General features: G+C 36.0%; 2 protein-coding genes across 2 annotated transcripts; one reads left to right on the forward strand and one right to left on the reverse strand.

Moving 5' to 3' along the window:
- Positions 1 to 10,524: 10,524 nt before the first annotated feature.
- Positions 10,525 to 17,999, forward strand: LOC110110973. Its single transcript, XM_020842642.2, has 3 exons — positions 10,525 to 10,754; positions 11,361 to 11,458; positions 17,328 to 17,999. Exons 1-3 carry the CDS (start codon positions 10,647 to 10,649, stop codon positions 17,794 to 17,796), a joined length of 675 nt encoding a protein of 224 aa, XP_020698301.1. The 5' UTR covers positions 10,525 to 10,646; the 3' UTR covers positions 17,797 to 17,999.
- A 1,605-nt stretch (positions 18,000 to 19,604) lies between these two features.
- On the reverse strand, positions 19,605 to 38,469 carry LOC110110765 (protein disulfide isomerase-like 2-2). Its single transcript, XM_020842392.2, has 11 exons — positions 38,209 to 38,469; positions 36,669 to 36,753; positions 36,292 to 36,389; positions 36,097 to 36,152; positions 21,483 to 21,600; positions 21,327 to 21,354; positions 21,126 to 21,217; positions 20,883 to 21,039; positions 20,678 to 20,802; positions 20,482 to 20,581; positions 19,605 to 19,906 (listed from the first exon to the last, which is right to left on the reverse strand). The coding sequence occupies exons 1-11, from the start codon at positions 38,361 to 38,363 to the stop codon at positions 19,838 to 19,840; spliced, it is 1,083 nt and encodes a 360-aa protein (XP_020698051.1). The 5' UTR covers positions 38,364 to 38,469; the 3' UTR covers positions 19,605 to 19,837.
- Between the last annotated feature and the right edge of the window lie 33,620 nt (positions 38,470 to 72,089).

Genomic DNA, 72,089 nt, shown 5'->3' on the forward strand with positions numbered 1-72,089 from the left:
GCAAGATATAAATTCTTTAAAAAAATTTAATGAGATAAGGAGCTTAATTTTTTAGATCTGAAGATTGTTTTTTGTAAAAAATGGCTCATTCATTCTTGACAAATTAGTTGCGCAATCTTTTGCTTCAAATAAAGATGTTTTTCTATTGAATGCCTTTTTAAGCAATGAAAATGATAATACTGGGATTGTTCTCCGCCATTTGACCTTTTTAATAATTTATGATATTTAAGGTGCTACAAGAATTTGACTCTTAACAGGACACAATGGAGAAAAAAGATTCATGAAGCCGACCTCATATAGTAGGATAAAGCCTTGATGTTGTTGTTAAGGTGCTAAGAAATGTGATTCTCCTTTAGAATATTAGCCCTAGATGCATTTAATGTGGTTTAAATGTGACACCTCCATGTTCATCATGTAGTTCTACCTATTCTGACCGGATTTGGAAAAAGATAAATTTTGGATTTTTGAGTTTTGAACCCATTTACATGTCTTTGTGAGTGTTTTAATGATTGAAAATGATTGTGTGTGGTCTAGAATGAGTCCTAAGTGTTTGGTGTGAATTTTAGCAAAATCAACAAAACATTACTATTTGAGCACCTCAGCCCTGGGCGTCCGAGCGCCTTAGCTCTGCTACAGTACCAGGTGCAAAATAATGACATTGTAGTGCTCCAGGCTCTAGAATTTGAGTTTTGAACTAGCATCGCAACATTCAGATTATTGCGCCACAACAATAATCCACTATTAGCACATTAAATATATTTTAAAAGCACTATTCCATTCATTTTGATCGAGTAATCAGACGAGAAGGAGAGAGAAAGAGAACTTTTGAGAGGGACAAGAGGACTTGAGCTACTTTCGGTCATTTTTAGCAATCGGGCTAGTTGAAAAAGTTGTTCGGATCAAGACATGTCACATTATGTTTATCTCAGTTTTCAAAATTACAATTTTTTTTTTTTAGTTTTCTGATTGAATTTATATTTTTATTACTAAAAAACGTGAATAGCTTTGCAACAATAAAACTTTAATTGCGTATTTTTTATATGTTATATAGTGAGATTATGAATATTCTGAATATTTTCAGAAAAATTTGTACGGGGTATTTTAGAAATTGTACATTTTTTTATCAAATTGAAATAATTTGAAAATTGAAAATAGTGTGATAGTATAATTAATATCTTAAAATAGTATTTTACACAATCCTTGGTAATTTGGTTATGTTTTGAAACTATTAAATTGTATTCAATAGGAATTTCTATTGTCTATTGTTATAAAAAAACTTTTGCAATTCTAACATGTGATAAATTACACTTTAAGTGTTACAATGTGATGGAATATATGCATATATAATTAAAAAATATTTACTGGGAGATATAATGGACTAGAATCCTTTGAGATTCTGTATATGTCACGAAATATTTTGGTGCCTATAAAGCATATTCTAGTGGCTATATAGTCATATTATGGAGGCTATGAGTCATATTTTAATGCCTACATGTATGTTCTAGTGTTGTAAGAATGAAAGGGAGTCATAAGTGCCAAGAATCCTTTAAGATTCTGTGTAGAATTGCAATATGTGATATGAACTACTATAGTATATGAATTTTAGTTTATTTCTATTTAGTATTTTTATTTAAAGAATTGGATAACTGCTATGCTCTTATTATCTTTCTCAATATAGTAATTTATTATACTACATTTAACTGTCGTTAAATATTCAGAAAAAGATTTAATAAAAGAATTTCAGAAATTTAGATCAGTTTGTGTGGCATACTGATATGTTATAGCTCACGACAGTTTTATTTCTTATTTTCAGGGTCTATGAAGGAGAAGGAGATTCTAGATTAGAATTTCAGGATCTAATATGAGTTTAGAAGTATTTCTCTGTTTTGATTTTTGTACATTTATGTTTATCTTATTATATAGTTATGTAGCTTCTATTTGTAGTCATGTCTTGTAGTGTAAATATATTTTGATGAAATAAAAGAAATATTGTCGATGATCTTATTTTCAATACTTTGATATTTTAATAGCTATGTAGTCTATTATTTATTTAAAAATAATATTTAAAGAGAATATGAAATATTCCAAAACTACATTTTTATATTAGTTTGTCATAACTCAACACGATAGGACATGTTCTGATTAGCTTAGGTTATGACATTAAATATATGACTCATATTGAGTATGGTGAGAAGGGCTTTGATCTCTTAACTTTCTCTTCCTTATATATTGTTTTATATTCTTTTATTTACTTAAGGATTGTTTGAACATCTTTTGATAATCATTAATAGGTCTATCTGAAAGTTCGTTAGGGATGTTAAGCCCAATGAACTTAGTCCCAAGCTAACCAAGGGGGGATGAATTGGTATTTTAAAATTTCTTTTCACAAAGAATGAAAAACACATAAACCAAAATCACACCACAAAAATAAATGCGGAAATAAAAGTGCGGAAGATGAGATGCGAATGCAAATGCAGACTCAGATGTTCTATTCCTAGGACTCATGGGAACTAGGTCGATGGGCTGTTTAGGCTGATATCCGTACACAGTTTCAACAGGGCTAAGGCCAGTGGTTCGGTTGATAGAGTTGTTGTAAGCAAATTCTGCTACATGAAGTTTTGAGTCCCAATCCCTAAGGTTTTCTCCTACCAAAGTCCTCAAAAGGTTTCCTAAACTCCTGTTAACAATCTCAGTTTGACCATCGGTCTGGGGGTGGAAAGCAGTGGAGAATTGAAGTTTTGTCCCCATTTTGTGCCAAAGGGTCTTCCAAAAATAGCTTGTGAACTTAACGTCCCTATCGGACACGATGGTCTTCGGTAAGCCATGGAGTCTAACTATTTCGTCGAAGTAAATCTTCGCGATTCTAGAAGCATCGAAGGTTTTGGAGCAAGGGAGGAAGTGAGCCATTTTTGGAAAATCGATCAACGACCACAAAGACAGAATCACGCTTCCTAGTAGTTTTGGGTAATTCAAGGATGAAGTCCATACTCACATCTTGCCACGGGCGACTAGGTACGGGGAGTGGGGAGTAGAGTCCCGTATTCTGTTTTCGCTGTTTGTCCAGTTGGCAGATGTGGCATCGCCTTAAGAGTTTACCGACATCGCGCTTGAGGCTGAGCCAGTAGAAACGGTTCTCTAGTGCAGCAATAGTTTTTGCCTTCCCGAAGTGGACAGCTAAACCTCCTGCATGCAACTCCCATACAAGATATTCACGAAGGGAGGTTTGGGGAATACAGAGTTTTTGAGCTTTGAATAGGTACCCGTTTTCTACTATGAAATCATCCATCGTGCGTTCACATCCAGAAGTCAAAAGGGAATATGTATCATTAAAATCTGGGCAGTCTTTATAGTATTCCTTAAGGCGTTCATACCCGATAACTTCAGTCCTCATTTCTTGGGTGATCATCAGTCTCCTGCTAAGGGCATCCGCTACTTTATTCTCCGTTCCAGCCTTATGTCTAATTGTGTAAGTGTACTCTTGTAAGAATTCAACCCAATGACCATGGCGGGCATTGAGTTTCTTATGCGAGTTAATGTACCTCAAGGCTTCATGATCAGAGAATATCACAAATTTTTGTGGCAGCAAGTAGTGTCTCCAGTATCTGAGGAATTGGATGACCGCGTAAAATTCCTTGTCATAGGTAGAATACCTCTGACACATGTCGTTTAATTTCTCGCTAAAATATGCCACTGGGTGTCCTTTTTGAGACAAAACGCCTCCAATACCAATTCTTGATGTGTCATAAGTTACCTAAAAAACTTTAGAGAAATCAGGGAGACGCATAACAGGGGCTTCAACCATCTTCTTCTTAATATCATCGAAAGCCTTAGTGGCAGCTAAAGTCCAGTGAAATTCTCCTTTCTTGAGGCTGTCGGTTATGGGTGCCACTATCGTGCTAAAGTTTCTAATAAACCTCCTATAAAACGTGGCCAATCCGTGAAAACTCCGAACATCTCTGATATTCTTAGGCTCAGGCCACTCATTGATCGCTCTAACTTTCTCGGGGTTGGCTGAGATTCCTCTAGATGAGATAATGAATCCGAGAAAGGTAACACTATCAGTAAGAAACACACACTTCTGAGGGTTTGCATACAACTATTCTTTTCTTAAAATCTCACATACTTGCTTTAAGTGTTCCAAATGTTGGTCTACTGATTTACTATAGATCAAGATATCATCGAAGTAGATGATCACGAATTTTCCGAGGAAAGGTCAAAGGACTTGGTTCATAATCCGCATGAACGTGCTAGGAGCGTTACTAAGACCAAAGGGCATAACCATCCATTCATACAACCCATCTTTTGTCTTAAAGGCCGTTTTCAATTCATCACCTGGGCGGATCCTGATCTGATGATATCCGCTTTTAAGATCAACCTTAGAGAACAGTGTTGCTCCAGTCATAATGTCTAACATGTCGTCTAGTCGTGGGATCGGAAAATGATATTTCACAGTAATTTTGTTGATAGCACGACTATCAACACACATCCTCCAATAACCGTCTTTCTTAGGAGTTAAAAGGGCAGGAACAACACACGGGCTAAGGCTCTCTTTGATAAATCCGCGTTGTAGAAGTTCATCTACTTGCCTTTTTAGTTCAGTGTGCTCCGTTGGGTTCATCCGGTAGTGAGGGAGGTTAGGCAGGGAAGCTCCAGGCACTAAATCAATGTCATGTTGGATGTCCCTAAGGGGTGGAAGTTGGTCAGGTAGCTCCTAGGGGAAGACATCAGCAAAATTCTCAAGAAGGGGCTTAACTTCTTCGGGGATTTTCCCTTCTTGATTATCATCCACTTCTCTAGCTACTAGGGCGTACATGAGTGATCCTTGGTGAAGTTCACTATCCACTTCTTTCGCAGTTAAGAAGTGCAAGCCTTTATTAGGTTTAAGTGGGATAACCTTAACTTCACTCTTATCGGATCGGGGTTGCGAGGGAATCAACTTAATCTTCTTCCCGTTGTGCTCGAACACGTAGGTGTTCGTCCTCCCATAAATGTGGACGTCATTGTCAAATAGTCAGGGACGACCAAGAATAATTTGGCCCACATCCATCGTCAACACATCACACCAAATCTTCTCCTGATATCCATTAAACTCGAGTGGGATAAGGCTCCTATCTTTGATTTCCATGGAAGTTTAGTTAATCCAGTCGACCTTATACGGATTTGGGTGAGGTGTGGCCTTAATGTTAAGCTTTTAAATCATCGCTGAAGAGACAGCGTTGATGCAACTTCCGCTATCGACAATAACCTTACAGTTCTTATCCCCAATCCTAATAAAGGTATGGAAGATGGATGTTCTTCTCCAATCATCACTCGGTTTAGGTTGGGACAGTGCACATCTAATGACTTGCAGGGTGACAGGTTCATCCTCCGTAAAAGAATCTTCCTCTTCATCAACATGATGAACTAAGTCATCAACCTCTTCTATTATGGTGACCTTAAAGGGGCTGGAACAATGTGACGCAATGTGCCCATACCAATGACACCTATAACATTTGGTTCCAGAGTTGGCTTTGGGCGCGTCGCGTTCGGGGGCTTTACCTTTAAAGTCCGGGCGAGGTGGGGCCGAACTAGCAGTGGGTCGACTACCTATCGAGTTCGTGGGTCAATTTTTGGGCTGGCTAGTGGAAGTTCGATAAGGGTTTGGTTGGGCATCAAAATGTCTAGTGTGGGAGTGGGTCTTGGACTCTTCTAGGTCAAGTATCAGGCTGCATGCGGCCTCTAAGGTGTCTACTCCTCTAGCAAAAAGTTCAATTCTAAGATCTTCTCTAAGGCCAGCTCTAAACATAGACAGGATTTGTGTTGGGGTAGCAGATTCCTCGCCGTTGCAACGAATCAGGAAATCGTCGAAGGCGTAGATGTAATCTTTAACAGGCTTGCTCCCCTGGGTTAGCCGATTCCACTTATCTAGAAGCTTAGGGTAATAGGAAGGTGGTAGGTATTTTCTCCTCAGTTCCTGTTTCATAGTCCTCCAATCGTTTATCGGATGTTCTCCTCGAGATTCACGTCTATTTTCTAAGTTGGTCCAGTAAAGGTTGGCTCGACCAGTGAGTTTAATTTCAGCGAATCTAACTTTCTTCTCTTCAGAGATGTTGTACCATTTAAATTAGCTATTCATCGATTTGAGCCAATCCAGGAAAACTTGAGGGTCAAGGGTCCCGTCGTATGTTGGGGCGTCAATCCTAATATTTTTTAGTAATTGAGCGTCGTTGTATCTCCAAGGGTTGTCGTTCCCTATGGGCTCTTGATGGGGTCTTGGGTTATGTTGGTAATGGTCTTGAAAATGTCTGGGATCGCAAGGTTGGTCATGATCGGGTCTGTTGCCCTCGCCATAAGGTGAGTGAGGTCTCGACGGTGTGTAGATTGCAGGGTTTCTCATATGCTCGATATTATCTAGTCGGTCACTCGTATGACATCTAAAGTCAGCTAAATTTGTTTGGGTGTTGCGGATCTGTTGTGTAACTGATCCCAATTGCCCCACTATGAGGTCTAAAGTCGCTTGCAAGTGCTCCGGATCCATTGGTTAAAGTTGGGGAATGCTATGGGTGGTTTACTGGAGAGGGGCAGCAAGGAAATAAGTAAGTTAAAGCACTTAAATGTTGCTAACTGAAGCTGAAACGGAGTGGATAGAAAACTACAGCAACTAGGAAAATTATTCTAAGTGTTCAGAGAGACTCCTATGGTGTTGAAAGCACCTAGGACTTAAGTTATAGACTCCCAACGACCTATAAACACTGCAGGAAATTAACAGGCAGTAGTCAAACAAGTGTCTAGACACCCTAAACAGTGAATAACAACTGCAAGAAATTGGGGACAGCAGAGTTAAATCAAGCCGTAGTTGTTCTAAACACTTAGGGATCTTCCCAAACAAAAGGCCAACACTAAGATGCTAGTTAATATGACCTAACTCAGCTAGATGAGTGCAGGAAAAGCAGAAAAATAGTAACAAAATAGTGAAAGTTGGTTATCTAAGCAATGATATGCATACAAGTTTTGAACTACCACAAGAAACTAGACCCTAGGATGCTTTCTATGCATGTCAAGCATGGTAACCATGCTCTGATACAAAAAATGATGTGATGCAAGTGATGAGTTACACAAGATTAAAAGAAGATTTAAACACTAGATCAACCAACTATATAATCATGTTTCCAATTAAATTTGGTTACAAGAATTCGTAGTGTTTAACTCGTTTAGGCAAAGAAATTACAAAGAGATAACCAAACTATTTAAGCAAATACAAGGGAAAACATAAAGTTAAAAGCTAGTGAATGGAATCCAACGATTAATACGAAGTTGTTCAACTTGAGGCCTCTTCTCTCTTTCCTACGAAACTAGATTGAGCGGCGGAAGATCGTCCAAACTAGTAGTGAGGTTACCACGAGGAGGGAGGAACCAATGATTGTAGCCACGGGGAAGGAGCTTGGAGGTGGAGGTGGCGCGGGAGGATGACCTTTAATGATCCACGTGTAGACGGAAAAGTGGTCGTCGATGGAATCCACTAGTGTTGTTAGAATCCGATCCAAATATTCTTCGACGGTGTCGTCGAAGTCAAAGCCTACGTCAAAGAAGGGATGTCAACTCTTCCTTGGTTGTCGTACTCAAACCCGAAGTTCCACTCAGGTTCTTCCATGCATTCTTGCAAGTGAAAACGGGTGGTCGCCACAAGAGGGATCTCCAAAGGGAGGGAGAGAGGGGCGGCGGCTTGGAGAGGGGAGAGGATTTGAGCCGTGGGTTTATAGAAGATGTGGGATTTCGGTTGGGAGGGAGAGAGGGGAGAAGAGGTGGCTGCTTTGTGTGAGAAACAAAAAAAAAAAGAACAAATTCTGGATTCTCAATTCAGGTCTTGATTAGGGAATAAAAGACTGGGCATTAATTTCAAATCAGAATTTGAAATTAAAATTTGGTTTAGCGAGAGAAAGGAATAACTGAAATAATAAGAAGTGATTAGGTAGCAATTAGTGAGATAATTAAGAGACAAGGGTGTCTGGCTATATGGCAAAGATATAGGCTTTGGAAATTAGAAAGTGGGGCCCACGTTAGAAAAAAATAATTCTTTCAATCAAATCTGAAATTGTAATTTCAGGTTTGAATATATTTTAAGTAACTCCCAAATTTGAGGTATTAAGAAGGAATAGAATTTTGAATTAAAAAAAATAAACGTTAATCCCCTTAAATAACTTTCTTAATTTGATGAAGATCAGTTAGGAAAGTAACTTAATTAAGGGTATTTTGAAATTCAAACCCGTTTGGGTCCAAGGGGGAAGATCCGGCGGCAAGGGGTTTGTTGGACGGTGGCTAGGGGTCACAGCGAGTGCTGGATGGGGGAAGTGGGGTCGGCAGACGGGCTAGCATGGGCGGGATTAACTTGGCCGGCGGCCAGTTCTCTGACCACGCCAACAAAGCTGGCGACAAGGAGAATTGGAGAGGGAGTTCTAGAGTTGGAAGCAGCAATTTTATTTAAAAAAAAATTTAGAATTTCTAGACTCACTCTCCTCTTCTTCAAGCTCTCAAAGGGAAGTAATAAGAATTCCGGAACTCACATAGAGATCCACGAATTTTCCATCAAGAACTCACGGAGAGAACTAGGGGAATGGAGAACTCACAAAGAGATCAATAGTAGCAAATTTTATTCAATCATTCAATAGCTCATACATGATACAAGGGGCCATATAAATAGGCTCCAAATAAAAGCAAATGAAAAAGTCTAAAATGCCCCTCGGTCTACAAGATAAAACTAATACCCACAAGGGTAAAATGGGAAAAAACTGAAAAGTAACAAGTAATGTAAGAAATGCGGATACAATAAATCATCAGTAGTAAAGTGAGTTCCTCTTTTTTTATTCTTTTATCTTAAGCTTTAAAAACTTTCTCTTCCTTATCTATTGTTTTTTATTCTTTTATTTAGATAAGGATTGTTTGAACATCTTTTGATATTCATTAATGGGTCTATCAATAATAAGTTTTGTTTCTACTCAATAAATAAGATCATCGTAGGAGTAAACTACATCTCACATCAATGATGATTACAAAGATCCAAGGCATCCATGAAAAATACATCCTGATAACTTAGGACCAGCTCATTAATTTGATGTGCCTCTATAGAGAATCTTTAAAGTATTTCTTAAGAGTTTCTACGTTATTATAGAGAATCCTAGTTTGAGGATGATGACGAGTCCTTAAAAATCCTTTGATTTGTAATAAATTACTCAATGAAAATTTAGCGAGCATGATGAAGGTGTGTATAGTTTTATTTTAGAGAGAAAAGAACCTAATGTGAGCTTGATTGTTAAGTGTGGCAAGTAGGGGTGTCAATTTAGGGTCACGGGTCGAGTTCGGGTCAAACCCGAACTGACCCGGATGCAAAACGGGTCAACCCTAACCCGACCCGGGTAGAGAAACGGGTCGAAAATCTTAACCCGGACCATGTGAGACCTACCAAAAGAAAGAATTAAAAGCTTGTTGCATATGGATGTAGTCGTATAGTGGTTAATATGATTGTATAAATTAGCAGACCCATTATAATGATTTATCTTAAAACCCACTAAAATGAGATGGCGAATAATTACAGTAGTTTAGGGTGAAATTTTGAAACTATGACATGGAGTGAGTTGAATTTTGTCCCTCAAAGAGAATTCCTAATGAGAAGTTGATGTTTATATCTCATGATATCATGAAGGTTATCAACAAGGTAAGGTTAGATCAATTTCTCCAAGGATATTACATGATCATGGGCTAGTTGGGAAGCATACAATGATTTGTTGAACTGACAGTAATGAGGAGATCTTGGTAAAGTCATGGTCAAGGAATTTCAACATGATGATGATGAGAGGGACCTACATGAGTGCCATCATTGATTAGCTTTTTAAATTTTGCTAAAAGTTCAAGCTCCTCTTCATGTGAAGAATGAGGTATGTTTATAATTTCCTTAAGTAAAATTTTATTAATTTTAACTTGAATCTCAGAAAAACTCCATTGAATGGTGTATTTTTATTCTTTTGATCATCTATTAATATTTATCATAATGACTTTAAAATTAAATAATCTTAGACTCATATGCTCATTTTAACCACAAGAAAGTGAGATTTGAAGATTATTCAACTCATCAATTAATATCATCAAGTTTCTAAATGTGCTTTTGGTGCTTGATTAAGGCTCATTTCAAGTCAAATTAGATCATTATGATATCATCTAATCAAAACGTTCATTTCATTTATAAGTTTGTTGAAATCAAAGACCGAATGGTCCTAAATTGAATGTCAAAATTTTCTATTAAAATATTAAATCAAGGTTCATGCTTAATTAAATGAATTTTTGCATGATATATCAAAAACATTTTTATCAAAATTTAGATCAAGATGAATATAAAAAAATTAAAATTATTTTCAAATAAAATAAAAATAACTAACATTATATTTATTTTAAAATATATCAAAAGCTTTGAGATATGTTATTCATAATAAATTACCGTTAGTCATAACATTGTAATTGATCTAAGGGTCTGGTTTTTTCGCATATGCTTCACGGATTAACTTGGGCGAGCCGCTTCATCTGTAAGCAAACTATGGGATCGGAGGGTTGATCCAGCACAGAGAGAGCGGGCAAGAGAGAGTGTGTGTGAGGATTGTGGAAAGGTGGGTGAGAGGGAGATGGGATGCGAGTCGACGGCGGCGTCTCCGAGCGGGAAGCGGGGGAGGGATCCGGAGGAGGAGGTCTACCTTGACAATTTGCATTCACACAAGAGATATCTTAGTGAAGTAAGTTGTATAAATATTTGAATGTCGATGATTTATCTTCCTTTTTCGATCTTTTGAAATCCACACTTTTTCCTATTTGTTTTTTCTAACATTTTCGCTTGTTCTTTCCCGTGTTTCTGCAATTCCTTGCAATAAAAATATGATGTTTTGAAGGCGAGTCTTGATTTTAATCTTTGTATCTATCTAAATTGATCATTTTCCGAATTCGCAGTCGCTTTTTATTAATTGCACCACCACCAGTGTTAGATTGATTCCTTCAGAAATTTCCTTGTCTGATGGTTATTGTTACCATTGTTTGATATATTGGTTTCTATAAGGGAAATAAACTTGTTTTTTGTTGGTCTTCGAATGCCATTTATGGCTTGTCCGAAATTCTACTTTTATTTTGACTAATTGTACAAAATGCTAGCCGTCATTTACTTGTTGCGCTTCTTCTGCTGCTTGGGCTTTGAATGTGCTAACAAGCAGTTCGATTAATTTCCTTAGTGGTTTGGTGGTTTGGTCTGTTTGCAGATTTGTGGGTATCCTTGCTTCTGATGCTTTTGCTGATGCTCTTTGTGCTAACATTTGAATTTTTGAAGAATTTGGTTTATGGTGTCGTTTCAGATAATGGCTTCTAGTCTAAATGGACTAACGGTTGGTGACTCCTTGGCTGAGAATCTTATGGATTCTCCAATGAGGTCTGAAAGCATCTGTTACCCAAGGTATTTTGTTTTCTTATGTTACTGTATTTTGTTTTGTATCTTTATTCCTTATGATACAGATGAAAGAATGATGCTGTTCTGCTGTCCTCAGTACTTCTGATCTTGTTTATCTAACTGTGTTGGATACAAAGCTGTTTGCAATAATCCTGTCCATCTACCTTTTTGACCTCATTTTTATGCTAGATCTATGATCAATCTATCAGATATATTCCTTGTTTATTTGGTGTTTATTTTCTTTAGTCACTTTATAGTTATCTAGGAGAAATGAGTTCCTCTTTTTTTGACAATGAGATTAGGGAAATAGTTTCAATGTTGAGAACATGAACTTTAAGAACTATAAGAGGCCAATTTATTGGTTGCTTCATTTGGGATCTTAGACTGCATTGATGCCATATGTTTTTGAGGAAATGGAATTTTTGGCCTCAAGATGAATATTTTTTTTTGATGGATTGAGTCTTGCTAGAGGCTCAAAACCTAACCTATAAACTTTTTTTAGAGTTTGGTTTGATCTTTTTACCCTTGTTAGCCACTCCTTTTTTTTGTTTGTCGATTCGCTCCTTTATCATTATTTTCTGTTAATCTCAATTTATTATAAAACAAGTTGAAATTGTACTTTCTTATGGCCCTTCTTATGAAAGTGTTCCTTCAAAGAGATTATTGTAATCTACGTAACCAAAATTATTAAATAGATTCTCTTTCTACACTACCCTACAGTTTCTATTCTTGCAACAACAACATCAAGGTTCTCTTCATGCAACAACAACATCAATCCTTTATCCCACTATGTGGGATCGGCTACCCTACAGCATCTCTTCTAGCAAATGCACATATTCATGTATGCTAACAATAATATGGCTGATGGATAGAGCTCCTTAAGCTTAAAAAAGATTCAACATTCAAAACTATGTGAAGTTCAATGGCCAATATCATAGAGAAAAATGTCAATTAGTTGTTATTTCTTTTTTGTTTTTGTTGCGACTCCAAAAGGCTTCATTTTGGAAAGCAGTTATAATAAGCTTGGTCTTCTAAATGCAGAAATTACCTTTCCTTTCTCTTTAATATATTTAAATTCGGTGACCATTTAGCCAATTGAGATTATTTTGGACTTGATTACAAAACTATATGGCCACTGTTCCAAAAGCTAGCTTGGATGCTCACCTTGATGCGCTTTGCACACAACGATCTACCTAAAGGGTTTTAGTAGAGGTCTCAAACCTATACGAATTATGTTTTCATCAAGGAATTTATGCTTCCAGTTTGCTCAGTGAAGAATCCCTATTGATTATCTAGAGATGCACCCAAGTTATTTATTGACACCAGAAAACGGAGAATTCTGTTTGGGAGGCATTGTTGTGCTGCCATGGAAATTTAGTAGGATATGTTGCAGGAGAATTGCTTTGTTCTCATCGTCAGGAATGTGCTTTATCAAAATCTACCAGGTCGAGCTAAAAGAGCTTGTTTTTGGTAGTATCTCTTTTGATTTTCTTACTTTCTGACATCTTTAAGGATTACTAATTATCAATAATAATTCTTTTAAGCTACTCTATGAATAAATTGTTTGTGGTTAAAATGGAAAATACCTTATGATTATTAATTATTCGAGGGTTCACTCTCTCTTTGTTTGTTGGAAATAATAATTTCCTTGCTCAACCAACTGATTGTCATGCACCTTCATGAGGTTAGCTTGAAGTAATCCAATAGATGGTAATTCTATTGTTTTCTTATAACGAGGAAACTTGTAATAAAAGAACTCTGTTTGTCGGGAAAGTAGTGAAAGTAGCAGTCTATTTCATGATAGGAGATGATGCTTAACATGTTTCATTTTGTAACATTGCCAAAGGTATGTTAATAATTTGAGATGTCAAAAATTTATGGAGACTCATATATAAGCCAAGTATAAACATTGTATTTTTCTATTTTTTCCAAAAGTTTGCAGTCGTTTTGGTTTATCTTTGATAATTTGGATATGATGGAAAAAATTTTGGCATCATCTTGACAAAACGGAAGACTTTGCTTCCATTTTAGATATGGAATGTGAAATATCTGTTTTTTTTTTTTAATATTCTTTTATAATGAAAAGAGGAAAGGGTAGAATATCCAGTTGGATCCAATGGAATTATAACAAATTTTGGTATAAACAAGAGAAGCGTGATCATCTTTGTTTGAGTGGGTTTTGGTACGAGTGATGGAATATTAGCTGAAAATTTTAACTTAGTTTAGTTTCCATTTATAGATTCAAAACATTTTGTAATTCATTTGATCGCAGCTTACTTCTTTTTGGCATGCAGCACAAATTACCATAAAAAAGGGCATGTTTCAGAGATTCTGGTAATTGAGATAAAATTTAGATTTAGTTTATTCATTTTGTTTAATTCTCTGTTTCAAATTCTTAAGGGTAAACAATTTCTTGTGTTGCAGGAAATGTTGTTAAATTGTTGAAGAAGAAATTGTTAATTGGTAGTTAACTTAATGAGCAAATTTACATTAACAATCATGAACTCAGACTGATGGACCTGTGGTCAATAAATACTGTCAATTGTCATAAAAGTGTATTTACATTAACAATCATGCACTCAGACTGATGGATGAAGAACTAACGCATGCTATTTTGATGGTGGATTGGATGTGGTCTGCTCAGGCCTTGATATCTTACATAGATCAAGTTTGAATGGCATACGATGTCAGAAGACCATTAGGTTTGGTTTTTGTTTAGTTGGAACCTGTTAGATAGGCTAATAAAGCTATGCTTCATTTGACTAGCACAAATGGCTAAGCCTAATAACCAAGTTGAGTTGGGACTTTATTGGTCGCTGAAATGATATGAAGGAAACCTCTTTAACAAGAAGGGCCTTCCGAGTTCCTTTAGGATCATCTAGTGAATAGCCAGTCCAACTTGCGATATGTTCCTATTTATGTTACCGAATATGAATTTGTTTGTTGAGCTTATAATCTAATGTGATATATGGACCTAAAGTTAACCTTACCCATGTTTCCTGCTTATTTGCTGGCATACATTCAAATAGGATATGTTGTCCCTTATGTATCTTGTGGACCGGGTGTTCCTACTTGCATTGTGAATCATAGCCAAGAACATGGCTTAGGGGGACAATCTAGATAAAGATTACAAAGATTTTATGGGCAGAAATAACAACAAATCTTCAAAACTCGAAGCAGATCCAAAGGACCTGATAGAAGGTTAAGTGAAGTTTTTACATAAGAATATTATGCCTGCCTATTTCACTAATGCAAGGATTCATATAATTATTAATATGAATAAAAAGCATAGGCTAATCAACATTTTTATGTGTGTTCACTCTAAACTCCAATACATGACAGATTGCTTAGAATATTTTATGTTTATGTTGTAAGGCCTGAAGGGCCTTTCTATAATTTGAAGTTTTGAGGGGGCGAAACTGCTTCCTTCAAAATCAATTTGTTCTTATGTGCCGGGAGAGTTTTTTCTTGGACGTCAACTTTGTCATAACCACAACTAAGGCTGTGATGCCAATTGGTATATGACTTATTTTTTACATCTATCTGAAGAGTGAGGAAAAGTCCCATAAATTGATTTAGGTATTTGATGCGCCTTGGTATCAAAAACAACAACAAACTCCAAGAAATTCAACACAAAATAGATTTTTATTGATAGAAAATCAAAAACGAACAAAGCAAGATACAATGATCATCTTTCGAGAGGAGAACATTCTCTCCCAAAACCTAGACGCCACTATGATCCCTCACAAAAAGAACCTACAACTCTCAAATCAAATTCTCCATGCAAATATAACATAAATCATACTACTTATAGCAAATAATAAATAATAAATACCAAAACAACCATCCCCTAATTCCCTCCCAAATCTATCATCTTCAATTAAGAAATAGCTCCTAATTAATCAGCTCAATATCTGTCATCTTTAATTATAAAAAATCTCCAATTTAATCCCCTCTAAATCAGCATCAAATCTATCATCTTTAATTAGGAAATATCTCATAATTAATCCCCTCAAAATTAGCCTGCTTTCCTTATTAATTTTTCTCTCCTATTTGAATTCAAATATGAGATATTCCCCTCATTAATTATCTCCTTAATTACCCTCCTAACATAATGAATTATTGCTTTGTTGGGCCCCACAAGAGGGGCCGAAATCTCCCTGTATTTTGTTTCAGGTTTTGTTCCCTCCACTGTCGGTCTAGCCTCCCTTGTCCTGCAGCCGTAACACCAAAGACTCACCTTGTCCTCAAGGTGGAAGGATGGGACATTGTTCATGACTTTCTTCAGCTGCTCAGTTAGTGGCCATGCTATCATCCACTGGAACCAAGCTAAAGCTTTGCTCTCCAGACATAACAATGCAGCTGTAAACTTCTCCTCATTCAACCCATTCTCCATGAAATACATCTCCACTCGATATAACCACCCATAGGCATCCTTTCCTTTAAATATTTGCATCCTCAACTTCCTCACCCTAGGGTCACTACCACCCCAATAGCTTCTTCCTCCTCCTGTGTAGCGGTTGTCATGATCCCTCCATGTTTCCCCCGTGTATCGAGGGCGTGATTCCCACTTTTCTTCCATCTGTTCTTGCATGACACGATCCCATGATTCAGCTCGATCCCCTCCATCTCAGGTCGCGCACTCCCCTTACCGGAAATGCCTCCCATATTGGTCGGCCACTCCACCACACAATTCCCTCTTTGCTATCTCCTATTTTGGAAACCCTGATCCACGCTTTATTAGAGCCCTGGGAGGAGGCTCTTGATGGACAAAACTCTTCTTGTTGGACCCCTTTCGTCCGATCTCCTTTCCCTTAGATTCGGCCAAGGAAATTCCGGTCAAATCTTCGTTAGGGTTAGTAATTGGAACCACTAGTGGAGTTTTGGATTGCATCTTCTTGAGTTTCCTTAACATTTTTTCTATCCTCCAAATCGTCTCTCCATCGGATTCTCCATAGTTAAAACTTCACCTTCATGCCGAATTTGATTTGCTCTGTTTTGCCTTTCAACGCATCCACTTTCTTTGCTGTCATCTCTCCAAAAATCTCACTCTGATATCAATTTGATGCGTCTTGGTATCAAAAACAGCAACAAACTCCAAGAGATTAAACACAAAAATAGATTTTTATTGATAGAAAAATCAAATATGATCAAAATAAGATACAATGATCCTCTTTCGAGAGGAGGTCCTTCTCTCCCAAACCTTAGACGTCGCTAGGATCCTTCACAAAAAGAAAACTACAACACTCTCAAATTAAATTCTCCATACAAGCATAACATAAGGAATTATTGATTGGAATGGCATTTTTCTCACTTTGTAAAGCTAATTTTTAATAAAATATCTCTTGAAATAGCCCAAACGAAGCCTAGATTTGGAACATATAATACAATTTTAGTGGATAATTCTCTATGCGGTCCTGACAAAAGCCATAAAAACATCATTTGAAATCTTGGGTTTATGTTTTGAAAGTTATATATTTGGGAACTTTTCAATCTTATCTCATTGACTAAAGCAGGAATACTAAACCTGTTTAAGAATTTATAGGTTCCTTTTTTTTATTTACTTACATCCTTTAAATTCTGATTTTTGCCATTGTTTCTCTTAAAGTCTTAGATTGTATAGTTATTCAAGATTATGCTTATTTCTTTGTGGTGAGGTGGTCTTCTATTTAAGCTGTTTCTGCTCATAGTTTTCCCAGCATTTGCATCACAACAATTCTTCAACTATTTTTACAATAGTGTTAGCCGCCTCAAACGGCCTTAACCTGTTCTCTTTATTTATGTTTCTTTCAGCATAATCAGCTTTTAATAGCTAAGTTTCATTGAATGGCAAGCTTTTCTGGCAATTTTATTAAGTTTTCTTAAACTGTTACAGAGATGAGATTGCCTCACAGTACTCTCCCATGTCCGAGGACTCAGATGACTCGCGCTTTTGTGAAAACCCAATAAGTTCCACTGTGCATTCTGAAGCCACAACCAGCAACACTAGCCCAGTTTCTCCTCACAGGCACCAAAGAACTCAAATAGGGCCGGTGACAACCATGTTTCCTCCCCTTCCAAGCTGCACTCTTGCCGCCGTCGTCTGCTCCCATTCTCGGCAGCAGCGGGGCTCCGATAATGACAGCCGGTTTCCGTCGTCACCCAATGATGTTTGCCATACTGGTGATCTGAGAAGAACTGCTCTTCTCAGGTCGGTACAGATTCGAACACAGGGGGAAGAGAAGCCATGCTTGTTCATGAAAGATGATGCTGGCTATCAGAGCCCAGAAAGGGAAGTAGAGGACTACATTGAGGATTGTTCTTCAGTAGATGGCCTAAATGAATCTAAGTTTGGCGAGGAGTGATTGCAGCCAGAAGTCTTCTTCAGCATTTTCTGACACTGATTTAGGGTTCTTTCTGTTCATCTTTGAGGTAAATTTGCCTTACCTTTTTGCTAACTTTTAAAGCAGGACTATTTTCTTGTTTTTTAACTAATTCCCTCTCTAAGGTATTGTACATCCTGATGCTAATTAATTTAGCTATCTAATTTATGATCAGCTTCTTTTTTTTTTTGTTTTGTTTTGTATCTAGAGCATTTTGTGCTATTGTTAGAGCTTTTGCTGGGTATAAATCTCCCTTCTTTTTATGCGAGATTTAGTTTTTGTTTGGGATAGCTTTCATATTATTTTTTTAAAGTAGCTTTCTAATACAAATATTTCTTGAATTAGCAATATTTATATTTATTAAATTATTTGCCAAATAATTCGGAATGAATTAATAAACTATCATCCATACAGTCCTGATAGAAATTTATGTGGACAACCAATTGCATCAAATACCTGGACTTCAAAATGGATTGACAGGTCTGATTCAAAATTGATCTGAATCGAATTTAATCAACTCGAATTTGACCCATTAAATAAACAGGTCAAAAACACCAATTCAAACTCAATCTGCTAAAAATCTGAATGATTTAAACCCGATTCATTAACTCATTTTAATTAATTTTTTTAAAATTTATTAACTACATATTTAATTAGCAATAAGAAAATTATATTTACAAGGAAAAAAATAAAAAAAATATTAAACAAGTCATTTTTGAGTAAAAAATAAGTTTGTGGATCAATCTAGATCAAAGCCGTTGAAGAAAATCCTAATCCAAGTCCGACGACTAATTTATTAAACGGGTCAATTCGAACATGAATTTTTTGAATCAAATTAATAGATCCGATCATTTTTTTTTAACACTCCTAGCCTTCTTAATTTCTCCACCACCAGACATTTGAGTCGCTAGGATCCTGAGCAGCATTTTAGTGGACTTGAGCAACCGTCAGGAGAAACAACAAACAAGAATATAATCTAAAAATTCAAAGCACTAAAATCATGAAGAGTTCTCTTCTTTCTTGCTAAAGCCAATACATCCGACTTGTATTTTATCTGTCAGGTTTGGAGAAAATATGTGGCAAGACAAAATTAAGAACCATTCAATTTAATTTAAAAATTAGCACTATACTAATATAAAATAAATCTAATAATTTTTTAAATAAATTTTAACACAACCGAAAAAAAAAATATATATATCTAATAAATTAATGAAAATAAACTTCAAAACTCTTACTTTTTATTGATATAATATATATAATACCTCAAATTATAATAATTTAAACACATTAAAAAAAATAAAATTTCCTATTATATTTTACACAAGGCTGTGAAACCTAGATCGTGTATAGAAGTAAAAAAATGATGTTCAAAATTTAATTTTTCAATCATGATTGAATAGATGATGTAATAAATATTAAAATTTTTAAAAGAATATGTAAATAAAATAGTAATAATGTAATAATTATCTAATAATATAAATTTATAATTAAAAAAATAAATAAAATTTATACACAAATATTATGATTAATAATTTTAAATCTAAATACCTTCAATTTTAAATTTAATTCATATGTAATATAAATTTAATTCACATAAGAACTTATAAATTTTACTAATTTATATAATATATTTAGAAGTGATTTACACCTTAAATTATATACTAATTTCGCATCATAAATTTATATATATATGGATATATATATATATCACTCATATAATCATATTAGATCATTTATCATTAATAAATTCTCTGCTCATAAAGTCCTATCAAAACCTTCTGAAAGCAACAAAAAAAAAAGTCTACAAAATTATTCCAAAGCAAATAAATTTGTAATGTTACGTAATTTGTGATCATACGGTCATCACAAAAGTACAGTCCCGGTCAGAATCCTAACCGTTGGAGAAAATTTAAAAAATAATAAAAATAAAAAAAGGTATTAAAGCTCAGCCAAAACTTGAAATTCTAATAAAAGTTATTAGACGTAAATAAACTCCAGGTCCAGTTCAAAATCTGCTTAATATTCAAGCAACAAAAGTTGAAAGAATGTTCTTCTTGATAATAAATTCATCCGCCTTGGCCGGACTGATCGACTGTTACAAAGAAAAATTACATGTAAGTCAGCTTTCCCAATAGTACCATCAATTTATTATAGGGGTGTCAAAAAATGACCCATTTCGTGAACCCGATCCAATAAATTCAAGTTCGGATTAACCCGTTTAATAAACGGATTGAATTTGAGTTCAAAATTTCACATGTTTATTAAATGGGTCGAGTTCGAGTTAACTCGTCAACCTAATTTTCACATGAAATGATCAGTTTAAATTAAATTTTTATTTATTTGTATGGTTGTCTTATTTTTTTATTAATTAATCAAAAATCTATTATTAAAAATATATTTTTCTTTTTTTTAAATAAAAAAGAGTTATCCGGGGTCGGGTCGGGTTCAAATCATTCGAGCTGCTAGCAAGTTGGGTTCGGGTTCGCATTTTTATCCTTTTATTAAACAGGTCGGATTCATGTTAATCAAATTCGAGTCGGGTAACAATTTTAAATCGGATTCGAACCCAACCCATTGACCCGTTTGGACACCCCTAATCAATTATCTATGCCCGAAATGAATTTTCTGGTAAAATTTCACTATCAAAGTAAAGTATGTACTGTGTACCTTCTCCAACATGCGCTGGAGCCGCTCAATTTCCTTGTTAGCATATTCCGAATCTTTGTCAATGTAACTCTTGGCGGCCTTCAGGTAGACCTTTCCGTACCTGACAAAATGATAACATAATTTTAACAGTTCAAAAACATGAGATGGGACAGTAAATATCAATAGGGGGTTCCAAAAGGGCAATTGGAGTCGTTACCTTACAGAGGATCCCTCTAATTTCTCAACTTCCTCTTCTATTTTTGAGAGCACTGCCTTCCGCTCATCGTTGGCAACACTGATGAGTTCCTTCACTAACGAATCTATAGTTGCCACAATACCAGCCTGAAGCAAGGAGACCAGGAAAAGTCAAGAAATAATCTTAAGTGTTTGCAAGCTGCGATAGAGTTACATAGGCTACTGGCCTGAGAAGTTAGTTGTCCCGTTGTATCACGGCTTGCGCCACTCTTCTCATTGATAAAACTAACAAAAGCATCCAAGTCGCGGCCACCATCGTAGTCTTCACCAGCTTTGTTCGTCTTGGGAAAGAACTTCAGGGTAGGATAGCCAGTAACTCCGAACCTATTCGAACAATTCAATGAGCATATTAGCAAGAGGGTGGAAGAAGGAATTATTTTGAAATGCAAAGAAATATGTTTTCAACTTACTTTTCAGCCAAATCTTTGTACTTGTCAGCATCTAAATTAGCTATGACAACATCTTCGTCCAATTTGTAGACATTGGCCAGTTTCTCATAAATCTAAAGACAATATATAAATATCAAGATTAGCTGGAGGTGTAGATGGACAGTTTTGAATGCAATGTATGTAAACCCTCGTAAAACTAAATAGAAGTTGTTATGCACTTACAGGAGCAAGCATTTTACAGTGACCACACCTGCATAAAAAAGTGATTTATTATCACAACAACAAAGTAAATATTCTTTATGTTGTTAAACTTTACTGATTGAAATGTATTGAATGCCAATAATGCCTGCAAAAGATGGAAAGAAAAGAAAAACTGACCAAGGTGCATAGAACTCCACAAGGACATCTTTGTTTGAATCGTGGACAACCTGATCAAAGTTCTCAGGAGTAAGTATCACGACACTTGAAGGAACACTTGCTATCTTCACATTAGTTCCTGCAGTCGCACATTCATAATTATGAGCAAAAATGTTCAATAATTGATTCCTAGATTTACCTCAAAAGGAAGTTAGATGAAAAAGGTAAATTTCTAGCACACTTGAAGATTAGAGAGCTTAGATGTTGCTTTGCAAAGGGTATGATATAGGCAACAGCATCAATCAAAAACCTGAAATGAAACGAGAACAGCAAGCAAGTCTAAACCAAATTTGCATGTTATAACTCACCAAGACAGGTGGCAGGAAGAATACATTTTAAATAGGAAAATTTTTGGGTTTGGATAACCCAACTAAATTTTGATTATGAAAGAGTCTCAATGCCATTAGATTTATTTTGAGATTAGTGCAATACATTGAAAGTCAATCAAAATTTATATTATACTTATCTCAAAGTAAATTCCCCGACATTGAGATCCATCATGACCAAAGATTTGATCATGATATACTAAGCTAGTTTTTTTTTTAATTTAAAATAAATCTAAGAAAAAACTTATAATAATTCCCAACTATTCATATGAGACCAATTTAGTCCAAGAGTATCACATTTATCCAATTTTTGCATGCAAAATTGATCCTAATTTAGTCTCTCAATTACGCATAACGGCATAAGTGATCCAATTTAATCCCTGAGTGATCATTTGGGATCATTCTTGTATACTCGAGAGACCAATTGGATATATGTGATATCCTAAGATTAAATTAGCCACTTTCAAATAATTGAGACTATTTTGGGCTTTTTTCCAAATAAATCAATTTTGGTTTAGAGTTTTTTTTTTCCTTCTTACATGCAATGACTTCATATATAACTAAATTAATCATTTATGAGCCCAAAAAGATAATCTAAATGAATCAACTTCAAAAAAAGGACAGTTTTGAATAAATTGACTTAGTTGCAATGCAACATTTAGATTGGAATTGGAATCAAAATTGGCCCTGCCATTTAAAGACTACTAACTAACCTCATAGAAAGCTTTCTTATTGAGCTAAATATGGCAAAAAAGAGGAGTTTATTGTATTCATTTATTGTACAATACCCAATCAACTTTATATAATTATCTGGGCATGACAAATTTCATGGTTGGATCAAACTGCACTAGGGGTGTAAAAAAGTTAAGTCGAACTCGAGTCAGAGCTAACTCAAGCTCAGTTCACCTACCTAACAGCAAGCTCAAGCTCATACAACAAGATCAAGCTCGCCTTACCAAAATAACAGTACATTAGAGCTCGACTCGTGAGCTCGAGCCAATCCAGGGTAATATTTGAACACGAAAGCTTGTTGGAGAGGTCATGTTGGGAAAATGCTAGAGAATGCATTGACGTCACCAGCAGAACTACAAAATCGTGATGGGATCTCCCTAGAGAAGTCGTGACAGAACTCGCCAGAGAATGCATCGTCGACACTAAGTGAGATTGTGATGGAAGCTCACTAAAGAAGGCATCGATGTGAGACGGGACCAACTAGATCACAAGAAGTCACGATGAGAGTTCATTAGAGAAGTCATTGATGGCAACAACACTATTGCTTGAAGAAGAAGAATTTGTGTAACGGAAACTCATAATAGGTGGCATCGATGGGATCATTAGCACATTAAAAATGAAAGGAATTTAAAATTTATGAGTCTACTAGCAAGCCAATGAGCATAGTCTCAATGAGCTTGAACTCAAGCTCGAATCATATAGAGCTCAAATTTGAGCTCAAGATCGAACTCGCAGTTCGATAAACTTGACTTGGCATCACATTAGCAAACTAAATTATAGCCAGCTCGGCTCACTTGTACCCTTAAACCACACCCTTGAAGGTATTGGTGGATTGCTACCTTGTATTAAGAGGTCTTTTGCTTATATATTCGAATTTTCAACTTTACCATAAAAGAAAATTCTCCCATGAAGACCTTTTAAGTCAACAAAAAAATCGATGGAATATTTTTGCATAAAAGACAAAAAATAGATATTGGGCACTCTACAAAAGTTAGATAACCTATGATGCGGCGACACTTCTCCTCAAAGAGGTATGCAGTTTCCGACATGTATCGGACACGATACACGTCCGACACACCTCTGACTCATGTTAGACACGCTGAAGATGTGTCCAATTAAAAAAATATTAAAAAAATAATTGGACACGCATGTTTGACAGGAGTATGAAATATTTTATAAATTTTGTTAAAATATATTTATTGTATTTAGTAAAAAACTAAAAACTATTTTTTTCTCCAAAGCCCCAAACCAATCGCCCACACTCAATATCTCATTTCATGAACACTCTCTTTTTCATTTCTCACTGGGAGGTCGCGGCTAGGGTTTCACAACAACGCTCAACGTTATCTCAACATTGATGTTTGATGCGCCATAGCATCAGTATTTCAAAACCATCTCAACATCAAAGTCTGATGTTGTGTGATATTGACGCTCGACGCTAACAATTTCTACATCAACAATCACACCCCTATACCATCTCGACATCTCATCTTTGTCTAATGTCATCTTAACATCAACGAATGATGTCAACTTGAGATTAATTATCGACGCCATCTTAACATCAATATATCATGCCCATTACACAACAACAATGGCCCACTGTCGAGAACATTATCGTCTCTCTTCTCGATGCCTAACATGACATCGACACTCGAATTTCCACATCCTAATATTAATAATTTTAAGAACAAATCATAGTTAAATTACTTATTATTTCTCAATTATTCTTAATATTTTTCTTATACAATTTTTATACACATAAAAAATTATAATACCGTGTCCAACCCATGTCAGTATCCTATATTTTAAATAATTGAAGTGTTATGTATTCATATTGTGTCGTTCATGTCGTCGTGTTCGTGTCTGTGCATATTAGTAGATAATTAAATGACTTCTAAAGTGAAACAATCAGCTATGGTAGTTCACATGATACCTTCTTCTCTTTTCTAGTTAAAGTAAAGCAAACAAATTAGCCAAATTTACAACATGCTATGTAACTCAAAATTTTATTTTTTGGGTTTGGCTAATAGATCCTTCTTAATTATTAAATAAAAAATCATAAAATAGCCCCTAGACTATTCTAGTGGACACATTGCTCTAATTTATTCCTTTAAGTATATTAAATTGATCCAAAATGATCCCTCATTTTAAAATTGTGATATAAAAATGATCCTAATTTTGTCCCAAAATGACTATTTTACTGTCAATGAACTAAATTAGAGCAACGTAATACTCTATTACTAATTTGACCACATGCAAATAGTTGAGAGACTATTTTGAAGTTTAATTGTATATAATTTTTATGTATCATTTCAAAACATATGCATAATGATCAAAATCATTAGCCTTATTCAAACTTTGAGATCACTTTTATGAATCTTCCTTTGCTATTTGTTCCTATTGAATGTTAAACCAATTCTTTGCAAATTATTTTGAATAATTTATATCCATATAATATTAGGTCTACTTCATTTTCCGTTCTAGTCCTTTAGCGCTAATTTTATCAAATTATCTAATAAGCTCATGATCCACCCTTGGTCGTACATATATACATACCACCTAATCTATTTTTAGTCACCTTATCTTCAACAGATGTCATTCCAATCATTCATATAATATAATCATTCTATAATTTGTCCTTCTAGCTTTGCCACACATTCTTAATATTATCATTTTTGTGACACTCAACTTGAATATTAAAGATTTTTTTATAGTCTAACATTCAAATCAATACAATATTGCAGACCTACTTGCAGCACTTACCTTAAGTCATCAAGCTATAACACTTAAAAAAAAATCAAGTTATAACACTAGAAGTTATATTATCATCTACATAGCTATTATTTTGTATAATAGATCCAAAATACATATATGTATCAATATATTTTCTAATAAGATTTAATGAGAATCATTAACATCATATCTATATATCATATACTCAATCTACTGATTAGAAGGTTTTTATCTTTTAAATATTTTCTTTATTATTCAAACTGTTCTCTTATTACGATGAATATCTCTCCACATAGAACTATCATTCACAAAAAAATCACACCAAAGCACCACGCTTTAAAACTCATTCGTAAGCATCTCTATATCAATAAAAAAAATATATTGACTTGATGTTGACACTTGATGTAAGCCTAATTTAAATGAAAACATATGGGTCACTCCACAACTTCTAATACTAGTCAATGCTCCATCATGCTTTTCTTTAATAATGTCAACATATCATTAGCAAACATCTTTTTGTCTTAAAGCATGCCACATCTATTCTCATGGTAGGCTATCTCATGCTTTCTCAAGATCAATGAAAATTATATAAAGATCATTTCCTTGTTTTATATACTTAATCCATTAATTGTCTTAACACAATTATTATTTTCATAATAGATCGTTTTAGCATAAAACCAAATTGATGTCATTGTTTCAAACATGTTTCATTAGTTTCTCTTTTAGCTTCATTATATGGAACTTTTATTTTATCCGGTGAACGTACGCTCCTCTACGTTCGGTTTTAGATCAAAACAACGCAATACCGAGTTTTTTGAAAAAACTCAGTACAACTCGGTACTCGGTACTCGGTACTCGGTATTGCGCTGTTTTGATCTAAAACCGAACGTAGAGGAGCGTACGTTCACTGGATGTAATAAAAGTTCCATTATATGACTCATAATTTCGATTCATCTATAAGTAGCACAATATTGAATATTGCCTTTATTTTTAAATATTGTTATCTAAATGTTCCACATAGCTCCACAAATCTCAATAAGTATCTCATATGGACTTGAAGTCCTACCTTTATGCATAATTTCCATATCCAACTTCACTTCATTTTTTTTTTTGGATATTTATAATATAGTTCATTGTATTTTTCACTATGCTCTACCAAAATAATTTCTTCCTTCGAACTTTCATTTAATAATTTATTGATTTCTCAAAACAATATTTACATCTCTCCTTGATGTTTTCATTTTTAACCAAAAGCTTATTATTTTCACTTTTAATGCATCTAATTTGATCAAAATTCCTATATCAAGTGTATTATATAAATCATCAAAAGATGAAAAAACTATATCCTTTATTTTTATCTATCTTTTTTACAAGACTTCCAACCTATAACCATAATAATCCTCATTAATATTCAATTTTTGCCCTCTTTTAAAAGATTATTTCTTTTCCATAATATTCCTTTGTACCTTTTTCACTCCATCACCAAGTATCATTATTATATGATCAATTTCTAGGCCTCATAAAACCTCCAACCTAAACCCTTACTGAAAGTATTCATCTTATCCGACATCAAGTTTTGCTTAACCAAAGAATTTCAATTTGACAAACTTCACAATACATCTGGAAATGTTAACAATTTTTTTACTTTCAAATTCAACCATCTTATCCTAGGGTCATAAATTCTTTTGATATTTTTCTTTAAACTTTGAAGATAAATATCCATAGCTACCACTCAACTTTTCTCTTGAAAACAGCTTACAACTTTGCAAGAAGAGTTTTCTTTTCCACCAAGTAAGAAGGAATCCATTTGTGATTTGGTGATTCCACTTTTGTAAATAACCAAGTGTTTTTCTAGTATTTTAAAAGTATGTGATGCTAGTAAGATCATAAGTTACTATAAAATCATGTATAGCATATCAAATTACATTTCTAACTCCTATTTTGTAATCAAAGCCCTTCCTGCTAAAGCCAATGTCTTTTAAATCACTTCCAATAGTTAGTTATCTTCTGCTCAGTAGATATATTTTGTGATAAATCATCCATCTATAAAAAAAAATTTAAAAAAAAAAAACTTTATTGATCCAATTTGAGTAGCATAAGCACTAACCATGTTCATAATTTTCTCATTGATAATTAATAGCAATTACACTATTATTAACTATTGTGGGGAAAACAACTTCTTTAGTATTATAAATATATATTTTTTTGAAAATTTTGAATAACAATTTTCTTACACCGACCACACTTTAGTAGATCTGATTCTCAAAAATAGTTTCTCACCACAGAAATTTCTGTAAAGCAGTAAAAAAGCAATAGCTAAACGGACATATGATAGCAATCTGGAAATTAAAGCCATGAGAAAACTGCCCCAAATAGACCCTTAATCTCAAAAATTTATCTTTCAACTCTAGCCTTTCCCAAAATCCTTAGATTTTTCTTCTTTCCATTAGCTTCCTATAAAAAAATAATATTTATTCTTTTCTTTTTATTATAGTATTAAGCAACCCTCTTATTTCCTAATCAAAGTTCTAAGATTTGATGTGATAAATCTAATATTAGACTTATACCTATACAACCCTTCCTTACTTTGGTTATTATCCTGTCACTTAAGGATGATACCCTAGCCCGCCATTAATTACTTTTTACCATAATCAGGTTAAATTGTGGTTTGTCACTTAAATGTGATGTCTTAGCCCACACTTGCCAGCTTCTAATTACAATCAAGTTAGATTGTGATGAATTACTTCTTGGTAATGCCCTAACACTAGCAAAATCTAAATTTGGATTTCTTTTAATAGTTTTGTGTAAGTTTAATGATAGGCTATCAACATAACATCAACTCTCAATTTTTCTCATCTAGAATAGGGATTGATAATGACAATAATCAAAAAATAAAATACCACAAGAAAATAATAGTAACATAACAACAACAACATCAAGCCTTTATCCCACTACGTGGGGTCGGCTACATGAATCCTTTTTCTCCATTGTGTCCTATTAAAAATCAAATTCTTGTTTAAATCTAATAAAGAAAGGTCATTCCTAATATTTTCTAACCAAGTCTTTTTAGGTCTACCCCTATCTTTCTTAACATAAGTCAAATCTAATACCTCTGCTCTCCTGACCGGGTCATCACAAGGCCGCCGTTTTATGTGACCAAACCATCTAAGGCGACTTTCTCTAATCTTATCTTCTACTGGAGCTACTCCAACCTTTTCACGTATATGCTCATTTCGTATCCTATCTCTAAGGGTAAAGCCACTCATCCACCTGAGCATCCTCATCTCTGCCACACTTAACTTAGTATTATGCTTCTCTTTTAAAGGCCAACATTCGGCACCATAAAGCATTGCAGGCCTCACTACCATCTTATAGAATTTTCCCTTAAGAAAATAATAGTAACATAAGTAAAAAAAAAATAAATTAAATTATGATAGTGAGCACAAAAAAGGTAATGGCCAATGAATGGACAGAAATAACAATGGTTGGTCACACAGAAGGACCCACGAATCAACATATGTTAAGTTCAATGCCACACAACAGCCAAAATGACCTCTAGCCTAACCACATAGTAAGCCTAGTGACACATATAGCCGAAGGTCACGTTTGCAATAATAAGCAAACCATAGGGTTCAACCAAGCATGAGGATGGCAAGCTCCCATGAGACATGAATAAAAAATTCAAATAATGCCTTTTATTAATGGCCTGAAAATATCTATAAAAAGAAGGATCAATAATAAATGGCGTGGATCCAACTTCTTCGTAATCAACTCCCCATTATGCTCAATAATGATATTTGTTCTTTATTTGTTCATATCACAATACTAGACGCTTGCGGCTAGCCCGAGATACTTTTCAAGAAGTAACACGGAAATCATGACACGAATAACTATATTAAGTGACCAAAAGCAAGATATCCACACATAGAAAAGAGGAAGAGGAATACGAAAGCTTCTAAACTTTGAATCAATTTCTATTTGGTATTTTCCTTTTAATTAGGAGTTGTTTGGTTGCCTGAAAAAGGAATGCAGTACAAAAAGAATGTTGTGTAAAAAGATTGCTGTGTATTTGAAATACTTTGGAGGTTTTTGGTTGAGTGTAAAGTAAATACAGGTTTTTACTCTTTTTTTTTTTTTTGCTTGAAGTAAAGTGAATGCGGTATAAAGTGAATATAGTGGCGTGCGGGAAGCAGTAGCAGAGGTGGCCGGCGGCGGTCAACAGTGGCAGGCGGTTCTTCCGATAGCTCTCTACAACCCCATTATCGTCGACCTCACTGTCAATTTAAGCCTTGCACCGCTTCAAGCTTGGCATTTGGCCCGTTAGACTCCGTTCAATAATCTTCCTCTGCCCTATAGTTCATCTTCAAGTGGATATTTTGATCAAGAAGAAACACCAGAGAGGGACTCCAAGCTTGAATTGGCAAGCATAAACAAGAGCGAGATGAAAAAGATTAGGTGATATGGAATAGCATTGTTTCCTAGTTAACGAGGCGCGAAATGAGTACAACTGTGAGCACAAAGAGGGCCTCGAACTCACAGACCATCGAGCTTAGAATGCGATAGATCTGCTCGTTTGCCAAGCTGCTCAATCTGCTCGTTACGCAATGCCTCGTCGGAGGCCGCACGCCATGCAAAGTCGTTGAAGTCACTGCGGCGAAATGCTTGAATCGCCGAAGAATGCAAAATTGTTGTGCTTCTCCCCGACGCAGCGAGCCTCCAAATCTGAAAATGGCCGTCAATTTGCACTTCTCCCCGATGCCAGCGACGACATCCAATGCGGAATAAACCACGCGGATGAAGAGATGAAGATGCTTTCCACAGGCTTCTCTCCTTTTCTCTCGCATGATTTCCTTTTTGCTCAAAACAGGTAAGTTTCTTTTAGGCGGAAAATAAGCTGCAACAAGGGGTTTGCAATACGTCAGGATTTTATTTTACTTTATATTGTGTCCAACCAAACACCAAAAAATAAAAAAAATAATGCATTTGATTTACTTTGCATTCACTTTTCCTCCAACCAAACAGCCCCTTAATATTTCACTAATTTTTTTGCCTTTCTATAGGTCCATGTTATATTCTCCAATGGATACATGCAAACCACATGAAAATATCTTTGATTACTGTTCAATTGAAGCTAATATTCAAACATGTTAATCCTTCTTAACTCCAATATAATTAGTCTTGAGACACACCATTCTCCTCACAATGTACACTAAATTTATTCTATTTGTACTTGATTACTTTCCTTATCAAAATAATTAAAATTATACAAAAATTCTAAAGTTTCTATAATTCTATAGTAATTTTCTAGAAATAATAGTTTTCCTGTTAATTAATCAAAAAATATTATGCTTCAAAATTGAACTGATTATCGTCAACCTTTTTTACATTACCACCTCCAATAATAACTTCATTGTATTACTTATAAACTTGGTTCTCCTCAAATTACTATCATTACGAGCATCCCAACTATTATGAAATACTGGCATTTCAGTGCTTATATTCAAATTATTCAACATTCTTTAATCTTCATGGTTTAATTAAAAAATTGCTAACTACATTACTTTCATGTCTCGTAATTGTCCAAATCTTCTACGTATGTCTTTTAAACAAAAGCAGATTCTTTTTCATATTAACCGTACTTATTTATATTATTTTCTTCTTCAAAAGTGTCTTTGTAAAGCTGCCATTTCTAATTTCTCAATACATTGAACGCCTTTGGTGGCGGCGGAATTCCTTAAAATGACCAAGTCAACCATGGTGTACATGATAAGCTCCTCAGTTGATAGCCCCAGTGTTTGCACTAAAGAAGAATAGATGCAGTCTCAAAGCATAGAATTAGAGATTAAGAGTTCATCAACGAATGAAGTTAGGCTGGTTTCCATACCAGTTTAAAGCAAAGCAGTGTCATCCTAGTCTGGGGCACAACTATGCCTATGGCCTTGACACAAGACAAGAAACTTATTCCGCTCCCATTTTTTATCTTTCCTTAGTAACTTCACTTAAAACATTAACCTATTATTTTACTCTTAATACAACTATCTTACTAGTTTTGTCTTTTTTTTTATCAAATAAAATAATAATAATAATAATAAGAGAACCCCTTCTAAGAGAAAAACAAAAGGATATGTATAGACCATATGCTAATGCATACTTACAACAAAATAATTTAAGGGCAACACCTTAACACCAGCACAAAACCCAAAAATTAAGAGAATTTCAGCTCAAGTGTAGAAAAGTAGTGAGTAAATTAGAAAAGAATCAAAAATGCACCAAGAAGAAAGCAGAGGTATGAAAACATCTTCCTCTTCATTTCACTTTGAGCAATGGAAAAAAGCTCAGTAACTTTTTTGTCTGAGTTCATCTCTCAACATGGTGCAACAGCATATCATCCAGCTAATCAGGACTTAACCAAATAATATTAGGCCAGCTACATAGAACAAACCTGAACACATTGGGTTGCATAACACAAGACGCTAAATTCAAGATGCCCAAATAAACTCTCAAATGAAACAAAGAAGGTAAAACAAGGCCACAAAAGTGAACATAAGAAGGCAACTTAGAAGGTTGCAAGCCAAAATCAATCCAAGCTACATGAGACAACTGATGAGGACATCTACATGAGTTCTAGCGCGAGGAGACATGCATGATCTACAGCCATGATCTACTTTTGATTTTTATTACATTTGATGTATTTGGTTTTATGAGTATAATGTATTTCTTTCCATGTATGCCCTTACTTAAAGGCCTCGTCATGTGTTAGCCTTAGGGGCAATTTGGTCTTTGTATTTTTTTTTTATTCCTTTGGCTATTTAAGGCCTTCTCCTCTTCATGAGAGGTGAAGGAATGGATATTTGAATGAAAATTGTGTTTTGTTTCTACTTTTTCTTGCATGAGAGCTAGAGAAGGGAGAGAGCTCAAGGGGAGCAAATTGCAAGGCCCACCAGTCGTTGGAAGAGTCCGCGGCTCGTGGTTAAGTTCTTTTTATCTTATTTGTGCTTTCTTCATCCACATCCAACACCCAATTTTCACTCCGCTTATTCGAAATCCGAGCCCCAACTTCATCCCGCAGTAAATCCAAGGGAGCCAACCCGCCGGCCTTCCTCTTGGCCACCGGCTACCTTCCGCCACCACCTCCTCCACAACCCCAACCGCCGGCCACCTTCCCCATTCCCCACTTAATCAAATTTTGAAAATTCAAAATTGATTGAGTTCCAAAATTTCCTAATTTGTCAAAGCCAAATTAGGAAAGTTTTCAAATTCAAAACAATTTGAAATTCAAATTGAAAAGGATCTCATAATCTAGCTTCCTAATGCATACGTGCTAATTTGGAAGGCTCATAAATTGCTCCCACATCTCCTCTCCCTCTCTTGAAACCGCCGGCCCCATGAGGGTTTCTCCCCTCTTTGAATGCTTCATTAATTCTCCAATTAAAGCATTCATGGCCACCCATTTGAATTCAAATTTCAAAATAAATTTTCCCCTAATTTCATACAAAACCTGAAATTAATTTCAGGTTATGAAATAAAACCCTTTTCCTCCTTCATGAAACCGCCGGCCCCTCTCATGGCTCCCCCCCATTAACTCCCCCCATTCAAGGCATTAATGCCTATGACTTGAAATTCAAAATTCAAGTCTTTTCCCTCCCAATTTAATCAAAACTGAAATTAAATGTCAGCTTTTGATTAATCTTCCCCACCCCTTTAATTCCTTCCAAATCCACTACTCCTAAGTAAAGAATTAATTCAAACACTTCCCCTCCTTGCTGGCCGAAATTCACCGCAGCTGTTGGCTGATTTTTCCTTCCCAAATCCCTTCCAAAGCTCCAGGAAAACTGCTGCCCAACATCTCAATTTGCTGTTTGGAAATTCCTGCAGCAGCCCACCGACGTCCAGCCATCCCGGGAGCGACAATTGCTGTCCAGATCTCAGGGACAGCCCTTCTTCCTGTCTAGAAGTTTCCCTGAGCTCAATAGGTTGCTATCCTGTTGACCACACCAAACTAGGGTGCTGTCCAACCGTCCAGAACCAGTCCTAGCTGCTGTCCTGAGGAAATCTACTGTCGTCCAGCTGCCCGAAGAGGCTTCCATTGTTGTTGAGTAGTTCCAGAAGTTGGAAGGCTGCTGCCCCTTCATTCCAGCCATCGTCATAGCTTCATAACTCCTTTTTTTGGGTAAACTCTTCACTCACTCTCTATCTTCTAAGTTAACTCTACTCGTGAAAGCACATGTTTTATCGCCTCCGCTAAACCTAGTATTTGAATGAGTTGTGAGAGAGGCCCTTTATAATACTAATCTTATTGTTAGCATTGGAATTTCTCGTTGAAACCACTCATGTATGCAAAGTAAGACTTAGTTGACTATTTAATGATCTCAACCTCTCGCATGTGTTTAGACCTAAGCTATTTTATCACCTTAATGTTATCTTATCGTTTACATCAATAGAGGATTTTGCTTAACATTGCTCTCTAAAATTTACAAGTGCAAACTTCCTTAAGCAAGTTACTTTCGTATGGATTTTGTCTCACATCAACAACTCTTTCCTATCTCTCCCCCTTCCCTCTCCTGGGTAAGGTTTCCACCTCTCTTTGTCCAAATTCAATGTTTTAACCAATTGCAAATATATCTTTTTATAATTTCCTTGAACCACTTATTAATGGATTATTTGTTGGGAGTTAATTCATTTCTCCAATTATAAATTGTAGGCCTAAAATGAAATACTATTCATCCCAGGACTAAATGCAAAATAGGTTGCCCAACAATTGCTCACTCTCTTCTGAATTTGTAGAACCGCTCCAATAGGGATACTAAAAAAGCACACTTTCTCATGCACAGTTCCCATATGGCTCCATAATGATTTATGATCAACTCACTCATCAATTAAATGAGTCAAATCTGAACAAGACCTTTCATCTCATTTACTAAACAAGCTGAACATGGAGTCATTTATCTCAACTCTGTAAAATTCATTAACCATCCAAAACTCATGCCCATTTGTTTAAAACTGTCATAAAACTGTCATGGATCATCACAAAATTACTTAAGGCAAGAAGTACTGCCTGGAATAGTAATCAAACTTGTATATCATCGATTGAGAAGCAAGAATTTACTCAAGGAAATCAAAATGAAAATAAGACAGCTCTTAAATAAAAAAGGATTACTTGTGAAAGGTAGAAAGTTTAAAGTTTATCTTAAGTCTGAAAAATCCATTAACTATATATCCAACACTCACGCCCATTTGTATGCAGGAGACTTATGTTTCAATTCTAGCCTTTGTTTTAAATTGTTTTTGATCATCATAAAGTCACTTAAAGCACGAAATCCCGCCCAAAATAATAATCAAAAGTAGTTGATTGAGAACCAAAAACTTACTCGAGAAAATAGAAATGAAACTGAGATATAGTTCTTAAAATAAAAGGAATAATTATAACCGATGAAGGTTTAGAAACCATGGCTTCCCATATAGTATATCATATTAAAAAGTGTTCTTCATGTAGGAAACTACGTGAAAATAATAAAACTTCTCAGTTGATATAATAACCAATCAACAAAAAAGAATTAAATAAATGGTCTATCCCCAAGATAGATTAGCAAATTATGTGTGAGATATAAACCTCTGATTTCCCAAAAAAAAAAGCTTCCATAAATACATGAAGCAATCTATCACTATAAATTATGAAGATCAAACAATAAATTTTCTTCAAGAAGATCCGACATACCATTTGCAAAATTATTAAGTAATGCAATAGAAATGTTTCAAATAAATTAAAAGCCTCTAATGCTTCAATTTCAGCTTGTTGTCAAGATTAAGCCTAAACTAGGCATAACCATTAATTGGAGTTATTGGAAACTAGCCAATGTCATAGGCTAATTTATTTCAATAACTTTCTCAATTTAAGTTTATCCTTGACGGATGTCAACCTTTATGCGGTGACAAAATTACAGCTAAATGGATGGGTAGGACCTCTTGTCTGGATATGAAAATAAAGCAATGATTTATAGGATTCATTTTAAGGTAATGAATAGTTTGTTTTCAAATATTTCAAGGTATTTAATCAAAGGGATAGACTGAATTTATTTCAATTAAGTATTCTCTAAATATTTCAGCCAACAAAACTATCAGATAGATTGAAATAACATTACAAATACGTAGATGTTCTAAATGCAGTGACACCTAGACCAATTACCAATCAAGATATTGATCAGATCTTACAAAACCAAAGTACATGGATGTTATCCTCAAATTTACTTTAACTCTTGTCCAAATTTAAACATCCATTATATCACCTTTAATTCTCTTGAATGAAACCTGTCATATACCTCTAGGATGAATTTCATCAAACCACATTCCTACTTCAAAGCTAAGCTCCATGATTAAAAGCCTTAACTATTAACCCTAAAAACTAGCTACATGCGAAACACAACAACAAAAATTTTAAAACCTTTGCTTTCCCAGTTCAAATCTCATAAAATCCTCTCTCTCTAAGAGAATCAACCTATCATTTTATGAATCATACATTAGAATAAATTAAAAGACTTAAAAAAAAAACAGAATCGACCTATCATTTTATAAATCACACATTAGAAGATACAAAAATCAATCTATCTGAAATTGGCTGTTTTACCAGAAAATTCCAGAGAATATACTATTCATTCTGTGAGATCATAATAATCAATATAATTATTTTCCTAGGTAGGAGATGGGACAATCAGATGTCTTAAAATTATTAAGATACCATCTTCTGAAAACCACTTTTGAAATAAAATGAATGATAAGTAAATATGCACCTCCTTCATTGTTAACAAATTCAATAAGAGCTTCCGCTGTCCTAGGGCCTTCATACCTTCAAATACAAAGCAAGATGTTAGTTTTGTAACTTCTAAAAAACAATGACATATTTACAATAAGTGATTCAGAGCTCCATCTAAGGTGAAATGTAAAATAATAGACCTTTCAACAAAAGATATGACATGGGCACTCACTTTTTTGGCTCCAAAGAACCTTTTGGAAACCATTGGAGGGTTGGGTAACCTTGAACCCCATATTTGCTGCACAAGCTTTTCTGGTCATCACAGTCAACCTGCATTGACCAGAACAAACGAAGTAGTAAGTATCGAATCAAACAAGATCACAATCAACAACATTCTCTCTAGGACTAAGAAAATGAAAGACTCACATGAGCGCATCCACTCTTAAAAAATGTCACTATTACAACATTTATGCTAATATCATCGTAATCAAATAAAAGTCAAATAATTGATATTCATTTAGATGCCAAATAAGAAGAATGAACAATTCAGAAATCAATATCCTTGAAGGAAGTTTTATTTTTTTAAACGATAATGAAAACAGCACCAACCTTTGCAATAAGCACAGATTTAGCTTTTTTAAAACTAGAACCAAGTGTCTCGTACTCAGGAGCAAGCTTCTTACAGTGCCCACACCTGCAAATCATTGCAATGGCTAAGTACAAAGTAAACAATCAGACTACAAAACTGAGGAAAGAAACATAATGATTTTCCTTTACAATGTCTGCATAGAAGAACGTGCTTCAGAAGGAGTTAACGACAAATACAAGTAGCAACTGGCATCTGCTTTGCAACTTTCATAACCCACAGAAATAGAAGACATACTTGTGTGTTTAGATTTAAAAAACAACTGTCCAAAGGGAAACTTGAAATACTACTACAACATATCAGAGGAAAAAGGAGCAACTATTTCTTGAAAATAACGTTGTTGATATTCCAAACACAAAAATCATGTTAACAATATCAATATGTTCTACCCATGCTAATTCAACTCACACGTCTTACTAAATTGCACTTAAAACTTTTTTGTAATGAATGGCATCCACTATTGTGAAATTTGATTTATAACCCACTCTAGCATCAGCCATATAGTAACATAAACTTTATGGATCTTCCATGGATGAGGTTAATGGAGTTTGGACAGCATTTCAATCTACTTACAGCAGATAAACTGTGATTTGCCTACTCCATCCAAAATTTGCGAAAAGTAAATCCAGTGAATTCAAGGCAATGTAGTTTTTCTTATTTACTGAAGTTCATACAAAGTGCCCTCCAGCTAGTCATCTGATTATCAGTAAAAGGGCAGTTAACTACAAGGCAAGATCAAATATTTTAAGAGAAAAATATCGTTTCCAACAACCCTTGTAATCAATTATAATAAATGTTGATGCCTTCATTTCAAACCCTTCACCTATCAAGTGCAATCCAACCTAGGGCTAAGAATTTAACTTGAAGATCAAGGATCGCTTGAAAATGGAACAGTTTTTGGATATGATAAAAAAAATAAAGATAAGGACTCACACAAATTCAGATTGGATCAAGCTAACACATATCTAAGCATCAATCATATCAAGATAGGACCAAAAAACATCAGGCCAGTCTTGAGAAGGCCAGATCAACTTAAGATAAGATTAGATTATTCACAACAGTAATCCAAACTACAATCTACTAACTATAATGATCTCAGCGAAAGGAATCAGGTTACCACCGACGAAAACAAGAAATTATTCAAAATTTTTTGATCAAGCTTCCACTATTATTCATTAAATATTAAGCCAACTTCAACGTAAGATAGATGCATGCAGAAAACTAAATGGTTAAGTTTCTCCAACAACACAGAAAAAATTATTGAGAAGATGCCATAAATACCGAGAGTGCCATGTCAAATCAGAACTCCCTCATGTCAATGATATATCGAACATCATCGATAAATAATTGAATTATACTCCTTGCAGACATCGTACTCTGTACTAAATCGAATTTCAAGGTCCGCCAATCCATTCACAGAACACAAAAGCTTGAACAAAGAAAATAAACATAAAAAAGCCAAGCAAGCTGGTCGATGCAATGGTCACAAAAAAGAGAAATAACCATGGAGCGTAGAACTCAACGAGGGCGCCGCGATCCTGGCCCACCTCCTTGTCGAAGTTGGCTTCCGTCAGAACGACAACATCGTCCTCGGCGAAGGAAGCCGCTGCAAAGAAAGCTAGGGTTAGGGTTGCCAGCCAGATCCAAGATCCGCCCATCTCTCTCCGAATTTTTGACCACGTCTCAAGTCTTCGATCAGAGTAGAATTTCTCTTGTTTTATCTACTTCCCCTTTGTGATGAGATAGGCAGCTGGGAAGTTAAAAAACCTATTAGGCTATTATAGAGAGCAGGGAAGGACAAACGACGCAGCTCAGCTGCTGACCTGAATCCAGTAACCCATCGGTGATTGTAATTGTGGCATGAAGGAGTCAATTGCTCTAGAAATTATTTTGTGCAAAGACCGGACACAAAATGTCATTTCGAGATCAGCTAGAATGTGTCACGTCAGTGGTAAAGAGGTGACGTGGCACATTCTGGTTAGTTTCCGGACGAAGTTTGGCGTCCCCATAGAATAATTAATCCAATTACTGATGTGTGGCTTAGGGTATAAATGAGTTAAGCCGAGTTTGAGTCATCATTAAAAAGCTTCAACTTGATTGATTAATTGAGGTTGAGCTTGAGCCCAAGTTTTATTTTACAAGCACAACGTGACTCACAAGTGGGCTTGCTTACTATGAAAGAGAGAAAAATAATTATAATTCTAGTAATCATTATAATAAAATGGCAAAAAGAATGAAAATTTAAAAGAAAAATAGTAAAGAATTACTTAATATAGAAATTAAGATATAATTTTGAAATATTTTTAATAAATTTATGCTTAAAATAATGAATGATAAATTTTTAAGTGCATTTTATATTAATAGTTTTAGAAGAGCAGGTTCACAAGCTAACGACTAGGGTCATGGTTGGCTTAAGATTAGCTTGTTAGCTCGTTGAGCTAAGCTCACCAGCCTTTTATCAAGTTAAGCCTGAGCTAGCCTTGACTCAGTTATGCCCCTGGTTGTGGCATTTAAATTTCTTGTATTGATAGGATGTGAATCAAATTATTTTTGAGAGTTATGTTTAATTATTTTGTTTAAAATAAAAATATTTTATTTAAAGGGTGTGTAGAGTTCTATTGTTTACCAGTGCATTCATGGCAGTAATAAGAATAATTTTTTTTTGTAGCATTGTTGTGAACACATAGAGATAAGAGAGGAGTCTATGAATTCTAAGAGACGTCATAGTTTTTATATGAAAAAATCAGGAAAGGAAACACCACTTGACTTGATGCAACAAAAATAATTCTACTAGTGTTTGTCATTGATTACAAATGATATCCTTCATGAGGGGAAGACATTAATTCAATGTAGTGAACATGTAATGCATGGAACATATATGGCATAAGAGTTGTCTTTAAAAGATTATTTGATTCTTTGTTGCGTCATACTCCTTTGAGCAGTGAAGATTAGAGATAAAAAAGTCCAACATAAATTGTAAACTTTAGTACTGATGCTGAAAGCCAATGTTCGTATCGATGACAAGCATTAATCTTATAAACGATGGCATGCTTTAATATTATTGACAATGATAGGTGATAAAATTAGTTGATGTTAGTGTAGTTAGGTGAAAATGATCATAAGATTGTAGGATAAAGAATCATAGTTGGGCAAAAGTGATCGAAGAATTGTCACCGGGCAATGATGGTAAGATAATTGTAGTCACGCGATAGTGGTTAGATGATTGTAATTGGATGACGTTGGTCGGGGGACTGACGAAAATAGTTGGAGGTTGAATGATCTTAGTCTAGCAATTGTGATTGGAGGATAGTATAGTTGGGCAAAGGAGTGGTCAAGGGTTGGAGGACCACGGCTAGGTGACAGTGGTATGACAATGGTGATCACTCAATGGTCCCACAATGATGATTAGGTGGTGGTCCAACATGGAGTTTTGGCAGAGATTTGATAACAACATTCAAAAAGTGGTTTGGTAGTGGTACTTGAGTGAAGTTTCAGGATTCCTCATACCTTCGAACTTTCTTGAATCTCTAGCCAAGAGGTCTAAGCTCTCATTCCCTCCCATGTAGAGAGTGTTCTCTTTGATGGCTTATTGCAGATTTTAGGTAGTGTCATGCTCTATAAATATAGTTAAAATTCAAAACACTCCAGTAAATGGCACATATTAATTCTCTCAATTAGAAATCATTCCTTCATCATTTCTAAGACTTATTGTTGCTGGAATTTGATGATCCCACGCTCATTGGATCCGTCTTGTTATATTGTTTGATTCGATTATAAGCATGCAAGATTTGAAGATAGTTTGATAATCAAATTAGTATTCTGATGTTTCCAATTACACATCAAGTGCTTGATATGGGCTAATTCGAACACGAATTGAGCTACTTTTGATATCATTGGGTTCTTCTCATCCCGACATTCTTTTTTTTTTCTTCAAAACTTATTTTCTTCACCGGCCTAAAAGGTTTTTTATTTTTTCTTATGCTGTGATGACCTCCGTTTTGAAAGAAAAAAAATCGAAAATACTCTTAACTCCTTAATGTAAAACAGCACGTCGATCGAGCATTAATATGTATTGATATTATAAAAATTATTCATAGTCCTTCATGTGTTAAATTTTAAATATATTTTTAAAATTTATTATAATAATTTTAATCTCAGCTTTGTATTTTTATTTATAAAAATAGGTCATTCAACTATTTTAATTAATTGAATCATTAAAGTGCTCGCCTCTCGCCATTACAATAGAAAAAATTGCATTAACAGTTTCACTTATCCTAATATTTTATTTTCAACATATTAAATTGTTAGAGTCATTATATTTTAAATATAATACAGGCATTCGGCCCAATAATATTTTTCCTCTAAATTTTTTTATTCATATTTATTAATATGTAAATGTTTGATCTATCACTCCTATATGCCTGGCGTAATTCGAAATTCATGGAGATTTTAATGTCTTTGATGAAAGTTAACCAAGATTTAAATCGATTCTTATTTTATATTTTGATATTTTGTAAATTGCATAAGTTAAATCTTTATATATTATTTATAAGTTTGGAATTCAAAATTTTTAAAATTAAACGGGTTTTCGGGTTGACCCGGCAACCCGCCAGGTCAACCCGAACCCGACCCGTTTATCAAACGGGTCGGGTTCAACTCGGATTTTTCGGGTCGGGTCCGGGTCGGGTTTTCGGGTCGGGTCAAAAGTTGACACCCCTAAGAGCGATATGCCATCTGCTCATCTGTTTTATCTATTTTACCACGCATGTATGCAAGAAAGATCGTTGTCGTCTTGGTCATGACGCCTTCAAGCAAAATAGAGCTGAACAAAATTTTTTTGGGACATTTGGGCCATTTAAGGCAAAATCACACACACAACGCATACACATAGACTCGAACCTTCGACCTCTTAGTTGGAAGCCTACGCTCTCAACCACCAATTCGCATCCCATTTTCCTTTAGGCGCCCAGAAATCGCCTCTGCAAAAAGGTTGGAGATTCCTCTCCAGCACCTTCCAGCACCTCTTCTTTATCGGGTATGCTCTTTTTCTTCCTCTATCCACCTGCTTAGCCCTGCAAAAACAACTCAAACCTATTCAAATCCACCCATTTTTATGAAACAATCATCATCCATAGGTAAGACCCCTCATATTTGAGCAAACACAACCTTATCTCGCCCCACAAGCACCGAACATGCTCTTCCATATGCCGACAAATTTCCTCCTCCGATTGCCGTTAATATTGCCCTAAGTCCTACCACCTAACCATTTTCTTTAGTTACCGTCAAATCTTTTAATAAAATTACTTCAACCTTTCTGTTAGCCAGTTGCTTCAACACTGAGGGGTGCTTAATACAAATCTTTGTTCCTTTCATGTTGCACATCTTCAGATGTTATTCATTGTGTCGTCACCACCACCAAAAGGATGTTAAGGCGAGCTTTTCTTGGTCGATTCGCAAGGTATCTACCAATTGCCATCTATGAAGTTGTTCAATAAGATCTCGGTGCTCCCAGAACTCATCCAACTCTTTAGAACCGAAATTTAGAGGTTTAGATTTTTTTGTTTTCTTTTTCGATAATTATGATTTCTTGCTATTCTCCTTTATTGGCCAACAGCTCTTTTTCTGTCGATAATGAAATGTAAAGGCCCAACACATTAGTGACAAACAATTCACGCAAATAAAAATTAGCAAACACAAACAAAATAAGTTAATTTGGTGAGCAATTTGAAAAGAATGCTATCATAATAACATAATGAGGCCTATTTTGTTTCTTCTAAACCTTCTCCAAGACCTTTCTCCTTTATCGGCCAAGAGCTCCTTCGGCTTTTCATTGCATTTAGCTTGTTGTTTTTACCTTTCTCCCCCTCCTTCGAATTTTTCTTATAGTGCTACTAAACAACAAATAAAGGAAGAACATGAATATCTCCTTCCTTGGAGTATTGTCCCACAACTGCTGCTACTGGTGCAGGAACACTGGGTTTTTTATTCTAACTTACTTTTGTATATAGAAAATAGATGGAGACATAGAGTGGCCATTGACTTTGGCTTCCTTGTGCTTAGGGGGCAAACTGGTAAGAAGGAGAGAGATTTTAGGTTAAAAAAATCAATTTTCATTCAATTTCCTTTGTCTTTTTTCAATTTTATTTGGTCTCTATTTATAAAGATTCAAATAAAGATCAAGAAACATCCAAAGTTGACAATTACTTGCAAATGGGGAACTAATTAAAAAAATAGTTAATTAATGGCGGAACAAGAAAATACTCATAAAAAATAGGTATTATACTTAAAAAAACATAACAGATTTTGCTGAAACCTACAAGTGGCCGGCATTTGATTGCTAATGTTTTGCCAAACTCCACAATGCACCTTATTCACAGCAAATTGAAAATTATATCACACTTTACTAACTTACTAATATGTAGGTCCCCTAACTAAAAAAAAAAAGGGAAAGCAGAGAGAAGAAGGGGCCCTAGCAACATGGGAGATGGAGACTACATTAATTTACGATGACATCCGTATTAAGGAGATAGATTTGGGAAACAAATCAACTATTCACATTAGTAAGGAAGGCTGAGAAAACTTAACCAAAAAATTTAACGAGCGCACAGGTAGAACCTATGATCGTACCTGTAGAAAATGGTACCACACAGTATCAAAGAAAACAGGGAGAAGACGAGAGCTTGGAATCGAAATTTTATTATTTCAAGATGTCTTTACACGGTATAGTAGATGAGTATTTATATATAAAAGCTAGAGCTAATATAGCAGGTCTAGAGACTTCTAAAGCAAGCTGACGTTGAAATACAAATAGCAGTTTATTCTAATACATCCCCACAAACTGAGGGATCTGAAAGAACTGTCAGTTTGTCTCTTAGTTGACAGAAGCGCTTGGTCGAGAGAGGCTTAGTTAAAACATCTGCAATCTGATCAATCGTGCTAATTGGTAGAATCTTGATGTTATTTTTCTAAATATGATCTCGGACTAATCGTTGATCTATTTCAATATGTTTGGTGCGAGTGTGAAAGACCGGGTTGTTGGCGATTGCGATAGCCGACATATTATCACAATGAAGTTCAGCTGATTGATCGGGTTTAATGCCAAAATCAGATAGGACTTGACGAAGCCATATGATGTCTGCGGTAAGTGCAGCCAGCGACCTATATTCCGCTTCGGTGGAAGAGCGAACGACCGTACGTTGCTTTTGAACTTTCCAAGAGATAATATTGTCGCATATAAAGGAACAATAGGCTGAAGTGGACTTTCTAGACACGGGATCACTTGCCCAGTCTGCATCTGAGAAAGAACGAATAGAGAGATTACCTTTAGTTATAGGAATGCCGAAATTCTGTGTTTCGTTGATGTACCAGAGAAGCTGCTTGAGAAGGTGAATATGAGTCGGTAGCGGATTATGCATGTGTTGAGACAAAAGATTAACACTAAACGCGATGTCCGGATGAGTAAGTGTGAGGTATTGGAGAGATCCAATGATCCGCCGAAAGAGAGCAGAGTCAGATAGGATGGGATCTGAACGAATTGTGAGAGGCAGCTTTGTGCAGGCAGGGTTTGTCGTGGGCTTACAATTGGCATGACCAATAAGCTGAAGAATTGAGTTAGCGTAGTGGGGCTGAGAAAGAAAATACCTATTGGAATCGGACTGAATTTTGATACAGAGAACATTGTGAACATGACCAAGATGCTTTAGAGCATAGGATTGGTTTAGTTGTTTGATAAGTGCGGATATTTCATTGTCATTGTTTCCGGTGATAAGAATGTTGTTGACATACACTAGAATGTAGATTTGAGTAGAGTTCTTGTGGAAGATCAGGATAGAGGGATCCGATTTGCTATGAGTGAAGCCGAGAGATGTTAAGGACAAGGTAAACATGTTGTACCATTGATGAGGAGCCTGTTTGAGTCCGTAGATAGCCTTATGTAATAAACATACATGATTTGGTTTAGCCTTGTCTTCAAAACCTTTAGGTTGGAGCATGTAGATAGTTTCGTTTATGTTGCAGTGTAAGAAAGTATTTTCAACGTCCAATTGGTGAACCGGCCAACTGTGATGGAGTGCGATGGTAAGAAGGATTCTAATGGTCGGGAGTTCGGCTACCGGGCTAAAGGTTTCGATGTAATTAATCCCGTACTCTTGATGATTTCCTTGGGCAACGAGACGGGCTTTGAGACGAGATCTGGTAGGTCCATTTACATCCATGAATTGAGGCATTGGGTGGAGGGATGACGAGGCTCCAGGTACCCTGTTTTTGAAGAGCAAAAATTTCTTGATACATTGCTTGGCGCTATTTCGGATATTTGGAAGCTTCGGTGTAAGTAGTAGGTTCAGGATTAGTGGGTGTATTTTGGTGATGAGCAAGATTGAGTTTGCAGACAGGCTTTAGAGATCCGGTCATAGTGCGAGTAGTCATGGGATGGCGAAGAGGAATACTAGGAGAGTTCGGTTGAGAGACGTGTAGGGGAAGAGATGATGGTGGGATTGCTTGAGCAGAATGACTTGATGAGTTAGAAATTCTGGGAGTGCTGTGAGGGTTGGATGTAGGCATGGTCCGAGCCGTGTGAGAGTGTGTGGACGCGGGAGTCAGAAGTGAAGGAGGGATGTCACTGTTAGCCGTCGGACTCGATATATTATTGTTCTTGAACGGGAATGATTGTTCAAGAAACGTGACATGCCTAGAAAGATGAATTTTATTTGTTTTAGGATCTAGACATTTGAATCCTTTATAGGATTCAGAGTAACCAAGAAAGATGGAAGATATGGCTTTGGGTTGAAGTTTGTGCCGGAGATGAGAGGCCGGAGATGAGAGGGAGTCAGCGGGTAGCATTCGCACCCAAAAGTGCGAAGATGAGAGTAGTCCGGAGATTTGTTGAAGAGAAGATGGTATGGAGAGAGCTTTTGCGTGTTAGTAGATGGCATGATATTTATGAGGTAGACAGCCGTAAGGGTGGCCTCAGGCCAGTGAATGTAAGGAACCAAAGATGTAGAGAGAAGAGTGCGGGTAGTGTCTCCAATGTGACGATGTTTTCGTTCAGCCAGTCCGTTTTGTTCAGGCGTGTACGAACACGAGATCTGATGTTGAATACCGTTAGCAGTAAGTAAAGAGTATGTGTTGTTTAGATACTCGGATCCTCCATCCGTCCGCAAGCATTTGATTTGTGTAGACAATTGTTTTTCGACAAATGTCTTAAAGGATATGAAGATATTGGGAACTTCAGACTTATGAAGCATTGGGAAAATCCAGGTATACCGAGAAAAATCGTCAACAAAAATTACGTAATAACGAAATCTTTGAACAGACATTATTGGAGACGGACCACAAACATCGGAGTGAATAAGGGCGAGAGGAATAGTTTGCTTATGCTCAGAATTTTCAAACACAAGTTTGGTGCCTTTAGAGGCTTTACAGTTTGTACAAGCATTATTAAGCAAAGGTATATCAAGAGTAGGATTGTTTTTGGAGATCATTGTTAGCACATTATTATGGGGATGCCCAAGACGGTTGTGCCACAATGTAGAGCAATGTTGAGTAGCAGTGAGAGCAGCGTTGGATGAGTTCTTGTCGGTTGCAGGTACCGCGTAGAGCCCATTACGGCATGGTCTAGCAAGAATTATTTGATGAGTCTTGAGATCCTTGAAGGTGTAACCATGAGGATAAAAAAAAAAAAAAACATAAAGATTGTTATCTTTTGTTAGCTACGAAATAGAAATAAGATTATATCGAATATTGGGAAGATGAAGAAGTTTAGCAAGATGTATCTTACGATTCGGCGTCAGAAGAATACCGTCGTCGGTGTGCGAGATAGCGACACTTCTGCCGTCACCAACTGTTATGGTATCCGATCCTTGGTAGGAGTGAGAGGTAGTCATGTTGTCAAGAGAGTTTGTAATGTGAGATGAAGCTCCTATATCCAGGTACCAATCTTGAGAGGGCTGATTGGAGTTAGCAGCCAGTGCTGTGTTGTTAGTAGGAGTAGTTGTCGGAGTGTACTGAAGATTGGTTCGGTGCCAGCATGAGGATGCGGAATGACCCTTCTTGGTACATATTTGACATATGACAGCAGATGTCTGGCGAGGAACATTGTTGTTCTTGTAACTGTTGCGACCACGACCCCTTCTTCCATGACCCCGATATGAGTAGAGAGCAAGATTCAGATCTTCCGGAGTTGTGATGCGTGCGGCGTCCATGGTAATATTAATCTCCTCACTGAGTATCAGAGCGTAGAGGTTATCGAGGCTAATGGGATTTAGCATAGTTCTGATTGAGGTTTTGAAGGATTGGTAGGTGGATGGTAGTCCGTTTAAGATGTGCAAGATGACATCTTCGGTATCAAGACTTGATCCAGCCGACGCCATTTGATCGACCAGGGATTTGATCTTGGTCAGGTATTGAGTCATAGTGGAGGAGTTCATGGAGATATGATGAAGCTCATTTTTAAGCTGAATTACCTTCGAGCGATTGGTGGACTGAAACCGATGTTCAAGAGAAGCCCAAATAGCATAGATAGATTCAAGATGCAGAATATATGGAAGAACAGCATGAGCGATCGTGGAGCATAGCGTAGCCGCCAGGTTCTGATCTTGAAGTATCCAAGATTGATACGCAGGGTTAGGAGTTTGAATCCCACCGTGGACAAGATTTGTTCCGGAGGAGTTGAGGAAGGGATTTCAAGAAATGAAGAGAACCCATTAGCCCGAAAGATTTTAACGATTTGCGAACGCCATAAAGGGTAGTTGTCGGTGGAGAGTTGGGTGGGAACATGATTTTTGATGTTTGATACCAGGAATTTCAGAGAGGAGGGAATGCTTGAAGCGGTGGTGACGGACGTGGAGTCTGGAGCAGTTGGAGAAGACAGATCGGAGGATGCCATGGATGGACGGTCACAGGTTCTTGAGGCCTGATACCATGTAGAAATTGGTACCACACAGTATCGGAGAAAACAGGGAGAAGACGAGAGCTTGGAATGGAAATTTTATTATTTCAAGATGTCTTTACACGATACAGTAGATGAGTATTTATAGATAAAAGCTAGAGCTAATGTAACATGTCTAGAGACTTCTAAAGCAAGCTGACGTGGAAATACAAATAGCAGTTTATTCTAATAGTACCCAACTAAAAAATAAATGGGATCAGCTCAATGAGGAGTGGAAGCATTGGAAATATTTAATGCACGGTGAAACTGGAATGAGATGGAACCCTTTAAAAAAACAATTGATTAGAAAAAAAAATTATTTGTTTGATAAAACTATTTTTCTTAAGGGGACATTGGTAATACCGTATTTTTATGCCGAAATGTGAAAGCTAGAACTAAGCAGATTTAGGCTTTTAAAATCGGACCGGTCAATGAACCGGAAGAAGGAGGGGTTAAAGGTTTGATGGTTCGACCGGGGTCGAACCGGATGACGTAATAAATATTTATTATATTTAAATATTATAATAATGACACAACTATTTATAAATATATAGCAAAAATTGAAGAAAATTATAATACTTTTACTTATCTAATAGAGAAATGTTAGTCAAATAAACTCAAATATTTAAATGTAAATGATATAAATTATATTACCATAGATAATACTAAACCTAATAGTTTCTAAACCATCCTTATTACTTAATGACATCAACTTAAGCAGCTTAGTTTTTATATAGCATAAGATCAACACAATACACAAAAAACATGTCGTAAGTTCTCCCTATATTATGACTTTCTTCCTACATGCCTAAACCAAGTTGATTATAAATAACTAGCAAAATTTCAACTGTCAACTACAGAATAAAAAAATAAAAAAATTCAACACAGGAATTATCTTACATGAATATTTCCTTCACTGAATGCCCTCGTTATCCCATATGCATCCAGAACTACTACTTTTTGCAGTTGTCCTGTGATAGAACTATCGTTCTCTACGGTAGAATCTCCTTCTATAAGCACTACAGGCAACTTGAAATTTGGCGGCTCAGGAAACAAAAATGAGAAGAAAATACATTTTAGTCGATGGCTTGAGGAGTTTTTTGGATGAGGTGAACTTGGAAAGCAAATCTGCGAGTAGATTTTTCTGGCGGGGTGTAGTCTAGATTTCGAACTTCATTCTTTGTGTGATCCTTCGCAAGAAGATCCTTCGTCAAAGGTGTTACCGTGTTAGCTTCGCGAACGAGGAGAGACGTCGAGAGGGAAGAAGATACCCGAACAGAACATACGAGAAACATCCGAATAGGGTTTTTTTTTCTCCGTCGTATGTATAAGCTTCGCCTTCGACCCTTAATCTCAACCGTTGATCTTCGCTAAATCGCGTTGTACCTGAACCGGCCGGTTATCAAAAACCGGTACCGATTCGGCGGTCGAACCGCCGGTTGGACCGGTTCAATACCGGTTTTATGCGAAACCGGTTTTGAAGAGGCCCGTAACCGGCTGGCCGGCCAGTTTGCGGTTCAACCGGTTGAACCGGCCGTTCCGGTCCATTTTTCAGAGCGATATGCCATCTGCTCATATGTTTTGTCTATTTTACCCCGCATGTTTGCAAGAAAGCACGTTGTCTTCTTGGTCATAACGCCTTCAAGCAAAATAGAGCTGAACAAAATTTCACATCCCATTTTCCTTTAGGCGCCCATAAATCACCTCAGCAAAAAAGTTGGAGATTCCTCGACAGCACCTTCCAGCGCCTCTTCTTGATTGGGTATGCTCTTTTTCTTCCTCTATCCACATGCTTAGCCCTGCAAATACAACTCAAACCTATTCGAATCCACCCATTTTTATGAAACAATCATCATCCATAAGTAAGACCCCTCATATTTGAGCAAATACAACCTTATCTCGCCCCACAAGCACCGAACATGCTCTTCCATATGCCGACAAATTTCCTCCTATTGCCGATAATATTGCCCTAAGTCCTACCATATAACCATTTTCTTTAGTTACCGTCAAATCTTTTAATAAAACAACTTCAACCTTTCTGTTAGCGCTTAATACAAATCTTTGTTCCTTTCATGTTGGACATCTCCAAAAGTTATTCATTGTGTCGTCACCTCCACCAAAAGGATGTTAAGAAGGAACTTTTATTACGTCCTCTGACCAGACATAGCTCTATGTTCGGTTAGAGGATTGTTACTCGGTTTTTGCTCGGTATTTGGTCGTTATTGCTAGGTATTGTTTGGTAATAACGAGGGATACCGCTCTGTGAATATCAATACCGAGTAATACCGAGCAATATCGAGCAATACCGAGAAAAACTCGGTATTTTTTAGGATTGCTCTGTATTGCTCGGTATTTTGTCTTCACATAATGGTATTTCTCGTTATTGTTGGTATTGCTTAGTATTTGCTCGGTATTTCTCATTTTGTGCCTGCGATCTTAGTGCCGGCCGAACGTAGCTCTACGTACGTTCACCTAAACAAATAAAAGTTCGTTAAGAAGAGCTTTTCCTGGTCGATTTGCAACGTATTGACCAATTGCCATCTATGAAGTTGTTCAATAAGGCCTTGGTGCTCCTAGAGCTCATCCAACTCTTAAGAACCGAAATTAAGAGGTTTAGATTTTTTTGTTCTTTTTTGATAATTACGATTCCCTGCTATTCTCCTTTACTGGCCAACAGCTCCTTTTCCAATATGCTCTTTTTCTTTCGATAATGAAAATGGAAAGGCCCAAACATTAGTGACTAAAATCCACGCAAACAAAAATTAGCAAACACGTACAAAATAAGTTACTTTGGTGAGCAATTTGAAAAGAATGCTATCAATATAACATAATGAGGCCAATTTTGTTTCTTCGAAACCTTCTCCAAGACCTTTCTCCTTTATCATCCAAGAGCTCCTTTGGCTTTTCATTGCATTTAGCTTGTTATTTTTACCTTTCTCCCCTCCTTTGAATTTTGCTTATAGTGCTACTAAATAGCAAATAAAGGAAGAATATGAATAGCTCCTTCCTTGGAGCATTGTTCCACAACTGCTGCTACTGTTGCAAGAACGCTGGTTTTTTTTTCTCAAAATTACTTATGTATATAGAAAATAGATGGAGACATAGAGTGACCACTGATTTTGGCTTCCTTGTGCTTAGGGGGCAAACTGGTAAGAAGGAGAGTGATTTTGGGTTTAAAAAAATCAAATTTCATTCAATTCCTTTTGTCTATTTCCAATTTTATTTGGTCTCTATTTATAAAGATTCAAATAAAGATCATGATACATCCAAAGTTCACAATTACTTGCAAATGGGAAACTAATTAAAAAAAGTTAATTAATGGCAAAATAAGAAAATACACATAAAAATAGGTATTATCCTTAAAAAAAAAAAACACAACAGCTTTTGCTGAAACCTACAAGTGGCCAGCATTTGATTGCTAATGTTTTGCCGAACTCCACAATGCACCTTTTTCACGGCAAATTGAAAATTATATCACACTTTACTAACTTACTAATATGTAGGTCCCCTAACAAAAAAAATGAAAAAATAGAGAGGAGGAGGTACCTGCATTAAGGAGATAGAATTGGAACAAATCAATTACCCACTTTAATAAGGAAAGCTGACAAAACTTAACCAAAAATTTAACGAGCGCATAGGTAGAACCTATGATCATACCCAACAAAAAAAATAAATGGGATCAGCTCAATGAGGAGTGGAAGCTTTGGAAATATTTAATGCACGGTGAAAATTAGAATGAGATGGAACCTTTTGAAAAAACAATTGATGATTCAAATAAGTGATAGGCCGAAACAGGTATAATACCATAAAACATAATGAGCTTACCAATCAACTTTTTTTCCTATATTATAGGTTTTTTCTTCAGCAAAGAAGTTTCAGTATAATGGAATCATGCTTGAGCCTGAGGAAAAAAACTAGATATTATGTTTGGTTGTGTTGTTGCTACTAGTGCTGATGTTTGGGTCCAAACTCTAATGTATTGCCTCCTAAACACAAAGATGTAAAAGAAGTTGCATCTTCTGAAGATTATCACGAAGATGATGAGGCAAATGCATTACATACAGACGTCCTTGATGATCCTATTCTAAGTGATTCACAAAGATCACATAATACTTGATCAATTACACATTAAAAAAAAGAATTAGAACAACAAAGGATGGATGACAGCTTTTATTTATATAAAAGGCCATTCAATTAATTTCAATATATTTCCTTAGAAATTATATGATGCTTTGTTATTACAGCAAAAGTTTTCAGTTTTGTTAGGTGGAATTTTATTGACCAATGCAAGCATTTGTTGGACAGATCATTACCAAATTTATTTATCAAAGACCGCTTCAATTCAAAGAGCTCTCACTTATATGCTTTATTATAAATTTAGTAAAAATTTAAACAAATTTCATATTAAAACATGTACTATAATAACTTCTCATATACACATGTCACGTATATTCTTAAGCAATGTTTTCAATTTTTGTTGTAAATGAATGATATATGTAGTTACTTGGCGCAATAATCTATATTTAATAAAATATACTTATAATGTTAATCTTATTTTGTAGATATAAAATGTCAGATGATAATGAGAGTTGCTCCAGTGACAATTGTAATGATGGAAATTTGTAAAATATTGATAAAATTACAATTACTCAATTTAGTAATATAATGGTAGCCTCAAGTTTTTTTGCAAAATGATTACTTCTCACTTTACTTTAACAAAAGGCCTTACATGCGTGATATTAGGTCAAAGTGGAGATAGATGAGTAAGGGAGTTACTTCGTGGACATTCTGTTAGGTTTCATAATATATTAAGGATGTCCCAACTCCCAAGTAATATTTATTGACTTACTTTGCAAGCTAGAATCAATTTATGGTTTAAGTGGTTTACATAGAACAAGTACTAGATAAGTTTTTGGAGTAACTTTGTTCATCTTGAGTCACAATGAATCCGTTAGAGCTACCTAAGAATGATTTTAGCATTATAAAGAAACAATAAGTAGATATTTTTCTTTAGGGGTTCAAGCATTGGTTAATTTAGAAATGTATAATATTGTACCAGAAGATAAAGAATTTCGTGAGATCCCTACATATATTAGAAATGATATGAGGTACATGTTATATTTTAATGATTGCATTGGGGTTATTGACGGAATTCATGTAGACGTAAGTATTCATGTTGAAGATCAAATTTTGTATATATGGCAATATCATTCACTTACACAAAATGTGATGGCAGTCTGTGATTTTAATATGTGCTTTATATTTGTGGCAGAAGGATGGGAGGATTCAGCTCATGATGCTTATATCTTTCAACATGTTTTAAGGAGTTCGATATACAATTTTCCTGTACTTCCATCAGGTAACTTTTAATTAATAATTAAGAATGATTTTAATAAGGATATTTTATAATATAATTGATGAGGATATTAACATATATGTTAAAAGGTAAATTTTATTTAGTTGATGATGGATACCCACTTTAACGTGGTTTTCTTAAGCCATATCTAGAGACACGATATCATATACCAGATTTTCGAAGAGGAAGTCAACATACTACAGGGCACCGAGAAGTATTTAATAAGAGGCATTCCTTGTTAAGAAGTGTAATTGAACGAGCATTTGGTGAATGCATGAAAAAAGAAATGGAGAATCCTACAGGATATGTCGAACTATTCTTTCAAAAAACATCGGCTTATTGTAATGGCTACAATGACACTACATAACTATATAATAAGACATTAATCAATGATAGATCTAGAATTCGAGGAATGTGACGCTGATGAAAATTTTGTTCACCCGGAGGCACAGGAGTTTCGATTTGGAGAGGAAGTTGAGCCCTTATGAAGTACAAATTATTCTATCAATTTGCTTGATGGTGAAAGTGCGAACGATATGGTTGAAGTTAGAGAGACTGTTGCAATGCATTTATACACTTATAGTAAGTACTACATTTAACATAAAATTTATTTATATTTAAAAATAATATAAATAATTAGTATTAAAACTACTTGAAATATAATAGTAAATAATTGATGATATACTTATAATATATTATTCTTTTATTTCAGGATCCCTGATGAAAATTGAGATTCGTCAAATATGAATTCCTCCAAATTAAACCATGAAACGACAATAGTTTAATTTTGTTGTTAGGTGGATTTTATTTTCATCCACTTTTAGTTTTTTTGTTGATATTTTATTCGTCCTTCTTTGTGCATTTCTTTGATTCCCAATTATAAGATTCCCATTTATAGAGTTTTTTGTGTATGATGACCAAGTCTATTCATTTTCCTTTGTGTTAATGATATTTTAATGAATTGCTATTATTTTGGTAGTTTATTTGCACAGATGTTTCGGGGTTCTTGGAAACATAAAATTACAAAAAAAATTCTATATATGTATATTTTTATTTAGGGGGTTTTATATACATATCACTTTATACAACTTTATTTATATACTTAACATCTAAAATTTTAATATTACATATATACCACCTTATATTATTTTAATATCAGATAAGCCACCCATATTTCATTCACATCACTCATATATTTCATTCATACCACCCATATTTGACATAAAAGTGAACTTTGGGTGGTATGTATGTAATATTAAAGTTTCAGATATTATATATATAAATAGAGTAGTATATAATGATATGTATGTAAATGCCAATTATGTATATTTAAGTTTGATATATAGATAATTTTGCCATTTATGTTGAAAGAACTGAAATTATAAATTGTATCAAACACTCATTATCTCTTTTAAAATTTGAATAAGCGTGTAAAAAATAATTTAACCAAACAATATTATATAATAACTCGATTATATAGAACACTATTTCTAAAACTCCATTTTCTCGTGATAGTGGAGGAGTATTCCTCTCTTTTACTGATTAAAAGACTAATTAAAGATTGATTTGGCGCGCTAAAAATTTCTCTAGCCGAGCTAATAGTTTCTCTTGCACACGTCCTGATTTTTCTTCGATCTCGATTGAAGGCTGTGTCACGTATCAGCCTCCTGGTTTCTTCCTCCATTTCGATCGACGACACCCTCAGGGGGTGTTTGGTATCGAATTTAGTTGTAGTTTTAAGTAGGATTTAACGTAAATCTAGCCAAACTCATTCATCGAGTCTGTAAATCCTGCGAATCTGTAAATTCGAGATTTATAGATTAATTCAGGTAAATCTATGTAAATTCTAATCCCATCCTTTCCCGGATTTAGCGAGATTTACAGGATTTGGTCGGAGAAGAGCACGAAAGGGAGAAAGTTACCTTCAAAGCCAGCGAGCTCCCGTTGTTGCATCCGATAAAAAATGTCCTTCCAATCCAACAGGAAGGGAAAGTCGTCGAAGGAGCGAAGTCGAACAACGACGAAGGAGCCGTAGAATCGATGCGTGCAATCTATACACCTCCAACGAAGCAACGAAGCCGAACAACAACGACGAAAAGGGAAGATGAAAGGCAAGCCCTACGGGACTATTAAGTTATCACTGCTAACTTAATTAATATAACTTAAAATAATAATATTTGAGTAAATTAATAGTATAATTAGTGCATAACATAATTTTCTAATTTATCTTAATTGAATAATTGATGATATACTATTAAAATAATATAATTAGCTTAATTAATATAACTTTAAATATATATCACTAAATATATAATTAATAGTATAAATAATAATTAATGAGTAATTTAAACTTAATAATTTCGATAATCATACAATTTGAATATCTAACTATCATAAATCCTGAAATATATTGCCAAACAACTTCTCAGGATTTAACATTGATATATCAACGAAAAATTATTTTAATCGAGCGCAAACCTCGAGGCAAAAATCATGTTTTAGACTTCAAAAATTAAATTGGAAACTATTTGAACTCTGATTTCATCGAACTTATAGTCAAACTGAACGTCTCGAAAATACGAACCCAACGACACCAAATTTGACCCAATCCGAGTTCAAATTGGTCCAAATCAAAGACCCGAAACACATTTGGAAGGTTCAATTCATAATTTGAATTACCAAATAGTTTCCAAATGTGACTTGCTTATAGTCGAATCGAGCGGCTCGACGAGACAAATCCAACGAGCCCAAGATCGTTAAATTCCGATATCATTAGAGCCTTCAAATGTATGATAAACGGCCCACAATCAAGAGATTCAATATTGGCTGTCCATTCAAACCACTCCCAATTCGTCCCTGATCTTCCTCCTATTTACTAGCTATGCCACTCTTAGAAAACTAAAAATAGCGCCTCATTTCTCTTAAGAGGGGACCCCAAGCAAGAAGAGAATGAAGAAGGGAAGGAAGAGAAGGAAGAAGCTTCTCCTCGACCATCGTCAAACTTTGATCCGACAGCAGACCAACATCGGAATTAAACAAGGAAGCAAGAAGAGAAGAAGGAAGAGGGGAAAGAAGAGAAGGAGAAGCTCCTCCTTGACCATCACCAGAGTTTCTCCCGAGTTCCAAATGATGTCGGAGTTCCGCTCGAACTCCAAGTGGCGCCGGAGTTCCTCCTGAACTCCAAGTAATGCTTGAGTTCCGCCCAAGTGACGCAGGGGTTCTGCCTGATCACCCAACGTCGCCAAAATTTAACCATTTATTTGTAACTGGATTTCAATTTGAGAGTTGTAATTTGATCGTCTTCAATTTTAGGGATGAGTCACATTTGTAACTTAAGCAAACACTAGTTGAATCTTATCAACTGGGCGTGGCCCAGTGATTATTCCCTTTACAGGGTTTTTCACATAAAAATACTGATATTTCTTTTTCATTCTGCTTGTGTGCTGGATATCCGTGTAATGCTGAGATAAAAATTTCTAACTCTATCACCGTGTATTTTCTAGCCCTCAATAAATATGATTTAATATTTATCATACCAAATACTCTTCGAACTTTATCAGCTTAGAATTTACTAAATCCTACTATACTTAAATTGAATCAGATAAAACGAATTGTATTGATCAAACAATGAACGACTGACTTTTGGGCTCCGCTAGGATTTTCTCGTTTTTGCACCGCTTGCCTTCTTTATGTTTATCTTAGCGCCGAAGGAGGGATCCATGGATCCCTCCCTCTCCACCGCCATTTTTCCGCCGCTCCCTCTAATTCACCCTCCCCCTGATCTCATGCAATCATCCCCACCTGCAGTTCCCTTGCATAACCCTCTTCCCTGAACCCGAGTCACTACTGAAAACCCTAGCCCTAACCCTAGCAAGTTCGCTGTCTCCGCTCTCCCGACTCCGGAGGAGATTATCCCTTTCCCCCATGAAGATGTTGCAGATGCTTTGATCGAATGGAACCAAGCACTAGTGGGGTACTCGCTTGGTAAGCGTCCATAATATGGTTCTCTGCTTTTGGCGGTTAATAAGGTATGGAATCTTAAAGGTAGTCTAAAGATGATATCTCTTAGTGATGGGTTTTTTCTCTTTAAGTTCTCTTATGCTGAAAATTTCGAATATATATGGAATAAAGGAGTTTGGTTTATTCTGGGAAAATCGTTCATCTTGCAAAAATGGTCGCCTCTTTTTAGCCCTAAGAGGGAGGAGTTCACTTCAGTCCCCATTTGGATTAAAATCCATGATCTTCCTCTCTGTTGTTGGACCCCGACTGGAATTTCAAAAATTGCGACCAAAGTAGGAATCCCGTTAGCAGTTGAAGATCTTACGGCCTCAAAATCCCGACTCACTTTTGCTAGGGTTTGCGTGCAAGTTGATTCAACTGCAACCTATCCAGAGTTCATCCCCATCCTGGTTGAAGGGAAGGTTTTCAACCTTAAAATCCAATATGAATGTAAACCGTCGCCATGTCATTGTTGTTCTTCGCTAATTCACTCTACTGCTGAATGCCCAAAAAATCCTAATCCCCTTCCCTAACCCCAAACTTCACTCATCACAACTCGTGGGCGTAGTTCTAGCCGTAGGCCTGGGATAAACACCATGCACCAGAAAGGGATCTTACCTAACCCAGAGAATGAACAAAATCAACAGCAAAACCCTAGGGAAGTTTCTCAAAAAATTTCTCAAAGTACTCCAAAATCCCAAATCTCAACTCTCCTAATGAAGAATTCTCATCCACGGAATCCACCAATCTTCATTCCTCTCCCCTAAAAATAAATTCTCCTAATGTCCAAGCTACCAATAAATTTTTTGCTTTGCAAGATATTAACGATCAGGAATTAGAGATCTCTTCTAAAGAAAAAGCCTCTATTCCCCCTACGGAGACAGCTTATGTCAATAATTCTATCCAAGACCCTTCCTCCTCTGGTGAGAATATTACCAGAAACTCAAACCAAAACAAATCCCAACCCCCTACTGATAAGGGAATACAAAATCATGTTAGTACGAGAGGAAAAGGCTCCAAACAGAACAACCATAATAAGTCTTGATGTTTATTCCACCTTTTGCTGTGTGGAACATCAGAGGCTTTAACAGCTATGATAAAGTCAACAGTGTTAGAAAACTGGTTAAGGACCATATGCTGGATATGGTTTGTCTTTTGGAGAATCCCCCTTTTGGAGAATCGGATTCTCCTTCCTAACTTAAATGATATTTGGTTTCGTTCTAGGCATGAGATCTTTGCCAATGAGCATAGCTGTAACAACTTCCATCTTGCTAGTTCTGGTAGGATTTGGATTAAGTGGAATCCAGATAAAATCAATTTCGAACCTTTTTCTTCTCTAACCAGATGATATATGGCAAGCTCATTATAGGCTCATACGATCCTGTCATGATCACTATCATATATGCATCCAACTCTCATGATGAGAGAACTAAATTGTGGGATGACATCAGATCTCTCAATCCTCACAATGATATCCCGTGGATAGTTACGAGTGATTTTAACTATTGTCATTTTAGCTATGAGAAAGTAGGTGGTAATCTAATTCCCGAAGCTAGGCTGGGACATTTTAATTCTCTTATTTTTGATACTGCTCTAACTGATCTTATCGCTACGGGTATCTTTTATACCTGGCATAATCAGAGAAGTGATAATCCCATTAGAATCAAACTCGGCAGAGCTTTAGTAAACTAGAACTGGATCAATACTTTCCCTAATTCATCTTACAAAGCTCTTAGTGCTTTAATCTCAGATCACTCACCCCTTATCATTTCTAACGGTGAACATAGAAAGAAATTTCATCGATTTTTGTTTAAAAACCACTGGACCCATTACCAAGAGTTCTGGGATTTGCTTCTAGATGTTTTTGCCTCTCCTACTATGGGAAATCCTATCATTTGTTTCTATAACAAGTTAAAAAGACTTAAGGGCTGATTAAGAGATGCAACTGGCAGTATTCTAACACTATTATGCCTATGATTGACTCCCTCACCAATCAACAGATGGAATGCCAGCTTCTTTTGGATGCAGATCATCTGAATCCCAATCTTTGCACAAAACTCAATAGTATCAATAACAAGTTAGCTCACTACAATTCTACCTGGTCCTCTTGGACGACTCAAAGAGCTAAAGTCAATTGGCTTGTTCATGGGGAAGAAGACTTGAAATTCTTTTACTCCAGAATTCATAGGAGGAAAGCCGGTAATAACAGTGCTATTGTGGGTGCTCTTCTTGGTAGTCCCAAAGAACAGGACTCTAAAATTCTTGACATTATTCAACACTTCATGACCTTACTCAATCAACCTAACCCTGTAACCATTGATATAAGTCAATTCCCTAAAGGGTCTTATATTCCGAATCACCTAGCAGACTGCCTTATCAAGCCTATTACTTTTGAAGAAGTAAAAGCTACTGTTTTCTCTGGCCATTCAAACTCAACTCCAGGGCTAGACAGGTTCAACATTGATTTCTATAAAACATGTTGGCACGTTATAGGTAAAAAGGTGTTTAAGGCTGTGCAATCTTTCTTCTCCAAAAACTATCTTCCTAAAGGGGCTAAAGCCACGACGCTTGTTCTTATTCCCAAAACTGCACATGCTAATAACATAGGGGATTTCAGACCCATCGCCCTTTGTAATGTATTTTACAAAATCATTGCAAAAATTCTTGCTGATCGTATGAAGATGATTATGCCAGACATCACTCACAAGAGCCAAGTTGATTTTATATCTAAAAGATTATCCACAGATAATCCTCTTTTGGCTTCGAAAATTATGAATATATGTTTCAAATCGAATAGTAGAAACTACTTTTGTGCAAAGTTTGATATTAAAAAGGCTTTTGATACAGTGTCTAGGGACTTTCTTCTTGTCAGAATGATCCAAAAAGGTTTCCCAAGTGTATTCATAAATTGGATAAAGGCATGCATATATAATGTCAATTTGCTTAAATGTTTCTCTTGAAGGTTATTTTTCTACTACCTCAGGTCTTATACAGGGTTGCCCTCTCAGCCCTTATCTCTTTTGTATTATTATGGATAGCCTTTCTTGTCTTCTTAATGAGCTTCCTAGACCTAAGGGATTTTAGGGCATCTCTATTGGAGATTATCAGCTTACTCACTTATTATATGCTAATGATCTCATGGTTTTTTGTAAGGCTAATGAGGCAAACTGTAACGTTCTAAACACTATCCTGGAGAATTTCTCCAATTGTTCTGACCTTCATATTAATAGCCTCAAGAGCACTATTACTTTTGATAGACACACATCTAATACCATTAGACTTGCTCAGATCCTGAATGTCAACAACGTTACAAACACTTTTAATTATTTGGGCATCCCCATTTCTTCTGGAAAAATCAAAGTCTCTGGTTTTAATGCTTTACTGGAAGAGGTTAATAGTCTCCTTTCAGGTTGTAAAGCCAAAACAATATCTCTTGCTGGCAGTATGCAATACATAAAGTATACTATCTCTAATACCGTGGCGTACTGGGTGAGAGCTATTTTTATCCCTAAAGTTGTTATTAAAATTATTAATAAACTTTGTGCCAAATTTTTATATTCTGGAGACACGAACGAAAAGCATTTGCATCTAATCTCTTGGGCAAATACTTGTAAACCAAGATGTTATGACGGATTGGGTATCCCGTCCATATTGGCTATGCAATTTGCTTTTAATTGCTGCATTATCGGGAGATTTTACAAAACTAGATCCGCTCTTACTGATTTCCTTCTAACTCGGTATACTTCCCCCTGGAAGTAAAATGGTGCTCAGTCTTCCAAATTCTGGAATAACATATGCAAAGCTGTCAATCTAGTGAGAAACAAATTGAAGTTTATCCCCCAAAGTAATAGTAAGGCTTCTATTATTTGGGACCATTGGTGTTCAGGAGACACTATCTTGAATAAAATCCCTAAATTCCCTTTACTTAATCATAGTAAAGACAAGGACACGATAGAGGAATGGATTCTTAATGAAAATTGGTGCATTCCTGAATCCATCAATGGGAAAATTAGGTAATTCATTAGTAGAATTCCTCTAGCCAGTGATAATAATAATTTTGTGGTCTGGGATGGCAAAAAGAAGGCTTATTATAAAGATTATTACTTGGAATTTTTTACTAAAGATGTCCAAGTTGATTGGTATCGACTCATTTGGCACAAAAATCACTCACCCAGGTATTCTATTTACACTTGGATGGTAGTATTAGATAGATTAAAAATGGCTGATGTGCTTTTTAAGAGAGGTATTGTTATTAATAACCCTCTTTGCTATTTCTGTTACAAATACTCAGAGACTATTTCTCATCTCTTCTTTGAATGTGAATATTCATTCAATATCCTGTTGCAGCTAATCCCGAAAATGCAAAATTTCCTATTAAGACCTAATGTCTCTTAGGCATTAGAGTTTATTGGTGGATTACCTGGGGAATACAAGGAAAAAAATCGCATTCTTTTCACTCTTAATGCAACTTTATACCATATTTGGTGTGAAAGAAATAACAGAAGATTGAAATCTTCGGCAAAATGCTTTACTACTGTGGAATCAATCATAGCAAAAGTTGTGAAGTTCAAGATAGCAAAATGGAACAAGGGGTGTAGTCTCATTGAAAATCTATGATCGAGACACTTGCTTGATTTAAAGTATTGGACATGGTCACTAAATGGATGCTTCTTTTTCTGTCCTATGACGAGTTGGCTGACGGTTTTTCTAAGACAATATGAAAATTATTCTTTCGTCAGGCTTTATTTCTCTCTTTAAATGCCTGAACGATGATGATAGCCTGACAATGGATCCTGTTGGACAGTCTTCGGGCAACCAGAGTATATGATCTCACAGACTACCTATTGGACTACCTGAGTTCAGTGCATCTTCTACTGAAGCTCCATCTATCATCTCGAGTTCTCTTTTTTCTCCTTACTATTTTAGTTCTTCCTTAATTTGTTTTCTTTACATGGTTGGTTATTATATATCTTCTGTTTGATATTTTGTACTTCATTTTTTATTAATAAAAATGGCATAGTCTATAATTTTTCCAAAAAAAATTGGATCGGATACCAAACACCCCCTCAAGGTTTCTTTCTCTCGATTGAACGCATGCGCTAAGTTTCTTCCTCCTGAGCTCCTATTGATGCACTGAAGTTTCTCATGCCTTGTGGTTTCTTCCTCCCGAAAGCCTAATGCCGCAATCGAGATAGGTAAACTTCTCCGCTGATCTTTTCCCCCTGCTCACTGTCGCTGGTTCTTTCTGAACTTGGCCATAAGTATGTTCTAGTGTTGACATTGAACCTATACAATGCCATTGCAAGGCTTTTCCCATGATGATGCCATCACGAGGAATTTACTGGGCTTGAATTCTCTAGAAAATCGAGTCTCTAAGTCCATCTATCTATATCTATCCATATTTACATAAATTGTTCAGTAGAGAAGCTAAGAGAGAAGGGGAAAACCACCTAAGAGGAGACATGGATGAATGCTGTTATTGTTCTTTTTTTTTTGGGACATTTAGGCCGTTTAAGGCAAACTCACACACACAACGCATACACATAGACTTGAACCCTGGACCTCTTAGTTGGGAGCCTAAGCTCTCAACCAATAGGCCAAGGAGAGTTGTGTGATGTTATTGTTCTGTTTATTGCTTCATGAGCTCTGAGCACAGTACAGTTCCCTCAACCCTTCCATCTCTTTTGCCTGACAGCCTTTTTCACCCCGTGCTTGCCTCTGCCCAACTCCCTTGTCTCGGTAAGCATTTGCACAATGGATTTTATCTGTGTTCCATTTTGAGGTTTGCATGCATTGTTAGCAATTTGAGCAATGGGAAAGTCACCGGTCACATCGATTGGTAGTTTACGAGTCCCTACAGCAACATCAGAATAACCATTGCTCATTGATTCGAGGCCTGAGTTCTTATTATTGATGTGGGTTTTTTCTGCTGGTCTAACTGTATCGATCTACATTTTTTTTAGTTTTTTATTTTATGGTTTATTCGATAGGATCCTGCAAGATTTCCTTTAGAATCTCGCATACTCTTCATTCCTCGATGAACCCTTCTATCAAATTTAAATTAATGCCGATTTTTTATCAAGGGTTCTCAGGAAGGTATACCCTCGCGGTTTCTTGGCACCCTTGTGATTTCTTCCTCTCAATCAAACACAAACATCGAGTGTCATGCTTGCTTTCATCTTCTCGAACGCCACTGAACCAAAAAGCTTCTCATACCTTACGGTTTCTCCTCGTAAAGCCTAATCTCGCAATCGAGATTCGTAAAACTTCTCTACTGATCTTTTTCCTCGCTTACTGTATAATTGGTGCTAGGAGCTACTTCATTTCATTCGCGCAAACAGGTCATCCCTTGCCCTAGTTCCGTGCATTCTCTCCTTCGATCTGTTTCTTCATCTGCCCGAGATCCATTCGGCAAGAATCCACGAGCAACCCGCTCGTCCGACACCAAATTAATCCACCATAGTTGTCAAATCCAAGGTCGTAGTGGTCGTCCCTTTCCCTAGCTCCATGCATTCTCTCATTCGATCTGCTGCTTGGTCCGCCTCAAGCAAGGGATTTTTTTCGTTTTTGACTGATTCATTCATATCTGGCAGAGCAAAAGAGGATTTTAAGAGAGTGAGAGCCGAGAGATAGGGGTTTCTGGTTCAGCTGCTTGAAATGAAAGGAGAAGAAGAGGAATTAAACGTTGCTTCCATTTTGTTTGGTTGGAGATGAAAAGGGTGTAGGATTGAAGTAAATAAAGCAACAGGTGTTCTCCAAAGAAACTCCATGAGGTTTAGCCATTGTGTCATATTTGTTTAGATTAGTCAATATCATAAGAAACCTTATGTTTTAAGCAACATTCTTGATATGTCATCACAAAATTATCTTGACCGGGCACGAATCTCGGCGCAAACATCAAGTTGGAAATTTCAAAAATTAAATTTGGGATCATCTAAACTCCGATTTCAGCAAACTTACAATCGAATTGATCGTCTCGAAAATACGAATCCAACGACACCAAATTCAACTCAATCCGAGCCCAAAGGGGTCCGAATCGAAGACCCGAAGCACTGTTGCAAAATTCAAATCACAATTTGAGTTACCAAACGGTTTCCAAACATGACGAGCTTATAGTCGAATCAAACGGCTCAACGAGACGAATCCAACAAGCTCAAGATCACCTAATTCCGACATCATTAAGACCTTCAAATGTCTGATGAACGGTCTGCAATCAAGGGATTCAATATCGGCCGTCCATTCAAACCACTCCCTATTCGCCCCCGATCTCTCACCTATTTATAAGCCATGTCACTCCAAAAATCTATAAATAGACCCCTCATTCTTTATTGAGGGGGGCCCAAGCATGGAAGCAAGAGAAGAAGGAGAAGAGAAGAAGGATAGGAGGGAAGAACTCCTCGACCACCGCCGCTGGAATTCTGTCCAAGTGACGCCGGAATTCTGCTCGACCTCCAAGTGACGTCGGAATTCTGTCCGACTTCCATGGTACATCGGAATTCTGCCTGAATACCATATAAAGTCAGAATTCTCCTCAGCCTCCAACTGGCGTCAGACTTCTACTTGACGCCGGACCTCCGCTCCTCTCCAAATTTCTACCTGACGTTGGGCTTCTGCCAATTGTCGGACTTTCACCAGATATCTACCTGATGTTGGATTTCTGTCCATTGATGGTTTTCTACTAGACGCCGTCTTTCTGACCTCCGTAGTCAGACTACGGTTCTTCCGACCTCCGCCGCTCGCCGACTACGATCCTTTAGACTTACGTCGCCCACTGACTACAGTCCTTCTGACCTCCGTCGCCTACCGACTACGGTCCTTCAGACTTACGTTGTCTGCCGACTACAGTTCTTTCGATCTTCGTCGCCCGTTGACTACTATCCTTCAGACTTAAGTCGCCCGACGACTACGATCCTTCCTACCTCTGTCGCCCGCTGACTACGGTCCTTCAGACTTACGTCGCACACCGAATACAGTCCTTCAGACCAAACAAACACATAAACAATGATGCTTTGTATTCTCACAATGTAATGTACTCTATAAGATGTACATCAAGCTAAGGCCTTCCCCTTATGAAGGACCTCCTTTGTAACCAACTACAATACTAGTGGATTCATTCATACTGGGCCAAGCCCCATGGTTTTCCCCCTTTTCAGGGATTTTCCACGTAAAAATTTTGATGTCTCATAAATACTACACACACTCTCTCTTATCTGATTGCGTGCCGAATTTTCGTACAACGCTAAGACTTTAAACTTTATATTTCTCTACCACCACGAATACTCCTGGAAGCAACAATTCTCCTATCATACCTGGTGATAGAAAGAATGTATCCCACGGCTCAAGTTATATTATCTTCTATTAAACCTTAATAGGAGTGAAAGCAAGCCACTTTTTCTTTTATTCTTCATGAGAATTTTTTTTTTTTTTTTTTGTAATTTTTGAACATTTTTTTATTAAACATTTTTACTGAATGTTTTAAAGTAGTTAAATGCAATCTAATAAATCACTGTAGGTACTAAGAAAGGAAATAAAAGCATTGCGATTATCCATTTTATTTAAATAATAATACTGAGCAATAAATCATAGAACAGTTAATATTACAAAGCAGTTCATATCACATATTTCAATCCCAGACAAAATCTCAAAGGATTCTGATCTTTTATGTCTACCTTTTTGTGCTTATAGTATCATAACACGCCCATATACACTAGAACATGGCTTATAGCCACTAGAACATGGCGCTATAATTATTAGAATATATCTTATAACCACTAGAATAATCTTTGACATAAATAGAATTTTAAAGAATTCTCACCCTTATAGCTCCCAGCAGATATTTTTCAAAAATATAAGTATATATCTCATCACATAAGCATATATTTCATTACATTGCAACAATTAAAGCATAATGTAGCACATGTCAAAATTTCATAGTGTTCTATAGAGGTAGGCAACTGAACTTCCTTCTGAGCAAATTTTCAAAATGTTAAAACATAACCAAATTATCAAAGTTTGTGTAAACATTGTTTTAAGAAATTCATTATATAGGAAAAAGTATTTTTTGGTGTCAAGATTATTTTTTGTTTAATCAAAATCGCACAAATTTCAAAATACATGGTATAAAGTTTTCAGATAATATTTAAAATGTTCATAATCATGATCTCTATAACATGTAAAAAGTTTGCGATTTAATTTTTTTTTTTATTGTAAAGTTATACTCATTTTTTATTAATAGAAATATAAATTTAAACAAAAAATTCAGTAAAATTTTGTATTTTTAAAAACTGAGATAGGCATAATGTGACTTATCTCAATCTGGACAAATTTTCAAACTGTGCCGACGACTAAAAATGACCCAAAATATCTCAAAACGTAGATTTCTCTCTCAAAATATCTCACTTTCTCTCTCATACTTCGTCGGTTGCTCTAGCAAAATGAATGGAATAGTGGAAAACATATATTTAATGAGCTAATAATGGTCTAGCGCTATGCCACTCAAACCAGAGTGCACTGATGCTCAAATGCTCATAAAAAATTCAAGAGCACAATTCTACAATGTCACTATTTGACGCTTTAGCTGAGCAGCACCGCTGCGCGCAAATGTGACATCGTCATATTTTGGCGAAATTCATATCAAACACTTGAGACTTTTTCTAGAGCACACCCAATCATTTTTATAAATTAAAACGCTCTCAAAAACATGCAAATTGTTGAAAATCTCAAAAGTTAAAATCTTTATCTTTTTCCAATCGGGTCATAACGGGTAGAACTGAATGCTAAATCTGGAGGTGTCATCCTAGTGGCATGGGGCTTTCTGATGAACAGTTCAATCTCCCTTTCTTGATGAAATTCTAGCTTGCTATCATTTATTGCCCGTCTAAATTGTGATAGTGTAGAGCTTTTATTTCCGATATTAATGAGTTGAATCTCTTTTTCATTCCATGGATGTCAATGTTTGGTACCAAAAAAATTGTTTTTGAAGCTATTTTTGAGCTTTCATAAGCACTTTATAAAATTTTAAGCTTCTTCTGCAATAAATAAGTTTTAAGACATATCCTACATGAGAACAGTTCCAGTTGAATCATCATATTTTTCCAATTTCTATTATTTAGTTGCTATGCTTTCTTTTCTTCAATTTATGATATTTAGATATCAACGAGACAATGAATTTTCTTCTAATAATGTTTCTGATTATCATAGTCCTAATCATGATGGCTTACAACTACTTGTTTATGCTATGTGTAAAAGCTTAAATTCTTAACTATCGATATATTGTACGCTTTGGCCTAAAGGCCTCACGGTTTTGTCCTGTTGGTGTAATTTCTCAGGAGTTCATCCATCCCAGTATTTGTCCGTGATGAACATGCTTAACTGTAGAGTTTGTTAATAAAATTCTGATCATTACACCAAAAAACGTCTTGATGTTTAAGAGCTTAGTTTTATTTTTTTAAGAGGTTTCACACTATGTATGAAGAATCATTTTAGTAAATTGAATTATTTTATCTTGTGACTTATATTCTCTGTTTCCATATTAGGAAAAATATCATGGCAAAGGTGTTTAATGTAATACCATTAACTTCTTTTCACTCAAGATAGGAATTTTTTTTCTTGGGAAGTGAACACAACAAAGCTCATAATGTGAAATAACTGTCAGTTCATTAGCTTTAGTTGTCAGTTGATTAGCTTTAGCTTCACTTCAATGAATTTGATTTCTATATTTAAGATTTTTTTTTTTTGGGAAAATCCAGGGGCAAAGCCCTTGTATTAAAACTATAGCTAATCACATGTAAAATGTAAAAACAAAACTTGCAAGAAAATAAAACAACATAGGCAATGACAGCACAAACAAAACTCCATTACAAAACTCCATTACCTCAAAAAAACTCCATTTCCCTCCAAAGATGGTAGATAATGCATGCAATTGAAAAAAAAAACAAAAGTTTTTCTCCAAAGTATTGAACTAAGGCATATTGTCCAGAAAATCATAGGATTGCAATAGATTCGGTCTAAATATAAAAAATTTAAAAATCGGGAGCAAAGCCGATAGGACCAAATAGGAAAAGTCGCATTCAAAAAATAGGTGGTGGTGGGTTTTAGAAGAACTTCGACAGAAAGGGCAGGTCAGGTCGAGCAGAATGCCCCTCCTAAAAAGAAGATAAGCACTTTTCAATTTCCCAATAATTGCCATCCAAGCGTAGCAAACATATCTAATAGATTTTTTTTTTGCCATATGAAATTATACCAGGAAACTTCCTCTAAATGAGAGAAATAATAGTTTGTGAAGTTCTTAAATGATGGATGGTTGGATCCTTCTCAGGACACTACCATTTGCTCCATGATGTTTACTCCAAGAACAACTGCAGCATAGATGGAAAATCATCAGGTAAAGCCCATTGGCCATTGGAAATGAAATCTCCTATAGTTTTAGGAGAAAGTCTCGAAGTGAAAAAGATATTCGAAAGAGAGCAGCCATTACACTAGGGATCCCAAAGCAAATAGAAGTTGCAATTAGGCGCCACAGAGAGTTGCAATGAGGATTTTATTTTCTGGGCAGTAGAACAGTTAAGCTTCCAAGCTTTAGAGGTAGAGGGAGGCAGGTTCTTCCTGGGGGATTCATATTTGACTTTAACCCAAGAGTTAGCAAGAGACTTATGGTTGAAAAGGCGTCAGATAAAGGAACAAGTGAATCCAAAATAGAGGGACTCCACAAAGGGAATGCCCAAACCACCTCTACATTTTGGCTTAGTAGTGGAGGCCTAAGAGATTAAATGAAGCTTTTTGTCTTTGATGTTTCCATGACATAAAAATTTAGAGCATAATCGTGTAATATGAGGACGACAAGCTTTGGGGATGATAGAGCCCCAAATCGAGTAGGCAATAGTGTTGGTTATAGTGAACTTTAAATATTGAACATGACCTACAAAAGAAAGAAATTTAATTTTTTAACCCTCAAGTAGAGAAGAGATTCTGCTCAGTAGGGGTTGAAAGTGAGAAAACTTTAGCCTATTTGGGGAAATGGGGAGGCCCAGATAAGTTAAGTACGAATCCTGATGTGTAATCCCGAGCAAGGGAAAAATTTCATCAGCCACGTTGACATTCTTAGCAAGGATGATGGAGCTCTTATTGGGATTAATATGAAGACCAGAAGCAGGAACAAAAAGGTGAAGAGAATTAATGAGGTTGGTAACATTAGGAATAGAGGCATCACAAATGACAAGAAGATCATCCGCATACATCAAGTTGTTGATTTGTATCCCCTTGTAGTTGATGCCAGAGAAATTATGAGATTGGAGAGAATAAGAGAGTCCATCCATGACAATACAAAATAACAGAGGGGAGAGGGGGAAACCTTGGCGAAAACCTGAAGAAAAACTAAAAAACTCCTCCAGGGAACCATCAATGCATATCGTAAAATAAATATTTGAAATACAACCTTTTATCCATTTAATGAAATCCTCAGGAAAGCCTTTCAGTCTTAGTCAGTTTAAGATAAAGTCTCCTAAAAAAAAATCAAACGCCTTCTTGATATCCAATTTAGCACAAAACAAGTTTTTCCTACCTTTAAATTCTCTTAAGATTTTTGAGGCCAGGAAAATGTTATCCGTAGAATACCTTTTAGAGATAAACCCACTTGGCTATCATGAATACTATAAGGAAGTACAATTTTTAACCTATTTGCAAGCACCTTAGCCATAATCTTGTAAAAAATATTGCACAATGAAATAAGTCTAAAATTAGAAATATCAGAAGCATGAGAATTTTTAGGAATCAAGGTAATGACAGAGGATTCAAAACCTCTAGGGATATAATCAGTAGAGAAGAAACTCCTGACAACATTACAGAATTTCTTGCCAATGAGATGCCAAGAATGTTTATATAATTCAAAAGAAAATCTATCAGGCCTAGGCGCCGTGGAAGCTTTTCCAGCAAAAACAATGGCTTTAAAATCATCATTAGAGACTGGAGCTAAAAGAAGGCAGTGAAGATTTAAAGGTACCAAACTTCCAACTGATATAGTTAAGTCATTTATAATAGTGGGGTAAGAAGCATTAAAGATTTACTTAAAGTAGGAAATTATAACTGAAGCAACCTCGGGAGGATAGGAGAAGTGTCCTTGGGGCGTAGTGATTTATTTTATGAAATTTTTATTCCTTTTGGCTCTGATTTTAGCATAAAGGAAGCCCAAATCATCTTCCCCATTCGATAGACAACTAGCTTTAGCCCTTTGGGATATCCAAGAAGACCAAGCTGATCGAAAAGAGGCCAAATGCTCATTAATCTTTTTAAGAAAGGAGTTAAGATCATGATCTAAAGGTTGATGTTGAAGCTCGTTGAGGTATTGGTTCTGCAAGCTTTTTAACTCAAGGATGGAGTTGGAGGTAATTGGAACAAGCCCATTTCATGCCTTTCAAAGATCTTTTAAGAAGTTTCAGGCAGTAATAAAATGCAGCAAATGAACTACTAGAGGATGGCCTATCAAAAGCCGCAAAAACAGCATCCCAGAAACCATTCATATGCACCCATAAATTTTTAAACATGAATCTCGCAACAGAGTTCTTGATGGTAGAAGTGATGAAGATAAGGGGAGGAATTTTTATTGCGTCCTCCCACCTGACGTAGAGATGCGTCCTTCCAATGCCAAAAAACTCGGCTTTTACTTGGTATTGCTAGATATTATTTGGTAATAATGAGGAATATCATCATGTGAAGACCAATACCGAGTTATACCGAGCTATACCGAGCAATACCGAGCACATACCGAGTTTTCTCTAGGAAAAACTATGTATTTTTTTTGTATTGCTCGGTATAGCTCGGTATTGGTCTTCACATGATGATATTCCTCGTTATTGTTTGGTATTGCTCGGTATTTGCTTGGCATTTCTCATTTTTTAGCGCGATTTTAGCTCTGGGAGGACGCATCTCTGCGTCAGGTGAGAGGACGCAATAATAATTCTAAGGGGAGAGTGGTCATAATCAGAAGGGAGAATTACTTTGTAAAAAGTAGATTGAAAGCTATCAAGCAATGCATTATTAACCAAAATACGATCCAATTTGATGTGGATAGGAATATCTACCCTTTGATTGGACCAAGTAAAGAAGAGGCCCACAGAAGCTAGGTCTTGAACCCCACAATAAAAAACAACCTTGTTAAGTTCCTCTAGTATGCTAGAATGAAGCGGGGTTCCTCCAGATTTTTCAAAATCATATCTATAAAAATTGAAGTCCCTAAGAATGATCCAAGGGGAATCAGAAGCAGGAGCCATATTGCAGAAAATATTCTAAATTTCCCTCCTATCAACTGGACTGTTGGCAGCATAAATAATAGAAAGTAGAACAAAAGAAGAAGACCCAGCTGAAAGAATGCCATGGATGATTTGAGAGGAGGAGAGGATAGAGGAGAAAGAGATGTGAGAGGCATCCGATTTAATCCATATTCTACGAGGGGTAGAAAAACTAAAGTTGTGGTAACTAGCTTCATTATCAAAAACAAAATGAGAATTGATGAACCATGGGTCAAAAGTGGCCTGAAGATTCAGTTTGGCTTCGAGAATGTAAAGAACTTTTAAACTATACGACTTGACAAGGTCCTTGTAGAAATAAACCTTTTTGGGGCTATTAAACCCGTCTCATTCCAACTAGCAAAAGGGGGAAGAGACATTAATACCTTGAGGATTTTGCCTTCTTGACAATTTTGGGCTTAGATTTCTTAGACGTGAGGGGATTTAGATGAATGAGTATCATATTTAGAATATGAAGAAGGATCTCCATCCAAAATGTTAGCCTCCTCAGAAGAGGATGAAGGAGGATTGTTGTCACCAAAGTGGGTTTCAGAAGAGGGAAGAGAAGAGGATTCTTTTGTTTGCAAGAAAGCGAACATGTTGGAAAGAGGGACTTTAGGAGGTGGTTTTCGGTTCAAGAGGAGGCTTGCTCCGATGAGGAGTCCTCAGTTGGGGAATTGAGGTTAGGTAGAATGGGGTCTTTATTGATGTTTTCGCTGTTAGGGAGAGAGGGGCCAATGATGACAACATTAAGAGGAGTGAGGGTTGAATTAGGTCTTGAGGTTAGTTCGAGCTCTGGATAATACAAGGAAGTGGGGTTTGGAGC

This window comes from Dendrobium catenatum, unplaced genomic scaffold (assembly GCF_001605985.2).
Source record: "Dendrobium catenatum unplaced genomic scaffold, ASM160598v2 fragScaff_scaffold_633, whole genome shotgun sequence".
NCBI lineage: Eukaryota > Viridiplantae > Streptophyta > Magnoliopsida > Asparagales > Orchidaceae > Dendrobium > Dendrobium catenatum.

Bases quoted from the DNA above. Each gene is read 5' to 3' on its own strand.
- LOC110110973 (XM_020842642.2), top strand. From the start codon at position 10,647: ATGGGATGCGAGTCGACGGCGGCGTCTCCGAGCGGGAAGCGGGGGAGG. The intron at 10,755-11,360 runs GTAAGTTGTATA...GTGTCGTTTCAG, and splicing joins ACAAGAGATATCTTAGTGAA to ATAATGGCTTCTAGTCTAAA. The intron at 11,459-17,327 runs GTATTTTGTTTT...AAACTGTTACAG, and splicing joins GAAAGCATCTGTTACCCAAG to AGATGAGATTGCCTCACAGT.
- LOC110110765 (XM_020842392.2), bottom strand. From the start codon at position 38,363: ATGGGCGGATCTTGGATCTGGCTGGCAACCCTAACCCTAGCTTTCTTT. The intron at 21,601-36,096 runs GTGCATATTTAC...GTGCGACTGCAG, and splicing joins ATTTGTTAACAATGAAGGAG to GAACTAATGTGAAGATAGCA. The intron at 20,803-20,882 runs GCCAGTAGCCTA...TCCTTGCTTCAG, and splicing joins CGGGACAACTAACTTCTCAG to GCTGGTATTGTGGCAACTAT.